Source organism: Rosa rugosa, chromosome 6, assembly GCF_958449725.1.
Source record: "Rosa rugosa chromosome 6, drRosRugo1.1, whole genome shotgun sequence".
NCBI classification, from domain to species: domain Eukaryota; kingdom Viridiplantae; phylum Streptophyta; class Magnoliopsida; order Rosales; family Rosaceae; genus Rosa; species Rosa rugosa.
The window spans coordinates 29417502-29489350 of NC_084825.1; the positions used below are offsets into that span (position 1 = coordinate 29417502).

A 71849-nucleotide genomic window follows, 5' to 3' on the forward strand; every position below is an offset into this window, starting at 1 on the left:
GAAAAATTCAATGTCTCCCACAACAATCTCACAGGTCATGTACCTAGTGGATCTCAACTCTTTACATTTGACATCACTTCATATGAGGGAAATCCCGGATTATGTGGAGATCCATTGCCAAAGAAATGTGGAAATCCTGAGGGCTTTAAGCTTCCACATTCAATTTCCACATTCAACGTCAGAAGAAGTGGACTTGAAATTTGCTTTGGCAGGTTTAGGGAGTGGGTTGGTGGTGGGAGTAGTTCTAGCAGATGTTGCAATTGCAAGGTGGGATGAGTGGTTCATCGAGATTGTTGGAATACTGATCAGACTAGCGAAAAGGATGAGAAGGTGAAGAAAATGAGTGATCGATCAGACTATGTTGTCAATTAGTTAGATTTATTTAAGCCAAGGATTTGTAATATTCAATATGAATAACTTTGGACTATTTCTTTGGAGCCTTGGAGGGTTCTGCAATTCCTCTGTCATTGTAATATCCAAACATACATGAGATCAAAGAGGCATATGTTAAGAGCAATTCCATCTGACTTTTCATGTAAAAGTAACATAATGAATTAAAATAAATAAATTTGATTAAATCCTGCTAGGACATGGTATATGTTGACGAAAACACAAAAAAAGATATATGTATAGGTATAAAGGAGAATACAAAGTTAGACAGTGTAGTTTTGGTTCATGGCATCAATATCCAAACCCTTAAGCCTTGCGAATGATTCCACCTTGCCTTTGAGAGTGTGAAGCTCCCTCATCCTGCAGAACGTTACAGAATAAACGAAACTGTTAAACTGAAGAACACGAGGAAAATCAAAAGTTCTACCATAAAAATAGTATATGGGACACCATGGTGCTCAAGCATCTTGTAAAGACTAACCTTGCAATCTCTGCGCGCCTTTTAGCTTCTTCTGCCATGAGATTAATGTCCCTAAAAGTGCTCTTCTCTGAAAATATTTTCCCTTCACCAGATTGCAGTCCATGTAGCGTTCGCTGTTCAGCTGCCCATGCAGCCTCGCGAGATTCCTTTCCAAAATCCTTTTTGCTAGTAAATGCAGTCTGGTAAACCCCATAAATGGATATCAAATAAGGTTTGAATTTTGAGGTAAATAGTAAAACTAAGGATGTTGGAACACTAGAATTTGTTTTTCTGTGTCAAAATTCTTAAGTAAGTTTCTTATTATTATTCATTCATTGACATTTTCTATTTCTAAGAAACTTATCACTAATATTTCTGATCTAGAGGAAGTAAGATTTACTCACTCTTTGGTCTACTACTAAACCCCATGCCTGTCCACTGAGTGCGTAGCGGACAGCAAATTTGATAGGATCAAGTAGCATGTAAGTGGCAATGTTAAACAACCAAATAACACCAGTCCAACCCCAACCGATGCTTCTGATATTTGTAAATTCCCAGTTGGCAGTGGCAGATAGTACTGTAGCAATCTACAAAGTCATGCAGGGCATAAGCAAGTCTTGCCATTGAAAGTATCAAATATTATGACCTAATTTTTCAAGCATAAAGTTCACTGAAATTCAGTACCAGTTGAGCAATGATGAAGGCTACTACAAGCAAAAGGCCTGGTCTTTCTGTGAAGGACCATCCCCTGGAGCGAGTAACAAATATTAACGCCTGGCTGATGGTACTGATTTGGAGATACAAAGCAGAAGACAACTTCTCTTTTACTGGAGTAGAAATAGAAGGATTTTTCATATCAAGATTATGTTGATTGAAGTTTTCCACACCAAAATGTTTCTGCAAGGGAGAATGTCTGTGTCATAAATCAATAAAGTAATAAAGAACTTTAAGTATCCAACCAATATGGCAGAGGATGATCTAAACTATCTAAACTATATCTAACAGGAAAAAAAAAAAGAAGGCGCAATGATGGCTATCTGTTTTGGTCTGAAAGGGCACCCTGCATTTTGTCGGCCAACCAAAAAACACTAGAAGTTCACCAACTTCATCACAACATATTAAGAAAAGGGTGACCACTTACGTGAAAGAAATTGGTTTCATAGGCTGCCCAGAAGAATATAACAGTCATCAGTGCCAAGTAACTACCAAGGGCAACCCCAGTTACAAAAATTTCACTGAGCTTCCAACTGTCGGGAAATGGAGATGGCTTGACCCTATCTTTAGATATGGTCATGATAGTACCTAAAAGACAGCAACAAGTTAGGTGATGGTGGCAGGACGAAAAAAAAAAATGTCACAATCTGTTTACAAAATGAAGAAGTCATGGAAAAGTCCATTAAATGAATGAGAAGGGTCAAACTAGCAATGCTAACCATCGTTAAGAACAGCAATGACAAGAACCATGAAAGGAGGGAAGTCAAATTTCCAGAAGACAGCCAGCAACATAAACCCTAGCTGTATTACAGATTCATATTGGAACGAGATAAGAACTATGCCAACAGACATTAAAAAAGTTTCCATACACAAGATTATAACTTAAAATGGAAGCTTACCACAATACGTATGGTGATTGAGACGGCATATATCTGAGAAAGAAAAAGATAATTAAAAAAAAAAAACGAAATTAAGCATTTGTTGTAACTTACAGTTAAAGCTTTAACTAAATCTTGTAGCAGTTCATAGATTACCGTATAGTTTTTCATTCTCTGGAAAATTGCACGGCTTGTTAGCACAGCACTAATGATTACACTCAACCCAGGTTCTGTTAAAACAATATCAGAAGCACTGCGGGCAGCATCTGTCGAATCTGCTACAGCAATTCCTATGTCAGCTTTCTTCAAGGCTGGAGCATCATTCACTCCATCACCAGTCATTCCACAGATGTGCTTTCGAGCTTGCAATCTCTTCACAATCTCGTATTTATGCTCTGAAGGATATAGTTATGATCAGAAAAATTGGGAAATAAAGTCAAGCCACAGCGATTGAATAATGGAAGTACAAGACTAACCAGGAAAAACACCAGCAAAACCGTCAGCCTTTTCAATGAGTTCATCAATGGGGATAGTAGCAAGATCCCCATCCTTACTTTCACCAAGAAGAGCTGAAGAAGGATACATGTTTGTGCCCATCCCAAGTCGCCTTCCTGTTTCCTTACCAATTGCAAGTTGGTCCCCTACAGTATCGATGCATGAAGGTTACATGTCTAATAGACAGCACATTCCATTTTTGCTTAAAGACATAACAAAATTGTAATTATTTTATATGATTTCCTTAATTCCTTTTAAACCCATAGTAATTGTCTACCAGAATGTAATTCAAAATTGGAGCTTAGAAAAATAAAAACCACATCAAATCAAGTTACCATGCATGCCTATGCACGCATAGAAAGAGCATAAGTTCAGTGAAATTGTAGACGATGACAAATAGAAAGCAGTAAAAGCAGAAAATCCAGTTATATACCTGTGATCATTTTAACACTGACACCAAGTTCCAGAGCTCTTCTGATTGTTTCAGCACTATCATGGCGGGGAGGGTCAAAGAGGGGGAGAAGGCCAACGAATTCCCAGGGGCCACCTGGACTGTCTTTTGTTCCAGCAGGTACTTCCTGGAGGAAATCATCTTCTTCATATCCAGAATATGAACAGAATAAGCATTCTTGGGAATGTAAATTCAGAAGATACTAATTACCTGGCGAGCAACACCAAGGGATCGTAGTCCACGTTCTGCAAACTTGTCGATCATTGTATGTACCTTCTTTTCAATTTGTGATTTGTTATGGGCCAGATTAATAATCTACAAGAATATGGTTGATTAGATTCCAAAATTTTGCAAGACATGGTGAGATTTACAGGACTATTTGAAACATGTTAATGATTGAATTCACCTGCTCTGGTGCACCTTTACTGACTCTGTGCATTTTACCAGCACCATCAATATACGTAAGTGCAGTCCTTTTATCGGTAGGATTGAATGGAAGAAAGTGAATTTCTTTGATTCCAGCTCGTGCCTAGTTGACGTAAAATTTAAATAAAAGTCAGCAAAAAATTTAAGCTAAATATAAGAATCAATGGTTTAGAAAGATTGATTTGCAAACACCTCTTTAGGGTCTGAAAGCATCGAAACTATTGCTGTATCAATGGCATCTTGATTCTCTAACCTTGATGCTCTTGCAGCCATAAGTATAACCTGATCCTTGTCAACACCTTTGGCAAAAACCTTCCCCGACCAAAATAATTGATAATTAGTATATGTTGAACTTAGATAAAAAGGAGCATAATTTTTCATTTATATGCAGGGAAGACTAGTTCATAGACATTTCTTTAAATTTGTATTCATGACTGGGTTTTAGAATCAGTAGTATGCTCCCTTAATCTTCGGTGATTACCTAAGAAATACTACTTTAGAGAGTTTGACAGCACCAGATTTAAGAAGTCTGTAAAATACATAGGTCTTAGTGGATTTCTCTCAGATGAAGTCCACACAAGTTGTTACAACTTCATGTGATGTGACTGGCTTACCATATATGTATGCTTCTGTGAAGTGACTTAGTATACTCCGCAAATGGTATACCACACGGTTTAAGGTTAAAGTTAGCTGAAGGGACAAGAGTAAAACCTCAATCATATTTTTGTCTACTGTGAGCTTGTTAAGTGTAAGTGTCCCTGTTTTATCGCTGCATAGCACATCCATTCCTGCCATTTCTTCAATGGCTGTCATTCTCTTGGTTATGGCACCCTGCATAAAATATGTACCGCCCATTATTTTGATGTTACATTAGTGTGTATTAAATTTATTAATTTCATCTTTCAAATCAATCTCCAAAGTGACTTCACAAACCTGCTGGGACAAGCGATGTGAACCAATTGCCATTGTAACAGAAAGAACAGTTGGCATAGCAATAGGGATGCCACCAATTAGGAGGACAAGTAGGTTATCAATACCAACACGGTACTCCCTTCCATGAATTCCATATATTACTATGATTTCGATCACCATCCCAACAGCAATTGAACAAATGCAGAAGTTTCCAATTGATGTTAAAACCTGCAACCATGAAACAAATACAATTTGTTATCATTAAGTAGCAGCGACATTATTGATTATTGTTGAGAACTTATTCTCATCTGTCATGAGCCATCAGAGAAGCTCATCTGTTGTTAATACATTGTGGAGAAATAAACCTGCTGGAAATGGCCAACATGTGTTGTGTTCTCCACAAGGTGAGCTGCCTTTCCAAAAAAAGTGTGGACACCAGTTGCAATAACAACTGCTTCAATTTCTCCTTGTTTACATGTTGATCCTGAGTAAACCCCATCACCAGGATTTTTGGTCACTGGAAGTGATTCTCCAGTAAGAGCAGACTATGAGGGAGAAAGACATGGCTCAGATATATATGGCATGAACGATGATTTTTGACTCTGACTCATGAATGGAGTTCTCTCAACACGATATGTAACATGGTATCCCAATGACATACTCATCATATTATTCATATATCGAGTTACCTGATCAATCTTCAGAGGATCTCCTTCAAGAAGAAGACGTGCATCAGCTGGAACAATATCACCAAGTTTGATGCTAATTATGTCTCCAGGAACCAATATAGCAGCATCTTCTTCACTCCATTTTCCATCACGCAAGACCTGGTAAGAAATAAGTCAGAAGACAATACAAACCAAAGTTAATGTCTTTGTTTCTTATTGCATGTCAATGTGCGAAATCTTATCTGTTATTCAGTTCGATCTACCATGAGAAGTACTGATCAATAAATGATCCATGTAAGGTTAACACAGGAAATAAATTCAACAATAAACAAAGGAAGAGATAGTAGGTCAAGCTGCAGTGAACTAGCTTTTAAATCTCTAAAGATAATAACCTTTGCTTTTGGGGCCAACCGAGCCATAAGAGCAGCAGCAGCATTGCCTGCATTGTTTTCCTCTATAAAACTGATGGTGGAATTGATAATAAGTAGGACGATGATGCCAACAAAATCATGATAATCAGCATCTTTTTTCTGCAAAAAATATGTTATGTCACCATCTAGGATCTGCAAATTCACTACAGTATGAAGAAAACCATCTTTCTTTTTCTTTTGATCAATTTAATTAATTTAGAAACATTTTGATGTTCTTTTCAGTTATAACATGAGAATGATTACCTTCTTTTGTTTTTCAGTACTTTGTATTCTCATACTCTACTCCACAGGAAAAGAAAAGTAATAAAAGGAGCAAGGTTTATATTGTAAACTTACCCCTCCTTGGGTAAAAACAATGGCTATGATAGCTGCAGCTTCCATGACCCAGGATAGAGGATTCCACATAAACCCCAAAAACTTTAATAATTTGCTTTCCTACATATTAAAAGAAAAGAAAAACAATCAAGGAGTTAGAGCAACGATAACCACGGTGCACAACATTAATAAACATCATGCTTAACATTTGCTTTCTTACCTTCTTTTCTTCAAGCTTATTGTAACCAAATGAATCCAACCGGTCTTTAACTTCATCAGAGCTTAAACCATCTTTTGTGCATTTAAGATGGTCAAAAACTTCTTTCAGGGAAACATTCTCCTGCATAAATCAACCCCAAGTATTATCAATAAAGCAAGATTGGCAAGGAAGACTTAAACTTGAGGAAATTAATCACAGCATAACTGTACTACATTACACACACCAGATCAACAGTTTCCTTGTTGATCACGTCAAGGGCAACCGACTCCGCAACCATTTTCGATTTCCTTCAGCCTCAAAACTCCACCTTAGTAGTCGGTAGGGAATCTGCACTGTCATCCATTTCATCAGTAACATCCCCAGGAAAGAAAACAACCCACAGATAACGAAAACGCAATCGAAACATAACCACAATGCTCAAATCAAGTTACTAACTAACCAAGAATGCAACTCAGAACGCAGAAAAGCTGGCCCTCTCAATTTTCGTTAGGGCAATATATCAAACACTTGGGAGTGCAGTACCAGTGTGGCTAGAATTGTACGAATGACGCAACATATATAAAGGCAGTAATGACCCTGGGCCAAGTACGAATCCAATAAAGAAATGAGGGAAACAGGAAAGGATCACATTTGGGAAGAGGGTGTGTGGTGGGTCCATAAGGAAGATGACATGTGTGCCGTTTGAGAGGTTCAGCCGGCCAATGCCAGCGCCCAGCGGAAGGGTCTTGGCGTCTTGGGTGCAATCGAGGCCTAGTTTCCATTGTATATTCAAATGGAAGTTTACTTTACCGCCATTTGTTGTTGTGCTTTGGTCCCATCGTTTTTAGGTGACTGCTCCATGTCAAATTGTCAATTCATTGCATTCATTAATATTTTCTTCCTTCTATTTTATTTTTTTTATTTTTAAATAGGACTTAATTTAAGGTAGGATTTTTGTGGTTTTCTATATCCACGCTTAACGGGTTGAGGATCCTTTGGATTAGTAGGGTGTTTAGTCCCACTTTACCAAGATGAACAAAATAAGATAACCAGATTTCACCCTAAATTTTTTAGTTACAAGTACACTCTATGAGAGTATGAGACTCCGCACATAATTTTGATAACCACACGGGTTGAACTTAACTTTTCGTAAAAATGTCAGTTTATGCTACTAAACTAAATGGTATTGGACTCGTGGGTTGTATGCTCTCTAACAACAAAACAACTGTAGTAAACTCCGAGACTATAAATTAAAATTCATATTTTTATTAGATGTGGTTTATGCTCTCAAACAGGACATCATCGTCTCTCTCCCCAACTGTAGAGGTGTTTAATTTTCTATTGCTAATTAGGAATTTTAATTTATGTGAGTAGAAGCTTGAATTCCTATTGTAATTTTCCATTTTGCCTTGCCTTTTTTGTCTTTCATGTATAAATACTAATTATTTAAAATAACAATTAAAGAAGTAAATATTTTTGTTATAAACAATGGTCAATTTATTAAAATCAACGCTGTAAACTAATCAAAATCAAACTGAACCAAAGCGGTGCGGTTTCAGTTTTGGAAATTAAAAAACCGAAGCTATCAGTTTGTCTAGTATCGAACGAAGTCCATGTTCCACAGCTTGAAACAAACAACTATCCGAATTACTATGTAACAAATTACAAAAAAAAAAAAAAAAAATTATTCAAAATACATACTGCTCGTAATATATAGGAGTTCTTCTGAGATATAGGAGTGCCTGACACTGTCTGTACATAATTCTTTTCAGACCATATCTAGAAAGAGTCTGCTTCAAGCTTTTGATGTCATAATGTAGGTACAATTCTTGTACATGTCATATTGGCATTCCCATACAAAGCTTGAAGACTCTTTACTGATCTCAGGAAAACAGGTAAATGCATTTGCATAAGCATGGGATTGCAACACCTGTTACAATCCCCGAGTCTACAGTCAGTTTTTCTGTGGAGTCCGATTTTGGAAAGTAGGTTTTTATTTTTATGAATTTACGTTTTTAAATGGCCTTCTGATGGTTAAAATTCATAGTATTGATGCCCTAGGGTTTGTGAGGCTGTGCCCATTCCTAATTGGTTTCCCTTAAGTTTTGTGGAGTTCATATAAGGGAAGTTTCTTTCCTAATTAATATGTATTAGGGTTAAATCTTTTTATAGGGTTTGTTGCCGCAAGATAAAGCATTGATTGAAGTTTTGATACACGGTCAATCTGAGCATTCAGGGACGCAAGAATTATTGTTAAAGTCTTGCATGTTTGTTTGAGTTTGTGTCTTCAAAAAGAGTCAAAACACTTGGTCCATGTATAAGTGTTTGTGCTCATAGTTTCATATGCATAAAACTCTCTTGAGATCAGTAGAGAGACGGTGAAGAAAGAAGAACAAGTTTTGAAGATCGTTCAAGTGAAGGAGTTCAAGAAGGAAGAAAAACTTTGTATTAGATTTTGTGTGAATCTTATAGCCGAGCTAGTGCTATTCAAAGTTTGTAAAAGAACATATCATTTTCAATATGATGATCTTTATTTTGGGTTCTCAAGAGTAAGAGCCCCGCAGTGTTTTTAATCTCATACTTGAGGTTTTCACTGGGTAACCAAAATCTGGTGTTTAGTTTGTTATTTTGGTTTCTGCTGCCCAGTAAGGATTGATCAGTGCACTGCAATCCTCGTTTTCCAGAAAATCATATTCTGTCCTTGTATTTTCACTTGGCATCAGAGCAGGTTCTAAAGCTTTTTTAGTTGATCCGTGGTCAAGGATGGAACGTGAATATAACAGAGCCTCTAGTTCTATAAATTGCCCACCTTTGTTTGATGGTGAAGACTATTCACAATGGAAGATTATGATGGGGGCCTTTCTCTACTCTCAAGATGAAAACATGTGGAATATAGTTGAGAATGGATGGGAACACCCAACGAAGGCAGAAGATTCAAAGAAAGTAGAAGGGTCCTCTGCAAGGGTTCTCAAACCTAGGAAGGAATGGACAGAAGAAGAAGTTCGTGATAGAACTTGTGACTTTAAGGCAAGGAATTCACTATTCACAGCTTTGTCCAAGAAGGAGAGGATGAGAATTAGCCATTGTGACACAACCAAACAAGCTTGGGATCTACTTCAGGTTACTTATGAGGGAAACAAGAAGGTTAGAGGTCAGAAGCTTCAAAGACTCGTATTGGAATTTGAGAACATAGCCATGGGGGAAGATGAATCAATTGATGATTTTCACGCTCGACTTCTCAATGTGACAAACCAATGTCGTAGCCTTGATGATCCATTTGAGGAGCATCGAATAGTCAAGAAATTTCTCAGAGCTCTTCCTTCAAAATTTCAAGCCAAGCAAATTGCCATAGAGGAGACTCAAGACCTGGACACCTATTCTCTTGACGAACTAATAGGTAATCTCAAAACCTTTGAGATGAGGATCAAGCCCGAGAAAAAGGTAAAAAATATTGCTTTCTCTTCTGTTAAAAAGAAAGATTATATTGTTGATGATTTTGTGGATTTAGCTTTGTTGACAAAAGTGTTCAAAAAAATTTTAAAAAACAAATCCTTTGGAAACTCTTCGAAAATTTTGCCTAACAAACCTAAATGCTTTGAGTGTGGTGGAATTGGTCACCTTGCTGCCGATTGTGGCAATAAAAGGTATAATTTGCGTGGAAACAAGGCTCTAAAATCTACTTGGAGTGATAGTTATGAAGGCTCTCAATCTGAGAATGAAGAGGTAAATCTTGCTCTTACTTCTTCTCTTAATATTGATTTTTCTGATGGTTCTGACTTGGAAGATGATACTCATGATGAAGAAACAAATGAAAAGTGTAAGCAATTGTATAATGCTTCCAAAATTGTTCTTCGAAAAAATAAAAAACTTGAAGAAGAAAATGAATCTTTAAGAGTGGAAAAGATGAAAATTGAGCAAAAATTTGATACTTATTTAAAAGAATGGGAAGAAGAACGTACTGACCTTGATGATAAGATTAAAGTTTTGCAGGGTGAGGTCAAATCTCAAAATTGGGACAAGGAGCATGATGAGCTTATAAACAAAATCAAAATTTTGCAGGTTGAAGTCAAGGCTCAGTCTACTCTAAATGTTTCACTAACCCTTGAAAATGAGAAATTGCAGGATGAGCTACTCAAAGTCAAGGAAACCTTCAACAAGTTCTCTATAGGGTCTGAAAAAGTCTCCAAGATGATGGGCTTTGGTAAAACTCATGGCAACAAAGAAGGGTTAGGTTATGAAAGTGAGTCTTGCAAGTCTTTAAACTTTGTTAAAGGTGTGGGGTGTGAAAGTTCATTGGATCAGTCACAAGCTTCAAATAACAATGATTCTGGTCCCAAGTTGCCCAAAAGATCAGAGATAAATTTAGCCCTTCAAACCTATCAAAAAGGTGCTCAGGTAAGTTCTGACAGTCACATGTCTGTGCGTCAGCCCAGGTATATTCACAACTCCAAAAACTTTGTTCCTACTTGTCATTATTGTGAAAAATTAGGACACATACGTCCTAGGTGCAATATGCTTCGCAGGGTTACTCAAAATCAGAGGAAAACATTGAGAATTAACTCACCTGCTTCGCAGCAAGCTGAGTTGAAAGAGGGTCTGAATCTGATCGCCAGGATTGCAAAGCTGGCTTCAATCCCCGTGGATCTGGAAACAAAAACGAAGCAGAAGCAAATCTGGATTAAAAAAGGTTCAAATAATCGTTTTTCTACTCATATGGATAATCTTGATAATATGCTTAAGCGTGCTTTTGTTCCTACTGGTCACAAATTGGCTAATTCTTTTACTAGGCCTTTAGACATAACTTAATTTGAATCACTTAGAAGCACTGTTGGTGGATGCTCTAAGTATTGATACTCTCACTTCGCTTGATCCATTTTGCATGCATTCATGGTGCATGTCTTCATGATAGTATAGGTGCATTTTCTTTACTTTCTGCATTGTTAGGTTCAGTTTCTGGAAATTTAGGATTGAAAAATAGTGGTTTGTATCCCCGAGTGTCTGACAGATTATTTTGAACTTAGATTGACAAGGGCCATACTATTTTCTTTAAATTTGTGTGCAATAAGGTGCCTAGCACGTTTTGAACTTGTACTTACGTCACTCTGTAATTGTGAGCTTGAACAACATATTCTCTACAATCTTGAAACCTCACATGCACACATACTCTACGTAGTGGTAAGTCTTAATTGATGGTTGGCTTGTTCTCATTGCTCATGTACGAAATTACTCTTGTTGGTTGCTCCTTGATATAAAAAAAAAATGTAGTTGGTTAATGGAGCATGGCCAGGCTATTCCCAAAGTAAACAGGCCTCGGTCGTGACGAACGATATGAGGATTGGGAAGAAATGGGAATGGTTTGGTCACCCCGGTGGATTGTGAAACTATTGACTCGAGTAGATGTGCTCTTTGGGATGTCCTTGTTACATCTAGTACCCTAAAGTCATCTGACTTGGGAGCTGCTAGCATAATACTCGTTACATGGGTCGTAGTCTTCTTGAGCAAAAATGTTACTTTGTGTGAAAGGGCAAAAGAAAAATTCAAAATCAAGCCCACACGGTGTTATAAGGGGGAATAAAGTTTATGTGCTTAAATGTGTTTCGTATGTGAGCATTGCTTTTCAGGTTTCCACAAATATTACACACCCCATCTTGAGATATGTTCACTCTTCACAACAAGAGGTATAGAATACTCGATCACCCTCTATCTTACCTTGTGATTGTCGGAATCAATTCACTCGTGTGAACTTATTTTGTTGCACTCTTGTTTATGGTTAAGTGGTATTGCTCTTGTTGGAAAAGCTATGCGAATTAAATCTGTTCTTAGCATTTGGATACAACTCACTCATTGTGTGTTTGCATTTCATTCTTGCATCTCTCATCACATGATCACACTTAGGGGGAGTATTAATACTTGGTCTATCTTCCTCTGATTGATTCGATTTGGGCTAGTGTCTACTGTGCCCCATCTATTTGTGATCCTCCTTCTACATTGCTTCCGCTGCATAAGTTGCCTAGCTTTGTCATTCCTATTCAAAAAGGGGGAGAAATTAGATGTGTGACTGTGATAACATTATTCTATCTTATGCATTTTACCAGTGTGTGATAAGTGTTTCAAGAATGAATGGATGAAGAGTTGTGATGTTCCTCCTGTACTTGTTGAGGGGGAGAGTTTGTCTTAATCTATGTTTTGTATAGGAATGCCAAAGGGGGAGATTGTAGGTACAATTCTTGTACATGTCATATTGGCATTCCCATACAAAGCTTGAAGACTCTTTACTGATCTCAGGAAAATAGGTAAATGCATTTGCATAAGCATGGGATTGCAACACCTGTTACAATCCCCGAGTCTACAGTCAGTTTTTCTGTGGAGTCCGATTTTGGAAAGTAGGTTTTTATTTTTATGAATTTACGTTTTTAAATGGCCTTCTGATGGTTAAAATTCATAGTATTGATGCCCTAGGGTTTGTGAGGCCGTGCCTATTCCTAATTGGTTTCCCTTAAGTTTTGTGGAGTTCATATAAGGGAAGTTTCTTTCCTAATTAATATGTATTAGGGTTAAATCTTTTTATAGGGTTTGTTGCCGCAAGAAAAAGCATTGATTGAAGTTTTGATACACGGTCAATCTGAGCATTCAGGGACGCAAGAATTATTGTTAAAGTCTTGCATGTTTGTTTGAGTTTGTGTCTTCAAAAAGAGTCAAAACACTTGGTCCATGTATAAGTGTTTGTGCTCATAGTTTCATATGCATAAAACTCTCTTGAGATCAGTAGAGAGACAGTGAAGAAAGAAGAACAAGTTTTGAAGATCGTTCAAGTGAAGGAGTTCTCGAAGGAAGACAAACTTTGTATTAGATTTTGTGTGAATCTTATAGCCGAGCTAGTGCTATTCAAAGTTTGTAAAAGAACATATCATTTTCAATATGATGATCTTTATTTTGGGTTCTCAAGAGTAAGAGCCCCGCAGTGTTTTTAATCTCATACTTGAGGTTTTCACTGCGTAACCAAAATCTGGTGTTTAGTTTGTTATTTTGGTTTCTGCTGCCCAGTAAGGATTGATCAGTGCACTGCAATCCTCGTTTTCCAGAAAATCATATTCTGTCCTTATATTTTCACATAAGTCGCATTCTTTATTTTATTTCTTCCACACTTTTGGCTCATCAATCTCCTAAAGGTCATTTGGGCATTTGGCTAACAAATACACTTCCTACTCTAGGAGGTACAACCGTACAGGGCCGGCTAATTGGCTGTGTATTGTTCTTTGTTCTTTACCTTCCTAGCTGATAAATCAAACAAATTTGATCATCACCAATCACCATTTCAGAACAAATAGAAAACAACAAACAACGATGCACAACTACAAATCTATATTCTTCAGGACTACCACAAAACTAGCCGCGAGTGCAATGCATACTTAACTTTATTGGAGAAATGAAAAGGCTTAAAATTCTCCAATATGAGATTCTACACTCTCGAACAGAACTAAAAGAATATCAACCATAATCGAGTCATCCTATGATGTAAATTTTTCGGCGACTACGACAATTACTTGCCCGGTAGGCATGATGCACCTAACTATATTGGAGAAATTTAAAAGCTTAAAATTTTCTGATAGGGGATTCTACATTCTCCAATTTGCAAAAGGCTGGGCATGTAGCTCAGATAAAAAATAAAAATAAAAATAAATCAAAAAAGAAGAAGAAGAAGAAGAATGCAAAAGGAATATATAATCAACTAGGGACCGTCGTATATGAGACATTACATAATAATAAACTATCAATCAACATTGATAGTTTTCTGATAGGGGATTCTACATCCTCCAATTTGCAAAAGGCTGGGCATTTAGCTCAAATAAAAAATAAAAAAAGAAGAAGAAGATTGCAAAAGGAACATATAATCAACTAGGGACCGTCTTATGTGAGACATTACATAATAATAAACTATCAATCAACATTGAAGAAACCACACAGAGCTTAAACAAATCAGACTGTTAATACTCCAATTGGAAGCAGCTGCTATACCAAAGGATTCCCTTGTTAGGTTCTTTTTGTCATCTTCATTTCCTACCCCTATTTTGTAAACAATTCAAGTCTCAAGATCCAAAGGACAGCCTAGTACGGCCTCGTACAGTTGAAGCATATACAATATCCTGGTATCTAGATACCTTCCCAAACAAAAATTGAAAGAAAAATAAAGGGCATTCTGTTAGCATTTAAATATTTACTGAGCTACACATTTAGGTCTCAAACCCTGTAGGCTGCATAAAACACGTCCTATCATAGGAATGCAACAAGTCTGACAAGAAAGGAATCAGTGGGGTGAAGATATTTTGTCTTCCATAACAATTTCATGCCATTGCCATAACTCAAAGATTCTTGTATAAGCCCTCATAGTGATTTTCATATAGAGAAGTACTACAATTCATTACATACTCCTATTTGTCTAACAGTCACTGCTATTTTCATAATATAACTTTAAAACAATCATAAATATAATTGCATACTTCATTTACTTTATACTTGATAGAATAATTACAATTTATAGTGGTTAACTGACATCCAATTTTTCAATTATTTCATAATGCATCTGCAAATCAGGTGGCCTATCAGGAAAATAAAATTTCTCACAAACCTGTAATTTTCCACCTCTTCTTTGAGCTTCAGATTCAAGCAGATGAACCAATTTGTCTTTTTCATTGCATATCCAAGAACGCCTGCTGTCACGCCATTGCCTGGGTGTTCCATGAAGGATAAAACGGATTCCTCTATCTACTTGTGTTAGGCGTTTGGAGATTTTCTCAATCGCACTATGGTCAGTGATATATGCACCAGGTGAATTTAGTCCAACATCCACATAATGAATTTCTCTGATGCTGTTCAGAAGGGTTTCCTTTGTTCTAGGTATGATATGAATCTCTTCTTCCATACTAATTTTTTTTTCCTCCACAAGCTCACCTCCAGATAATTCAATATCTGAGAAGCCAAGCTCGGTAACTATCTGGTTAAGTACAGTGCCACCCTTGCTAAATCCAAAAATTAATGTCTCAGGTTGAGTAAAATGTGATGCAGATTTTCCTGGTGAGCGCAGTTTGTTCTGTCTCACTATGCTATTCTTCACCTGCCATCATTATACATTTAGATCCCGGAATCATCTACTGTTAAGAATAATTAAATGTTAAGACAACGGATTAAAAGTTTAAACACTAGCATCAATTTTGTGCAATTCAAAATTAAAAAATATGGCTCATAAATAATACAATCACAATGATGTATAGCTTATTTTGTCCAGCATGACCACTGTCTTTTCCATAGATGTGTTTCCCCTAGAGCAGCCATAAGTTCCTTGGAATAAAAGAAAAGAAGATGCCAGAAATGCAACTAGATGACGTTGATATCTTTAGTTCTTTTTATATTATTCAAGCAAAACAGTTAAACTTTTAAGAGGCCAACAGGCTTCTAAATGTACCTCTTCAAGGATATTTGATAAGAGTGAAACAATTGATCCAGAAGCTGGATATCCAACAGGGCAGTATGACTTTGGCTCTCCCCATTGATTAACAGATGGTATAAAGTCCTTGTACACAGCGAAAGGCCCATTGAAATCAGAAGCTTCAATAACCCAAGCATTGACTGAACCACCAATCTTTGAAACCAGTATTTCAGCTATATTCTGCAAGTCTGATAACCTCTCAATAACCAGATTACCAGTGCCTGCAACTCGATCTCCGCCGAAAAAGATGGCATTTGCTGAAGGAACCTGCCTCCAGGAAAACTTTTAGACACAGTAAAGTCTTCATTCTTCAACATTTGAAAGGAGATGAAATGTAGTAATTCAGAAATTTGGGGTGAAGGATCTGTCCTGGAGAAACATCCATATTTTATAGACTAAACCCTGTAGTAAATCAGTATTGATATAATTCCAAATTTCGGGAGAAAACAGAAACCCTGAATTGCAATTCAGAATAATCAGTTGAGCACCGGAAACAAAAGGTTTACATTCTTCATTCATGAGTGGCAAGGACTGTGCAAGAGTTCTTTAAAAGGCAGAGTATACAGACTCACAATTAGCCTTTCGGAAGTAGGGGAAAGACAAAGAGATGCTGCAACACGGTAGCAAGTCCTGGAAAGAGGATGTAACGGGACTTTTAGAACCCCACGCCAGCGGTCCATGAACAAAACCAACTGTAACGAAAGTTTGCCATTTATCAGATGTGCCACAGGTTTAATAAAAATTAAGAAGCTCAAAGAAATGATGGTCTGACACATTCAGATAGTAACTGGGGAATGATAATCACATAAACACGATTCAATCTGCAACCAAACTATATACTTGTGCTGCTCAATCTTAACTGAACAGGTTGAAGAGATAAAAAAAGGTTCTTGAACTTTAAATACTATATTTTTCAAGTATCAAGCTTTCTGACCCCAATCTAATTAAACTTGCTGAAGTCCAGATCATTCATCCAAACCCGATAACTTAAGTTCAAAAACAGTTGGCTGTCGAATTTCAAAACAATTTCAGTTTCTAATTTTTGACTGATGTTCTCACAAGTAGGCCAGCTAATAAATCATGAGAATGGTGGATCAATTTTGGGAAAAGCATCAAAATTGCTTGATTACATAACACAAATAAGCTACTCTTAGTTCTCTTCTTACATTTCTCTCCTGAACAGTAAAAACCCAAAGTAATTGGACTGTGTCTTGGAGTTCATGAAGCAAAATCCCCAACAAATTTCATCAGAGAAACTTTTCACAAACAGCTAAAGTGCACCAAAAATTGTTCGAATAACAAAACCCATCAGAACTTCCATAATCAAGGAAATGCTGGAAATCAAATTGAAATCAATAGTACCAAAATTCAGAGAGAGCTTACTTTTTGCGAAGCAAACGAATCAATGTGCGCGCCAGAAGCCGGCGAAGAATCGGGATTCTTCTCTTTCTTATAGAGACCCATTGGACCTTGGCCTAATATTTTACCCAACCCATTTACAATAGGGACATTTAACTTGGCAATCACCAAAACTACTCGAATATACTATCCCAGGTAATATTCAAAAAACACAAATTTCCATGACAAGAAATTATTGAACTTTTACAATAAACTAAAAAATGTAAAAAAGGGAAAGTTCAAGGTAATATCAAGAGTATTAACGATATGGTCGTGGTACATTCACTTTAAAAACCTACGCCACACTTTTTTGTCAACAAAGTGTTGAGAATATTTTGTAATTAATATTGTAATTATGTGTATCTTTAGAATATTATTGTAATATTCCTTGTATCCCTAAATTGTAGGGATTTACTTGTTGTACAAGAACCTAATATGTATATAATTTTCTAGTATCAATGAGAATATCATTCCACCTCAAACACAAAGTTCCTGTTTTTTTTTCCTTCCTCCTTGGACTCGGAAACTTATGGAGTAAGGAGTTCTAGTCCTGCCAAAGTTCCCAATACTAGTACACTTAGGAATACTAGTACACTTGGGAACTGCTGGGTCTATAAATTGCTGGGTCTCAGTGAAAGAATCCTCATATGCTCTCACTATTTGCTGTCTTTAATACTTGATACTTCCGGCTGCGGTTTACTTTCGTAGCGTGTAACGTGCCACTGATGGCTTCCAATACTGACGGTCCAGCCATGGGTTATAGGATGCCCCATGAGGCTTCCCACCCGAAACCCCAAGGTTATGTGCACGAGGAGGAGGAGGATTACGTTGATGTCTCTGATTTTTCTTATACTAGGGAAACCAATAAGCCTAATTACGGTGGTCTTCATCAGCATATGGAGGATGATGATGAGGATTACTATGATGTCTCTGATTTCTCTTATTCTTGGGAACATCTTCGCCAAGCTCCTAGCAATTCCTCTCAACTGGTTCAACCTAGCATTCCTAGTACTCCTCGATATGATCCCGAATCTGATTCATGGTTTACCTATCTTCGCCTTGAGCATCATAAACGACGGCAACTCAGGCGTAGGCTTGCACTACTGAAGGGAACTTCTTTCATCATGTCTCTTAATGTTAATCGTACTCCTCGAGCCGAACCATCTGGCTCTTCATGAGTTCATGCTCTAGTACTCGTGTTCATGATGAGAGCTGCCTTGGTATACCCTTGATGCCGTCGAGTCGTCCACCGCAATGTTCATATTTTGACTGCAATAAGTGTTTGAACATGGCAAGGGAGCCGGTACGTAGTGACTTCATGTGGACATGTGTATTGCTGGCCTTGTTAATTTGTACGGATGGTTGAACTACTCTGAACGGAAGGATTGTCTTGTTTGTAAAAGCAAGTTGCCTGAATCTTCGATAACTCCGATCCGCAAGGGCATCAATTCAGGCGGGTGAAAAATACCACCGAGACCAAACCCACAAGGACTACGGCTTTCAAAGACGTTCAATTATAGCACTACAAGCAGATAAAATGCTGCAAGTTCAACTACTTTTGCCTTTCTGTAGCTGCAAGACCAAAAACTAATTAAATATGATTCTTGGTTTCTTTCACTTTCATAATCTTTTGCTCGCCTTTCTTCTTTCGTTATTGTTGTGTATGAGTCTGCGTCTTCTGAGTATGCAGTCTAAATAACAAACTCTTTTCAGTCTTGTTCCATAACAATTTCATACCTGGATTACTGAACCCTCTACTTAATTCTTTTTCTTAGTATGTTACTAAGTTACTACGAACCTGCAAAATAGGTGGCCTATCATATCATATCAGCAAAATAGAATTTCTCACAAACCTGTAAACCCAAGCAGATGAACCGATTTGTCTTTTACATTGCATATATCCCAATGCGTCTGCTGGCGTATAGTCTCGGAGTCCATTTAGAAAGAAAAAAACACTCTCAGAGGACCTTTCACAAACACATAACGTGTGTACAATAAATTATTCAAATAATGAACCATCACAACTTTCATATCCAAAAAATAATTGTAATTGGCATGGAACACAATTGATCGAACAAAATCCATAGAGACTGAGGGAGAGCTTGCGTTAGTTTGCAGCAAAAGAAACGACTCGTTGGGCTAGCGTCTGGAGAAGGCCCAAATCAGTATTGAAAACGGTACGGAGTCAAGGCCCAAAGAAAATGGGGTATTATTTTTATGATGATGAAAATTGGCGCTACACCCTCTTCATGTTTTCTTTGTAAGGGACTTTTATGATGATGAAAATTGGAGTTTTCAATGTGTTTTTATTACGTAAATACAAATACGTACTCCAAGTAGATTTAGTTTGATATAGACTTAGTTTAATACAGTAGTAGACTAGTGCCATACAAAAGTAGCTAGAATAGTCACAAACTAGTCTCTACTAATGCATTGAGTTAATCTACTTCTAAATCAAACTAGTATACTTGATGTTTCAAAATATATACACACATATATATTGATTGTAGATGAACACATACTCTCAATGTACGTAATTGATGAATTTTTTTTTTTTTTCAAAAACATTATGAGGGTATGATACACATTTAAATAATAAAGACAAACTGAAAAGTATGTATAGATTGATATTTCAGGTCTGTTAATTAGGAATTAATTTACTATGTCGAAATGTTTTTAAAAAGAAAACCGGTCAGATTTGGAAACCTTGTGAGACAAGGAAATCCTAGTCCTACCAAGTTAGTGAAGTTACTAATCCCAGTACTCTTGGGTTTCAATTTAGAAATCACACACCCTAATCCCAGTACTTGGGTTTCAATTTTGCAAGCATTCGCTTCCCTATAAATTCCTAGAGCAATTGATCGATTCCTTTTGCTTCTTGTTCGAGTTAATTTCTTTTTGCTTAATTAATCTCAATTCATGGCTTCGACCGATCGCCCACCGATGAGATACAAGATGCCCCATGACTTTTTTCCTCCAAAACCACAAGAGTATAACCATCGCATGGAGGATGATGTCCATGATTATGATAATCATATCTCTGATTTTTCTGCCGATTCTTGTTGTTGTTGTTCTGATTATTCTTCAGACCGCCCGGATATGGAAGTTGATCACCTTCGCTATTCTTGGGACCGTAAGGCTTACTGCATTCCTTGTAATGCTCGTTCCAAAGGAAGCAATTCCTCAGTGGTTGCTCAAGCTACCGCTAGTCATCAATCTGACCCATCTGAGGATCAACTTCACCCTACCGTAACTGATTACGATTCTTGGTCTACCCATTTGCAACTTCATGACCATAGTAGCCGCCATTCTGACAGCGAAACCGAAAGATACAACCTTTCTGCTGGTCATCCTTCAATGGTCGCTGAAGGTGCCACTACCCCTCAATCTTACCCATTTGAAAGTGATTCTGATAGTGATGACTCATGTTTTAGTCTACCCTCTTGGCATTACTCATGTCCATTCCCTACTATGCCGTGTTATGATCCTCAGTCTTATTATGGTCCATTCTCGCCCAGAAATGGATATGTGAGTGCGGGACAAACATCCGCATCAAATTTTGACTGCAATATATGTTTCGAGATGGCAAGAAACCCGGTTGTGACTTCATGTGGACATGTATACTGCTCGCTGCGTTTGTACGAATGGTACGTTGAACTTCGACAACGGGAGGGAGTGTGTTGTTTGTATGAGAAATATGTATGATTCTTTGATCACTCCAATTTGCAGTGGGGTCAATTCCGGCTTCAAAGTGCTCAAGAGCTAGCCAAAAAGGACTTAGGGTTTGAAGAACGTTCAGTGCTAGAGCTGCGAATGCAGTGGACAACTTGATTAGTATTATAATTAATATTAGGATAACATTAATTTGGTACTGCTTGCTGTGAAATAATTGTTCTGAGGTTATGTAGATGCAACTACAAGTAATCAACAAATTTGATTCTTAGCAGCAAACACTTTTTCAATTTTATTACATTTATGCTTCATGCTTCTTTGCGAGCTGTATGAGTTTCTTGAGTCTGCATTATCTATTTTTTTTTTTTTTTTTTTTTTTAGTAAAGTCAAATCTCAAGTTAGACCATTACATTACATACATTTCTATAGCTAACCATAGACAGATAAGAAAAAGTGGTATATAGAATAGTTCAACATTCACTTATTTCTAAAGCAAGCATATTCACTATGAATCACATAATAAATAAGCAAAGTACACAAACAGAACTAACAGAGACTAGATAGCCTTATGACCTCGTAATCTCCACCCGAATCCCAAATCTAAAATCCAAGTGAGCCAGAGGCCATCAGCTTGAACCAGAGGCCCAAATCCAATAAACACTTTGAACTATTGTGGACACCTAAATTTCAAGCCCTCCAAACCGGTCTAGACTCCCATATTCGGCTTCAAATCTTATGTCCCCATTTCCCTATCCCCTTCCCTGTCTCCCTTTAAAATTTTGACACTTGGCATTGTTGTCTCCTCAGCCTAACCACCTCTTACCAGCCTACAACCCCGTTTAACTCTAACCCTCACATCAATTTCTCCTACACCAGAACTGATCTGCAGAGAGCAACCACCATGAGATATCCACCACCCTCCTAACCAAACCCGCCGCCACCACCACTCCCAATCCTTTGGCCAGAACTCCATATCAACACCTAGGTTCCACCGCCAACAACCCAACCTTTCGCCGTCAAAGCCCCACCGAAATCCCTTCTGCACAGCCATGGTTTGCCGGCCAACACACCCACAAAACAGTCCCATAGCAGTAGATCAGCATATCAATCCTCTTAGCCAGCGCAGAAAACTCCACGTTCCGCCGACGCCCCTCAAAACAGATGGCCATCGATCACAATTGCTTCTTCTCCACCAAGACAAGACCATCAACCACATATCCGGTAGCAACCACCACGCATCGGTGAGGCCAGAGGTCCGTGCCGGCACGGGGTCGCCGCCGGAGGAGATCACCAGAGAGAAAACTGAAGAAAAAAAATCAATCCATGCGCAAAACTGCAGTTTGCCGAGAAAGACGGAGAAATCTAATTACTGGGAATCTCTCTCTTGATTTTGGAATATTGCTAAGTTGTTTGTGTTTGATGACACATGAGATTTGTTAATGTCTAAAAGTTCGGCGGTAGCTGAACCTTTGTTAACGCTGATCCGGTGGGCGGATCGATACTTGTGGTGTACTCAAAGCTTCCGCTACCTGTCAAGTAAAATACAAAGGGCGTCAAAGGGAGACCGCGTTGGGCGGTCTTCAACTCTCCGATGCCTAAGTTAGTCAATGTATTTATGTTGACAAAGTAACAGTAGGTAAGTATTGAATGCGTAATTAATGAGGAGAGAAGAGAGAACCTTTTATGGGTGAGGAGGAGGCTGACCTCCTCCTTGCTTTCGATGTGGGACTGATGTTCTTCAGTTCCCAGCTTCAGAAGCTTCTGATGCTATCTTGGCGCGGCGCGTCGGCGGTGATCTGGAGGTGATCCGACGCTGAGGTTGTAGCCCGCCTGGCGGTGTATCTGCATGTCATTCCTTTGGTTGGAATTAGTACCTTTGGCGGTACAATGAGCGTGGCCCATTATAGCTAATTATGCTTGCAAATGTACATGTATGTACAAGATTCATATTCCATGGTGTAACTATAGCATTTTTGAAGAGGAGTTCCAGACAAAAAGCAAGACAGCCGAAGAAGAAAAAGAAGAAGAGTTGTTTTAGTGTTTTGGGTGAGTTAGAGATGTTGGGTTAGAGTTAAACAGGATTGTAGGCTGGTAAGAGATGGTTAGGCTGAGGAGACAACAATGCCAAGTGTCAAAATTTTATAGGGAGACAAGGAATGGGATAGGGAAATGGGGACAGAAGATTTGAAGCCTATTAATTTGGGCATCCAAACTAATCTGGACACCGAACCAGAATTGGGCACCTCACTTCCTCCGTCGCCGACACCTATGAGAGATGCCGCCCCAATAGCTCGATGCATCAGGAAATGCGCCACCCTATCCCGGAGCACACAACTGCTTGTCACCCTTTTTGCAAATCGGAGCACTGCCTTCCTCAGGGCACACCTCCTCCCTCGTTGATGATAAAAGATCGAGCCAGCAACTTCATCGCACACTCGCACTAGTTGGACTGACCCCCAGCCGCATACACTAATCTTCCTTCAGTCGCTTCCTACCTAGCTGGATCCTCTGCTGATACCCAACTAGAGAGCTAGACAACACTCTACTTCGAATTCACTTCAATGAGTCTTAATGGAGCGAAAAAACCGAATGAAAATTCGTCAAACAAAGTCATATATTTTCTAGAGAGAGAGAGAGAGAGAGAGAGATGGAGAGCCATATATTTTCGGGGTATGCATTAATGAAATAAACATTATTGACAAGTGAATTAAAAGTAATAAGGGAGTAAAATAGACTAGAAAGTAGTTAATTACTTAATTTTTGGCGAGGATACAAAAGATTTCATTTGCCCAACTCTAATGGGATTTTCGGTAGAGTGGTTTTTTTTTCTTTTTTTTTTTCTTTTTTCTTTTTTCTTTTTTCTTTTTTCTTTTTTCTTTTTTCTTTTTTCTGTTCTCTTTTCTCTTTTTTCAAAGACTACAACAACAAACTAGATACGATCTTCTATACGCACCCCGTGCTGGACAAGTCAAAGCTAAAAGCTGAGAGAGTAGATAGAGGAAGACCATGTTGCCAAATTTGAGTATCTCCAAAGGATTGACCATAATTTGCCAATACATCCGCCGTAAAATTTGCTTCTAAGAAATTATGATGGAAATAACATGAAGTGAATGAATTTTTGAGCTTGAGAATGACATGGCATGGATAACTGTTTTAATCCACCACGGGGGGAGCGCAAGAGCCGTTGACGCAATCAATTATAAGTTTGAAATCTTTTTTTTTTTTAGGGAAACGGAATCAGGTTCCGGAATATATTAATCAAACGACGACTCTCCGTCAAGCTAGAGGGATTCAAAAAACCCCTCCTAATACAATCAAAGCACAAAGCATACTGCGAAAACGCAGATAGTCCTAGAGAAAGCAGAAAAAACCAAAATAGCTAAAACACGAAATAAAATAAAGCGTCTACACCTTTCCAACCCTGAGATAAGAGGACGGAACAAGGTGAGAAAATTATTCAAAGCAAAAAAAACAAAAGAAACGCAGACCTACACAATCCCAAGCAAGCAGCTAGAATGGAGCATTGACACGTAAGACCTCAATTGGTGTACATCTCCGCAACCATCCCAGCAATAGCTTCACCAAGGACAATGTTGGACTACAACCCTAACCCTCTTGGGATAGGGTGTCCTTCTCCATTATCTCCTCAACCGGGCCCACTACAGCCAAAGTAGGGGCAGGCTTATGTTTATTCCGATGGCCACAGGGCCTACCCTTCTTCTTCGGAATCTTCCCATCAGTAACAGGAACCTCAACTAAGTCATTAGCAAGCTTCATGCGTTTTCCGTCCTCGACCCAATCCTCCTCACGAAGTCGTCGCACACCCAACACTTTAGATGGGTGTCCAAATGAAAACAGACCACAACCCTCAGACCCAAATAGCCCAACAGACGGCCCACTAGCCCTTTCCTTGGTCAATCGAGACTCAACAGTCAACCCTAATTCATTATTTTAGCATATTCAACAGTCAACAAGAATTGGGCAGCTCACTTCCTCCATCACCGACACCTATGAGAGATGCCGCCCCAATAGCTCGATGCATCAGGAAATGCGCCACCCTATCCCGGAGCACACAACTGCTTGTCACCCTTTTTGCAAATCAGAGCACTGCCTTCCTCATCATCACCTTTCTCTGGGCACACCTCCTCCCTCGTTGATGATAAAAGATCGAGCCAGCAACTCTGTCGCACACTCGCACTAGCTGGACTGGTCCCCAGCCGCATACACTAATCTTCCTTCAGTCGCTTCCTACCTAGTTGGATCCTCTGCTGATACCCAACTAGAGAGCTAGACAACACTCTACTTCGAATTCACTTCAATGAGTCTTAATGGAGAGAAAAACTGAATGAAAATTCGTCAAACAAAGTCATATATTTTCTAGAGAGAGAGAGAGAGAGAGATATGGAGAGCCATATATTTTCTGAGTCTGCATTAATGAAATAAACCAACCCTAGATTATGGACAAGTGAATTAAAAGTAATAAGGGAGTAAAATAGACTAGAAAGTAGTTAATTACTTAATTTTTGGCGAGGATACAAAAGATTTCATTTGCCCAACTCTAATGGGATTTTCGGTAGAGTGGTTTTTAGCATATTCAAGTGAGAGTCTCCAAACATCTTGAGTAAAGGGACATGTGCAAAAAAGATGATTATAAGTTTCAGCATTTTGCCTCACATAGGACAAGTAGTACTATATCATTAGTGCTATTAAAATGTGTGCAATCTATCCTTTCTCTTAAGTCTCCCTCTTATAAGGAACCAACAATTTTCACTTTAGATGGCAGATTCAAGTTCCACATTATTCGCATAAGGTCATGGTTATGCATATTAAATTGCAATCAAGTTGTAGATTTAATAGTAAAGAGACAATTAGTCGTAGGTCCCCAGATAAATTCATCTTAACACTCTTCCAAAGGAAGAGGAATATTCATAATTTGGTTCACCGTTCACCGTATCATGGTCAAGGACAGATGACATTTAATTTGTCCAAACTACCACTGATAATAAAATCTGCAATAGCGACATTCCAATCTAAAGATTGTCTTTGAGTATCATCTATTGAGGGAGGACTCAGAGCACCGGCATGCATTTGCATCAACATTAATAGATGGTTATATATTTCACATGCGCCGAAGGGGTTTATCTTGGGCCTAGGAAGCCTTTGGGTTCCCCTTGACAAAGTCAAAAAAAAAAAAAAAAAAAAATAGATGGTTATATTACATTAAACACAATTGTTAGTTATTGAAAAAAAAAGTTGATTATAAATATCAAAGGTTGAGATCGATCTCATCTTAGAAATGTTGGGTCACTTGCACCATCGGTGCATAGAAAAATTTCCATCATTAATTAATAAGATTAAAAAAAATTGGCACCGTTCTTCTCTGCTCCTTGAGGTCACTAGATAGAGGGATATCATTTATAATAATAATAATAAGAAATAGCTTTTAGCTCATTTGTCGTTCTCATCTTTTACCCTTCAGTATTATTAGCTTACAAGGAGACACAAGGAAAAATGACTCCTTGCATAATTCAAAAGATTGTCGGATAAATTAGGATTTCCCATGACTTCATATTTGGATTAAGATTTGAGAATAACTCTAAGATTGGATCCTATATGCATTTTTCTTTGGGTTTGGGAGACATCAAAATCAAATTACATATATTTTATAATGCACAGATAGCCACGCCAATAGTAGATAACTAGAAACAAAGATTCTATAATCACTCTAGTACAGAAAAAGTAAGCTACTTCATTTATAAAGTTTAAAAAATAAAAATCTATTGATTTTCTATCTGTGATTAAATCGGAATTTTTCCAACTCCGATACTGCTTTTAAATAAATGATAGTATAGATTATAAATAAGATGCTTGCAGTATAGTTTGGCAGATGCATTTGATTACATTCAGCGGCTTAAGCCATCATGCATTGACGTATAATATGTAGAAATGTTCACAAGTTTATTAGAAAACATGACCATCATGCTTAATTATTTGATGACTGCTGATGATGATAGCCAGTATGTCTTTGAAGATGGTGAGAGAGCCATCATGCTCGTAACTTCATTTTGATTTCATTGCAATTTGTGTTTTAAGATGGCAGAGAGCCACTTGTGACTTCATGTCAGCAATTGCATTCTTGGCCGACATTTATTGTTTGTATAGATGGTTCAAATTTGACAGCACTAGCTACTCCGAGAGAATAAGACTAAGATGTCTGTTTCATTGAGAAAATGGATGAGGCCGGCAGCCTACTACATGTAATCTATTAGTAATAGCTAGTGAACTGCATACTCGTTTTGTTATTCTGAAACCAAACCAATCTTTTGTTTACCAAACCAAACTTTTGTTCTAGTGAACCTCAGAATTAAGCGGAGCACATATAAAATGCCTCAATGCATTTCATTCATAATCGAGTTTTATTACACCTTGATCTAGTTAAACAAGGTACGTTGAGAATCTTGAGATACAAGCTCACTTATTTCATAATTAATCATTTCTTTTATAAAAAGAAATCTGTAACGGCTTTATTTGAAGGAAACAGCAATCCTAGCCTCTGTGCTTCCTTTCTTTATTTCTTGTATCGATGATAATCAATCCTCCATGTTATTTGACACTGAACCAAGGAAAATGGAAAGCAGTTAAGAAGTTTGAATATATGATCAATATATATGACATTGCAATTTAGGCGACTGATAGCATGCAGTTCTCCAAAAGGAGAGAAATAGTTTAATTGAAAAATGAGAGGCTTACTCCTGACAGTTGGTGTTCTTTGAGATCGGAATTCCAATGTCTACTTTACACTCGGTTGGGAGAGCAGCAGCTGCAGCTGGATCAACATTGGGGATGTGAGCAGCTGCTGTCTTAACACATCCACAGGCCTCCTGCCTGTCCTCGGTGGTCGGGGTGAGTGTCTTGATGTCACTCACCCCACGGCAGCACTCCTCTGTGGGTTCAGTAGCCTTGCCAGTCAAGTAGGGAATGCAAGGAGCCAACAACCGATTCACTTGGGTGCACTCAACTGCCTCCCCTTGATGCACCATTAGGTGAACCGTGCCTAGCACAAGAAACATCGAGATCACAATGCCCTTCATGATGAATATTTCTGTTATGAAGTAATACTTAAGAAATTGGATGAGCTTGTGTATTTGTGCCTTGGTGAATATGAAAGGTTCAGATGGTGAATATCTATATATAGTAGTTCAGGGATCATGATGTATACAAAAACAGTTATGGAACTTTGGCCTCTTCTATGCCCTCTAATGTCACTTGGATTTATCATTTGCAGAAAAGAGGATAAGCTTTCGGCTCTGGTCTTTTACAATTTCAGTTAGCTATTTGCAGCTTTTGGCTCATTTCTGTACTCAACTGATGAAGAAAAGTATCTTTCTTGAAGGCCCTATTAAGCCATTTTATCTCTTCAAGGAAACTTTGTTTGCATCCAAAACGGCCCTCAATTTATACATCATGACTAGGGAGTTCAACAAAATGGAAATTTAAAAAAAAAAAACAAAAACAAAAACAAAACAAAACAAAACAGGTATTTTCATTTTTTTATTATTTTTTTTTTTTTGAAGAAGAAGAGGTATATATATATTTGGTACAAAGAGGCATATATTCTTATATTCTTTTTGCTTACAAATGGAGAGGTTTGGAATGAATCTAGTTTCACTCACCTGTGCTTGATTCCCAAAATAAAGGATCCTAAAGATGCGACGCATTTTAGACCTATTGCATTATGCAATGTTATTTGCAGAATTAGTTCAAAGGTGGTTGCTAATAGACTGAAGCAATGGTTGCTTGAGATAATATCTCTTCTACAAAGTGCGTATGTACCTGGCAGATTAATATCTGATAATACACTTGTTGCAATGGAAGTAACACATTTTATGCATCAGCTTCGAAATCAAGAAACAGGTTTCTTCTCTCTTAAGCTGGACATTAGCAAAGCATATGATCGATTAGAATGGAATTTTCTACATGCAATGCTAACCAAGTTGGGTTTTGAATTAAAGTGGATACAAATGATTAGAATTGTGTTACTTTAGTTCATTATGCAATTCTAATTCAGGGAGACGTGTCTGCTCAGATTTAGCTGGTCTCACCATGTGTCCCCACGCTCCGACGCTTCATCATCTGTTTTTTGCAGATGATAGTTTTATGTTTGGCATTGCAATTGAACATGAGTGCATTCAGTTTAGAAGAGTGTTAGATACTTATGAAAAAGCGTCAGGGCAGAAGGTGAATTTTCAAAAAAGCAGTGTCGTATTCAGCAATAATGTTAAGCAGGAAGAGCAACTGAAATTGACATCTCTTCTTGAAGTGAAATGCTTCAAAGAGCATGATAGATACTTGGGGTTGCCCCTCCGAGTTGGAAGATCAAAAACAGCAAAGTTTGCTTACATCAAAGAAAAGTGACCAAAAAGCTTATCAGCTGGAAGTCAAAAATTCTGAGTTCAGCAGGAAAATAAATTTTGATCAAAGTAGTAGCCCAGACGATGCCTCTTTATGCCATGAATTGTTATTTATTACCGAAGGGTCTCTCTGATGATATCCACCAACTTTGTGCTTCTTTCTTTTGGGGTGACACTGAAGAAAAAAAGAAGATTCACTGGAGAAGCTGGGAAAGGGTTTGTCTGACAAAGAATGAAGGAGGTATGGGCTTCAAAAATATATATGCATATAATTTAGCTATGCTGGCAAAACAAGGATGGAGAATTCTCTCCGATCCTGATTCTCTTATTGCTAGATTATTCAAGGCCAGATTCTTTCCATCATGTTCCTTTTGGGAAGCTGAACTTGGGGACGCTCCATCCTTCTCTAGGAGAAGCATTTTACAAGGAAGACCAGTGCTAAAAGCAGGAGTTCAATGGCATGTTGGGGATGGAAATAACATCAATATTTGGTGTGATAAATGGATTCCAAGCTGCCCATAGTATCGCATTCAGAAGCCACCAAACACCAATTTGGAAGTTGTAGCAGACCTTATTGATGCTAGAGCGCGGGTTTGGAACACACTGAAAATTAGAGGTACTTTCCCTTATGATATTGCTGAAAAAATACTCTGTATTCCGTTAAGTAGAAGAAACATGAAAGATACTTTCTTTTGGAGACCTGAAAGCAAAGGTTTATTCTTCTCTGTTAAGTATGCTTATTGGATTGCACGAGAGAAGGTGCATGTTAGAAAATGTGCTTACATCCTCATCTCATGGAAACCCTTATCATGTTTTGTGGAAAAGAATTTGGAGGGCACATGTTCCGGGAAAGGTACAAATTTGTATCTGGCGTGCATGCCAAGATCTGCTACCTACAAAAGCAACATTACTCCATAAGGGTTATACTGGGGACACTAATTGCCTACTATGTTCTGCAAGATTTGAGGATAGAGCACACATTTTTTGTAAGTGTCCTATAGCCCAAACAATCTTATCAGCTCCTCCTTTCAATCTGCAAGCTAGTCTGTTGCCACATCTAAACTTCATTGAGTGGATGCTAGAGCAAGCTATGAACCTAAAGCATGACACTTTCGAGAATTTGCTTATGATATTGTGGGCATTGTGGAAGAACAGAAACAATAAATTCTGGGATGGTTGTGCACAAACATCTACTGATATTGTGTTCAGCTCCTTCTCTTGGTTGGATGAGTTTAGAAAGGCACAACATGATGCTGCTGCCAAGCTAGTTAAAATGCAAAAGAAAACATGGAAGCCTGACCCCGAAAAGCGATGGAAGCTAAATGTTGATGGTAGTTTTTTACCAAACCAAACGAAAGGGGGTCTAGGAGGAGTCCTGCGTGATGGGGATGGATGTTTCAAAGCTGCATTTACGCAGCCAGTACACCATGTTGATAGTGCCAAACAGGTAGAACTCCTAGCAATCAAAGAAGGTTTGCAACTGTTACAATCTTTGAAGGTGCAATCTGTGGTGATAGAGTCTGACTGCCTGTAAGCTACTTTGGACATCGAAAACTAAAGGTATGATCTGATTGATTATTCTGCAATTATTGATGATATAAGGATGACTATGGCGTCCTTCCCAGGAGTGCAGATTTGTTTTGCTCCTAGAACTTGTAATGCAGTAGCTCATAGGCTAGATAGTATAGCTTTTGATGATAACTATACATCAGTTTGGATTGATAAAGTTCCAGAATGCATTTTGGACGTTTTACAATCAGAGTGTAATCAACGGACTTGAGGCTTCTTTCAATAAAGTTAATTATTCGATTCAAAAATATTCTTTTGAGACACCTTATTTATTATTATTATTATTATTAGGATTAAATTCAGTTTAGTCCCTCGAACTTTAGGCCTAAAATCACTTTGGTCCCTGACTTTTTTTTTTAATCAAGATGGTCCATGCACTTCCAATTTCCATCAGCCTAGTCCAAAATTTGACTTTGACTCTAATCGTGACGTCATACGCTGAGTTGGCACCGACAAGCATGGCCCACTGTTCAGTTTTTGACTCTTAGTTTAGACGAAATGTCCAAACTACCCTCTTCTCCTCTCTCCTCTCCTAAATCCTACAACCCTCTCTCTAACCCTAAAAACCCAGATCTCTTTGCAGCTCCGCTCAATCGCCACCATAAGCGCAACCACATCCGCTCAACCGCCACCATGAGCGCAACCCAATCCTCCTCTCCTACCTCACTTCCTGCTCTCAATCCTCTTCACCATCAAAACCAGTCTCCGACTACACTCTCTCTTTCTCTCTGTTCTCCCTCATCTTCCAATCTCCCCAAACCCACCATCTCTGTACTCTCCAGAGGCATTCCCACCACCACCCAAACCATCAAAACCATATTTCACTTCATCTTCGCCACCCAAAATCAAAATCGTAAAAAGCATCCAATCCAACCCGACCTTGTGATAAAACCCAGATGAGCCAGCTTCAAATCACTGCAAAATCCAGCAACAGAAACCAGAAATCCACACCAGAAGAAAAAAAAAAAAAAAAAAAAAAAACCCAGAAATTCACATCAAATCCGACGACCCTGTGATTGAAATTTCTGCAGTTCTTCGAAACGCTGGACGGCCACGACAGCAACCTCTGCAGGCATCTCCGCCTCATCACAAACACCCTCCCCCTTGTCACTTCTTAAACCCGTCAATTCACAAATCAAACACACACCCATCTCAGATTACCAAAAACCCATCAAAAATTTCCAAGCTTTCAACAGACCCAACTCAAATTATCAAAAACCCATCAAGATTATCACATGAAATAAGAAAACAAAAAACCATACCTGAATTTTATGAGCAAAAAAAAAAATCACAAAACTCACCAACCATACTAATAAAATTCAAAATCAAATCAAATCATGAATGAGTGAACCTCTATAATCAAAAGCAACCCAGCTCAAATCACAAGATGCAGTGAGAATTAGCACCAAATTGGAGCTTGTTTTGCTGAAAATCGAAAAAAAAAAAAAGGGTTTTGGGATCGCAAAGGGTGAGGGGGAGAGAGAGAGAGATAGAGGCTTCTAGGCATCGCCAGACGACGTGGAGGCTGGGTTTGACTCGTCGGAGACCGCGGAGCATGGTTGTGGTGGAGGTGAGCACTGTGGTGCTTAGAGACCAGCGGTGGAGGAGAGAGAATTCTAGATTTACTTTCTCTTTCCTCGAACTCTCTCTCATACAGAAACCCAGCAAAATTTTCTTCACAATCTGTTCTCTTCTGATCATTCTCCCGCTTCCCGGTGCATCTTCTGGGCGTCGTCGATGCTGCGCCTACCTACTTGAAGACAAGCGGTGGTGTTTGGGGATGTCTCGCTTCCTGAAGCCGCCGATATGAGTGGAGAGGTGGTGAGTGCCGCTATCGTAGTCAACGGAGACATGCTTCTGGAAGAGGACATGGGTTGGAGTTATTGTGTCGTGATCTAAGGCTGAAGAGGACGTGGTGGAGGAGGGAGGGAAAGGGGGAGAGAGAGAGAGAGAGGAGGAGGAGGGGGAGCTCTCGGGTTTCAGGAAGAGAGATGAACAAAAGAGTATTAAGGGGTAGTTTGGACATTTCGTCCAAATTGAGAGTCAAAAACTGAACAGTGGGCCATGCTTGTCGGTGACAACTCAGCGTATGACGTCACGATTAGAGTCAAAGTCAAATTTTGGACTAGGCTGATGGAAATTGGAAGCGCAGGGACCATCTTGATTAAAAAAAAAAGTCAGGGACCAAAGTGATTTTAGGCCTAAAGTTCGAGGGACTAAACTGAATTTAATCCTTATTATTATTATTCATTCGCGAAATAATTGAAGCAACACATTTTGATCATAGTTTACATGAATACATTCTGTGATGTTGCATTGTGCATAAATTTTTTAGCCCAGTAATGGGTATTTCAAGTTCAGGCACAAATGCCCATTAATGATTGGGAATCCAAATTCGACCACTAGCATCAAGAATTAATCATCCCTGAAGTTTGAAGATATTTTCAAGAATGGAGAATTTCACAAATGGTCACTAACTATGACTCATTCAACACTTTGGTCACTCAATTTTCAAATATATCACTTTGATTACTCAACTATTACTCTGTCAATCACTTTAGTCACCGAATGGACATTTTGTCTCACTTTACTCACTTCTCCTAATTATTCTAATTCAGACTTCTCAATTTTCATGATTGGTTGAACGAAAATATCCTTTATATTGTGACAAATAAAGTTTTTTTAATGAAAAAATTAATAGAGTGACTTAAGTGAATACAGAGTTAAAATTGAGTGACCAAAGTGATGTATTTAAAAAGTGAGTGACCAAAGTGTCGAACAAGTAAAAGTTGAGTGACCATTTGTGATATTCTCTCTTTCAAGAATATATAGATCAAGATTTCTGATGTAGAACAAGTTAAGGGTAGTTTGGCAAAAAATTAATAAAAATATATAAGCGATGTAGAATTAGGAAAAGTGTAATTTGATAATTGGTAATTCATGCTTCATGAGGCTAATAGCTTTTTATTAAAAAAAGTGTGATTTTGAACTTTTCGGGTTGCTCAATCGAGTTTGGATTGTGAAATCAAATTGGTGCATTTTTGTCAGAATATCCATTTGAGATGCGTGACACCATTTTGAAATACCCCTACAATAGTGCTCAGTGCTCCAGCTCCTGGCAAACACAAGATTGGTCGACTTGAGAGAGCTAAGAACAAACCCCCATTTTGCTGCTAAGCAAAAGAAAGGCAAAGTAGCATGAAGCCACGTAAGAATGCTAAATTGAAGGGTGTCAAAACGGTTACGCCAAAATTTGTGTATCTAGTGGAGTCTTCTAACTCTAAGGGGAATTAAGATTTAGTTCTTTTTTACTTTTCTAGTCTACAGATTTGCTAATAGACAATAGATGGGAAAATTATTAGACTAGAAACTAGTAGGAGTTGGGACTCGAATTTTTGGCATGAGGGTTCTATGCTACGCCGCTCGACCAACCTTATTTAGTCAATACAATTGTAAAATTAATTTGCTCCATCATTGATTTTGAATAAATGTTATAAATCCTTGAATGTTGAAACACTAATTTACTATCATAACAACACTCATAAACATTGAAGATGAAGAACATTGGAAACAAGTACTACATTATATTTTAATTAATCAACGTTTTTTTTTTAAGTAAGTAAAGGATTAGGCTACTGAGGTGGACAATTTAGAGAACAAGTCTTAATTATTACATAAACTTGTATAAGAGCTAGAAAAAGACACTATGATTTGAAGATAAACTAGGTGCAAGCCCCGTGCGATGTTGCGGGTATATTTAGACACGCATGATACATTATAGCTACACTTAAACTAAAACCACATTAAACATCATACATTATACATTATACACGATTGTACATGTTCCAAAATCTAACATCTTATCCAGATTTCAAAATTACATATACACTGTACACATCATATACATCAAAATCTGGTAACTTAGCTAGATTTGAAAAACTTAGCTCGATTTGCGAAAAAATGGTTAGACATAGCAAAAAATTGTCTATGCTAGTAATTAAGATTAACTATTTTACATCAGATCCTTGGATAAGTCGTCAGCTGATTCTATGATGTCTCTGCAAGACATAAACAATCATGTTGGTGTGAAAGCAAAGTGAAGTATAAAGTGTGAAATATGTAAAATGATGTTGTGTGTGTGTTTTTTGTATGCAGAAATATAAGGTGTAATGCGGTTTAAAGCTTATCCCATATTTGGTTGTTAAAATCAGTTTAAACCCAAAAATAAATAAATAAAAACCAATATATATAATTGGACGACAAACTGGTTAGAGAAGAAATAGTGATGGTGATTCATAAATGGGAAAGGGTCAAGGAATTCCTTAAGGGCAACTCCAACAATTGGGTGTCATACTAGAATTTGCCCAAATTAATATAGGACTTTGCATCTCCAACAATTTGATTTTAGGGGGGTTTGATTTTGGTATTATAGGATTTGGGCTCATCCCAAGTCTCATATTTGAGACTTTTCCAAGACCAAAACCCAGTTACAGTGGGCCAGGACCACAGATAAATCAGACCCAGCCCAACCAAGAGTGAGACGCGCTGGGGAGAGAAAAGGCAGAAAACGCGCTGGAATTTAATTAGGGAAGGAAGGGCACGCACTACAATGCGATGGAGAGAGAAAAAAAATATTGAATTAAGTCTGCTTTAGTAGGCCCCGCTTTCTGTAAAAAAAAAATTACCAGAAAATTGAGGGAAAAAATTAAACCCATTGGAACAGTAAAATTTAAAAAATTCTATAAATATCAACCCATTCTTTTCTATTTCCTCACACCAAATATCCTCCATCTCCTTCACAATTTTTCATTCATTTACCCATCTTCTTGTTCTTAAATTTTATTTTTTTGTCTTGGAAAAAATGAGTCCAAGAAAGGATTCTTGCAGGCACAATGAAGAAGTTATTCTTTGCCAAACTTAGATCACCGTTGGTGGTGATGGTTCTGTCCGAAAAGATCAAACATTGGATTTATTGTGGAATCATGTTTCGGAGTAGTACAATGCTCACAAACAGGCGGGTTGCATAGATAGAACACCTTCTAGTTGTCAGGCTCGTTGGAAGAAAATAAGTTCGGTATGTATGAAGTGGCGCCAAGCTCTTAACAAGGTCGTACACTTTCAACGAAGAAGTGGCGAAAATATGGAGGATGAGGTAATTATATTGAAATATGTTCAATAATGATGATTTTTTATTTTTATTTCTCATATAGTTGTTAAAAGTAAAATGTTCTTATATAGTTTATTGATCGATTTATACAAAGCTAATGTTAAACCCCGAAAATTCGTTATTAATTTCTTAGAATTTCCTGAATTAATAAAGTGTTTGTTAGTAGGATTTTCGTTTTTTGAGGGTGGAAAGGAAGTGTTTCAGACGAATAATTACTTGAAACGTTTTATTTTTGAGGAGTCAAAGGGTTGACTTTTTATTCTTTGAATTTTTCCGAACACTTCCTTCGCGAAAGTCATAGAGTACATCGATACGAGTTCGTGGATATATGGAACACGAAAATTGGAGTTCGTATGAAGAAGTTGTGGCCATCGGAAAACATTTCTATTTTGAGATAAATAGAAAAATTTGGGGAAAAATCAGAAAACCTTAATTTTCCAAAAACGGAAATCAGGATCCGATTTCTCTCCCAAGCCGCCCTCCAACCCGATTTCTTCTTCTGGCCGTATCTTCGCCGTCCGGCCACCAATCCAGTTGCCATCTGTTCCATTCGAACCGCCTCTTCATTCTCCTTCAATCTGTGGTGGTGGCGCACGGCGATTCACCGCCAGGACGATGCAGTACGGTGGCGGCAGGTTTTCGGTCCTCCATGATATCTCCCTCTTCCGGCCACCTCTAGCTGCGCCACCGGTCATTTCTGGAAGCCCAGGAAACTCCTCTCCAATTGGCTTGAACCTATTCACAGCGAGGAGGAAGAATAGATCAAAAAATCCAAATCGGGTTTCACAGAGTTCTTGAGCTTTCAAGGTAATTTTCGGCTAATCCTTTCATTTCTGGACTTTGTACTAGTTGAAGAAGTTGTTGGGCTTGTTGTTGTGAACATTTTGGCATAGGTCTCTTCACCCAATTTGGGGAGTTGCCAGCGGTGCGTGGAGCCTACACTCAGCCATTGCCGGCGGAGCGTCTGACCAGTTTTTGGGTGTCTGTTTTCATGGTTGTCATCTACTCATTGATACGAGCATGTTGGTATATCATGAGGTCAAGTTGTGGCTGCTTGAAGCATGCTAGGTTTTCGTAGTTTCAATTTTCTCGGTTTGCGATCCATGAGGATCTGACCGTTGGATTTTCATATATTTTTGATAAATTGATCCTAGAAGTGTTCCGGAAACCTTGTGAGGTCTCGGACAAAGTTTTGTCTCAATTGACAAAATTTTCAGGTTTTGGTTCAAGTACTCAGTTCGAACCGTGACTGCTTTCGTTTTTAATCATGTACTAAGTTGAGACCTTATTTTACTTAGGAGCTTGACTGAGAGGGATCTGTACTTTATCTCGGTTTTGAGAGAAGATGCAGCTGGATTTAGAGGTGTGTAATCTCACTAGGTTCATTTATGAACGAAGTTCAGTTATTAATTTGGATTATTTGCTAAATTGTGAAATTGTTTTCTGGAAATAAATATTTGTTTTAAACATATGAACTTGATCGACTACGGTTCATAGGTAAGTTAAAATAAGGTTTTATTTATAAAAATGATTTTAACGGAATTTTGTATTGTGAACTATAGTTGGTATTAATAGCATTCCTGAGTGAATGACTACGTGTATATATATATATATATATATATATATATATATATATATATATATATATATATATAGCGTTACAAAGAGGACGTCTGCACTTTCGTTAAAGTGCGGACGGCGCTGCTGCAACTCGGCTAGGAGCGTGACGGAGCGGCGGGGCTTGCCGGACGGAGGCCAAGGGTCGGACGGACCGGTCTGTGGCCAGTGGAGTCGCCGGTGACGTGGTTGCAGGGCTGCCCAGAAACCTGCTGTTGCAGGTGAGGTCGCTGCCCAGAAACCTACAGCAACGACCTCCTCCGACCTCGATGGCTGCCCAGAAGCTGTCTGGGATGCTTCCGGCGTCCGTCCGGCAAGCCCCGCCGCCCCGTCACCGCCTGAAAGCTGCTGCAGCAGTGCCGTCCGCACTTTAGCGAAAGTGCGGACGTCCTCTTTGGAACCCGCCTGATATATATATATATATATATATTTACATGAAATATATATGTATTGGTGGAATTGTTGTGATGCAAGCAATATTTGTGAGTGAGTTCATACTATTGTTTTGGGATATGACTTTTCGGGAAACTATATGTTATGGAAAATGGTATTTTCTATTGTTTTGAAAAGTGTTGAAGATTTAGGAGTCACAAGTTGTGATTTCTTCTTTTTGAGATTTGGGTAACATTTTGGGTCCAGCACGACTCGTTTAAATATTTTGATCTAAGGGTCAGCTTGGCCTAAGGATTCGGGGTTGCAGGTTGTAACCTCAGTGCAAGAATATCGGGATACCAAGCCTTTGGCCGGGTGATTAGTTACGATTCAGTTAGAGTTCTAGTCTGTCTGCTGTTGTACTGTCATAGGGCATAACTTTGTGTTATGGCACTTGTGGGTATATTTTTTTCAAAGAAAGTTTCGGGTGCGTACTTTCTTTTATTGTCCAGGTTGGACCGGAGTTTCATATTGAATTGTTAGGTTAACGATTTATATGATTTTGGCACTGAGTTGATTTTTATTGTCTAGGTTGGACATGATTTTCATATTGATTTGTTAGGTTAACATTTTATATGATTTTGTCATGGTGTGACTTGTGTGGTTTCTTTTGGCAAAAGAATATTGGGTTTTTAAGAAATCATGGTGTGTGTTTCTTTACCTTGAGTTGAAAGGTTTTCCTCAGGATTTGTGTGTGTTGCTTCCTTATATTGTGTTGCTTCCTTATATTGAATCGGTGGATTCCTCGTGATTTTGGATTCCTCGTGATTTTGGTGTGAGTTACTTTCTTCGAGTTGAAAGGTTTTCCTTGTTATTCGTGTGAGTTGTGTGGTTTTTGTGTTTGAGTTTACTTATACAAGCTTTCAAAAGCTTACCAAGTTTGTTGTGTGGCAACTCGGTGCACTATTTGATGGTGTAGGGGTTAATCCTGCAGGTTAGGTTAATCACAAGTGAAGCTGAGTTCTTGTAGCAGCTGTACAGATAGAAAGCTAATTTTGTGGCTTTACTGTTGTTAAGACTTCAGCTGTGTAGTGAGCTCTGAGGAGCATTTACTTATTATTTTGTTATGCAATTTAATTCGTAAACTTGTGTAATGTAATATATGACTCTAAAGAATGAGTCGGTATTGACATTGTGAGCTCGGGTTGTTTTGTATCTTAGTTAAATGAAAAATTTTCTAAGCATTTGGGCAAGTTGTTAAGTTATTGCGTTTCGAATTTGAATTTCTTTTCTTCGAGACTCGGGGCGTGACAACTAATTTTTTTCTTAATATTTTATTTATTTAATATTGTATGTAGCTCATGAATGTTAAATCAACGTACTACGACTCAGTTGGTCAAGATTTTGTGTTTGAGCATTGTTGGCAATACTAGAAAAATATGGAAAAGTTCGGGAAAACGCCAACAATGGAAAAAACCAACTTTAGTGTTCCTAATCCTGTCAACTTGGATGACGATCGAATACCCACAAATGAGGATGAGCCGACTTCATCAAGGAAGGCACGTCCTCAAGGACAGAAAGCTCAGAAGATAGCTAGCTAAGAAAAAAGGCAATAAGTAAGATGCGGATAGCCTACGACTTCAAATGCAGAAATGTTATGAACAAACAGAGCGCGAGTACCAACAAAGACAACAACAATTCGAGGAAGGTCAACTAATTGAGCAACGTGATTACACGCATTTTTATGCATGTAATCGTATCTAAAACACTAGAATAAAGTCAATCCTCATGTCAATTAATATGTAATTAATCCATTTTTGTTATTTTGTAGAAAATAAGCGGAATTGCGGAAACGAGAGAAAATGGTGCGAATTTGGAGCAAAATTGGAGTTTCCGACAAAAAGACAAAATAGTAACTCCGGTCAACCATGGTCAATGTCAGCGAGAGAAGGGAAACCCGACTACTTCTTGGATGGTTGGTGTGAAAATATATTGAGATCGCGGAGAAGATTTGAGTATATATATATATATATATATATATATATATATATATATTTTGACAGAAAATGAAGAAATAGAAAAAGAAGAAAAGAAATGAAAAAAATATACAAGAAAACGAGGAGTGGAATCTGCTTGCTGTGCACGTGTTGGTTCATTAATTAAGCAATGGCTTAATTATGCTTTTCCTTGAGCCAATTGGCTGCCTACACGTGGCAGCTCCAGCTCCTTTTACTCTCAACCACCGAAGCTCTTTAGGGACCTAACAGAGAACAGCGCCGCACCACAAAAACAGAGGCAGCCCCTTTGGGCTGCTCTCTTTTTCTTTCTCCTCTCCTCCTCCTCATTTACCATATTCTAGTTAGTTTTCTTTTGGGTTTTGGTAAAATTTCTCACATAAGTTTCAAGGATTCATCAAGAGCTACAAGATTCAAGCTTTAGGTATTTGTGGGAGTTGTAATTCAAGGGAAGTCATATTAGCTTCCTAGCTAATTGTGACTACCTTTGTTTTCTCCTACACTTCTATACTCTTTTCTCTTTGAATTTTGTAATCTTGATGTCTATGATTATGGGTTGTGAGTAATTTTCTTGTTGGGGTTTAGGGTTGTGTCCCTAACCCAAATTTTATGTAAAAGATGTTTATTTTAATGTAATGATGCAATTTTCATATGATGGATGCTTATATCTATTTTTGTTGGGTTAAAATGCATGTTTAGGAGCCTAGTCAACTCTAGGGTGTGTATTTTGAGCATGTCTAGGACGGAGTTAGAGGCTTGACCCCCTCTAATTCCTAAGCTAGAAACCTTCAATTTCGTATTCGAGGGGTTATAAGCATGGTGATTTACACCCGTTGCGTGAATGCGCGGGCGGGTCGCTTAGTAGTCTACATCTAAAAAGACATGACTATGCCCTCATATTCAGCTAATTCAGCTACTTTGCTCAACAAATAGAATAACTTATTTTCATTCCTTGTGACTCCTAATGGGTTTCCACCATAAAAATGTGTAAAAGGAACAAACTTGATCCTTAGATTCAGCTACTTTGATCTTCATATACACAAACAAATTAACTTATTTGCATTCCTAGTGAATCCTAATGGGTTTTCTCCACAAATCTATGCACAGATTCATAACACGAAAGTAAAAAGGTAAAAGATCTGGGAAAAAAATTACCTTATGAGGTGACTTGGGCACCTTTCTGGGAGGCTTGGGACGGGTACAGCTCACATGAGGCCTACCATACTATGGATCCCAAAGTCAGAGAAAAATAAAAACAAGGCAGATGTGATGCAAAGCTGAAAGTCTGATCTCCCTAAAACAAACCTTTCAAAACACCAAGAGAATCCCTTGTTCGTCTTTGAAGGCTCTTTGTTAGTTCACCAGCACCCAATATTAGAACCCCTAATAATTAGAAAATTGCATCAACTGATTCCTGTTCGTATTGAAATTAATGAAAAAGTGGAATCAAGGGCCTAACCTATAAATCTCGCTTCTGAGTTGATTAATCAATCAAGTTGCGGTGGCGGAAGTGCTCGAGCCTGAAAGCCTCTGAGAAAAAACGACAAGCCTGACGATGGTGAGTCCCAAGGCTCTAGAACACCTCGTGCGTGTTCATCCTTAGAGTGAGGACTCCCAAAATCAAAATAAAAAAGAAACCCCAAAATCAAAATCAAAATAAAAACCCAAAATCAAAATCAGAAAGAAACACCAATTTGGTGTTACCCATTATGCACAAAAGATAGAAAAATTAAGAATGAGAGAAGGATTACCCATTCGTGCAGTAGCCGAAGCAGTGCCATCCTTTACAACCCTGACAAAATTTATTTGATTTGATCATTTAGCAAACCCCAATGTCCACTCTCGGATAAAACACAAACAAAAAAAACCAGATTTCTTAAATTTTGGCAAATAATCGAAACCCTAATCTAAAATCTCGAATTTAACTCACCAACTATGGATGTCGAAGTAAAGTGAATGGATCTAATCAAGATTGAATTGTCGAAGTGAAGAATTGATTAGCCATAAAACCCCATATCAAGAAGCCTACAAATGGAATAACCCAGAGAGTGAAGAACCCTAATCTTTAGCAAATCAAAGAACCTCCTCCTTTTTACTAGTGTGCAAATTCCACAAATGGAACCCTAATCTCGACTGATTTGAGTCGAGATAATAGAACCCTAATCTAAACTGAGTGATGGTTTGAGTGAGATGAGTGACGGCTGTTTGGGTGATTGTTCGAGGAGATGGCCATTTTCAAGAGAAGGTGCTGTGAGGGGTTGCTCGAAGAAAAGAGTAGTTATTTTGGCAAGTGTTGGAAATGGCTTTTTTGTCAAAGTGACTGGAGACAAAGTCAATAGCCCTAATTAAGTTGTCAAAGACATGCTCTTTTTTCTTTTGTATTCATGGATCAGACAACACATAGATCAAGTTATGTTGTCTGATTATGTACACTTTAAATTTGAGCTGAGGGACCAAAGAGGGAAAGTTCCCGCCTATGTGCAATCAAAGTATCAATTTTGGCGGTAGGGATAGACATTTCTCATTCAGACAACACAAATAAATAATTTGGTTGTAGGAGGCTAGGAGCTTAGTATCATCACATACATGTCAATCAAAATTTGTTCGCTTTGGGGGTGGGGAATGAGTGTCATTTTTTAGCACATCCAAACCTTCCCAATATATCGTTTTCACTTGGACAACACAAAGTAAAAAACAGTTGTATGATATTTTCCACGCTACTCTCATACAACAGATATAACTATTCGGTTGTACTATGTAGTACCAGTTTGGAGCCAAATTTGAGTGAAGCTAAGAGGAAAATCTGTCGCTTTTTTTTTATCATTCACACAACAAAATATTCTTGTTAGTGTTGTGCAATCAACTTCTACATAAAAACTTCAAAATTTTTATGGCCTTATACAACGTAAGGTCCTTAATCGTGTTGTATGATTGACTTTCCATCATCACACAACATCTTTTTTTTTTTCGTTGTGTAAAAAGTGTTGTATATTGAGGTTATTGGCCTAGTGTATAATCCTCTATATAAAGAGGCCCCTATTATCAATGAAAGTACGACTCAATTCTCTCCCAATTTTAGTTTTTTTTAAGCACGTTATCAGCACGACGCCCTAACCCTAAAACCTAATAGCCAAAATGCTAAATTAGAATACAAAACCTTGAAACCCTTTCGACCCCCACCTCACATCTTGAAGCCCTTGACACCAGGAGGCTAGAACCGGCGGCAGAACAACCAAAATGGGCCGGAAACCTATCGAACCGGCCACCGAAAGCTCCAAACCACCCGCAGCAAATACTCTACCGGTTCACCACCTTTCAGACCTCTGATTGCTACCAAAATTTGCCAGTAAAAGCGCTTTGATTCCAAGATTCAGGAACCAGAAGCAAAACCCTAAAAACAGACCTAAAAGTTACTGAACCAGCTGACTGAACCTCCTGCAGAAAAACAAGCAGAAAAGAGAAAAAAACAAAACAAAACAAAACAAAACAAAGAGGCGCGGCCCAAAGGAGAGCCGGCCCAAGTCGGAGGGGGACGCGGCCCAGAAAGGAGAAGGCTAACGCAGCCCAGAAAAAGGAAAAGAGAGGGGGCTTGGGCCGAAGCAAAAAAAAAAAAAAAAGGGACCGGCCCAGAAGAAGTCAAAGCCCAGCCCACAGGCCAAGTTCCTCCGGTCAACCAACTCTGGCCGCCGACAACTTTTGTGGCCACTTTCTGGCGACTTTTTCGTGCCAAATTTTCCGGCGACCTATTTCGAGGTAATTTTTTCTAAAGATTCCCGTTTTTGAGTTTTTATTCTTCTTTTTCTCGGGGACTTGCAACCTCCCTTCTTCTACCCCCCATTCTTCTTCATAGGGGAGACCAAAAAGCCGAACTGTAGGGGTTCGTGCTCACTCCAAGCTTGAAGCTTGTAGGGTCCTCCAAACTTAGAGTTTGTTGAGAAGTTATGATCAACCACAAACACATCATTGTTTCGATCTAATCCAATTCCTCTTGGAATCAGATTTCTTGGAAGCGAATACGCTCAGAAATTCTGTTTTCGTGGTAGCCTTTTTCGCTCCGAAACTAACCCTATTTTCTTGTTCTCTTTCAAGATGAGTAACCTGAATAAACTAAACTTTGCTCCATTGGGAACAACTGGCTCTGGATATCACAACGATGTCCGCTAGCATCTCAAGGCCGATGGAATCATGGATACGATCCTCGAACCTAGCTAGGACGTGCTAAATGTTGAGCAAGCTCAAGCTTTGGAAGCAAATAGAGAAGCCTTGGAGGAAAATAAAGCGAAAGCCATCATCCTAATGACTTGTCATATGGATGATTCGCTCCAATACGAGTATATGAATGAAGAGGACCCCAGAAGGTTGTGGGTCTCACTCGATGAAAGATTTGGCAACGTCTGTGACTCCCTACTTCCTGACCTAGAAGTGAGATGGCATAGCCTCTGCTTCTATGATTTCAAGATAGTTCTTGAATACAACTCGGAAGCACTTCGCATTAAATCCTTGATGGAATTCTGTGGAAAAGATATCACAGATGCGATATTGATTGAGAGGACTCTCTCTACCGTCCTCGTCTCTGCTTTGATGGTTGCAACGAACTATCGAATCGATGTTACTGCAGGATGGATCACAAGGTTTCATGAGCTCATTGGAGCTATTAATGTTGCTAAAAAGCATGACAACATCCTTGTGAGGAACTATAATTTGAGACTTGTGGTAACAGAGCATATTCCGGAGTTCAATTATAGTCGCGCCCCTAAGGGAGGGTGCCAAGAGCGAAACCCCAAGTCTTGGGACAATTCTGGACGTTCTGGTCCATTCACTCTAATGAGGAAGGTAACAATCAAAATAGGCGGACACTGAACCGAAGAGATCAACGTGGAAAGAGAGAGAGAGACAACGCCTTTGGCCATGTTGGTGGCGCCACCGACACTAAGAGCCATCCTAATGACGCTTTCAAAGCGCCTCAATCAATGGAGTCTGAGCACAGAGATGTATGTTCTCGATGTGGATTATCCGGTCATTGGGCACACATTTGTAGAGCTCGTGAAGAAATTGTCACCGCCTACAAAGCATATTATGAAGCAAGAGAAGCTCACTATGTGGAACAAGAAGATCAAGAAGATCTAAAGTGAAAGGTTGAAGACTTCAAATCTCCCTGGGACCAATAGATAGCCAATTCTGTTTAAGTCTTTATTTTTCCAAGAGATCGATGTAATAGGCAATTGCCATATATTTTGTAGTAAATGGCACTAGTTTAATTTTTCTTCACATAGGCTCATCCAAAATGAGTATGATGTCTAGGAAGGTTTTGAGATAAGTGGTACTTAAGCAAGCTTTGCTCCACCGACATCTCTCTACTCACCTGGTCATATTTATTTTGGAGTTACCGAAAGAAGTCAAACAATCACCTTTGTTTTGCATTAGCTAGCATTTGGATTAGATTCTCTTAATGGTTAAGAGACAATGATGTACACCATTAGCTTATGAATAAAATTTCAAGTTCTTTTCATTATGACTCCATTTTAATTTTGAGCATATTCATTTGTGACTACGATGGCTCAACCATCAGGATTAGTTCAAGGACACGGAATAGCCCAAATTCCATCTGCCAAATAGCAACTTGATTATTGTCACAGAAACTCTCTACGCTTCTAGGGTGAATCAAACCCTATTGAGCCATTCGAGCCAACGGATTTCATGTGGGAATGCATGTAGACAACGGAAAGAAGTTCCTTTGAAATACCTCTAATGATTGCGAACAAATGCACATCTTAGAGAAGTTTATGTGTCTCTCTAGTGGACTCTATGTCACTACTCGAAGTCATGAGATAAGATCTCTTGGATTTAGACACAAATTGACTTTGTCATGACATGATAGGTCATCCTGGTCATAATATGATGATCCGTCTACTAAAGACTTCACATGGACATCCATTCTTTCAAGCGAAACGAAGCACGAATCAAAGTTTGATTCCTGGACTAAGTATGACCACAACTGCTACCTATGGCGCTGCCGTCGTCCACCACCAGCCTAGGGCTAGCACAGTCCATATCCATGATGCCATAGATGGCGTCCATCATGGTGATGGCGCCCCAAGTGATGCTGCAACCACCAACTTTGCTTCAAATAGCGTTTCAAACGCTTAGGCCCAACCAAAATCCTCATTGGTTGCTTCTAAGGTCTCTCGCTCGTTTTACAAAGCCCGTTCCTTAGGGAAATTAGGACTGAGACCGTCCTATGGAAAGGAAATGACAATACTCATTATGTTCTTACATAGAACCCTTGGGGATTCTGTGGACTGATTCAACCAACTTGCGGACGTTTAAATATTTCATGATGTTGGTTGACACGCAAACACGCTGGTCACGTGTTGTGCCATTATCCACTTGTAATGCTGCTTGTGCTACGCTCCTAGCACATATCATATGACAATGGGCTCACTCCCCGGATCATCATATTCAGTCAATTGGACTTGACAATGCTAGAGAGTTTACATCGAAGACTTTCAATAGTTATTACATTGGGACTGATGTTGAACATCATATTCCCATGAACACACCCAAATAGTCTCATGGAAACGACTACGATAGTAGCTCGAAAATTGGTAATGCGCACCAATATCCTTATATCCGCTTGGGGTGATGCAATATCGCATGCAGCTATGCTAATTCGCCTATGACCCACCGCCATTCAATCTACCAATCTACCTTTGCGTTACAGCTAGTGACTGGGTACCAATATCGTACTTACGCATATTTGAGTGTGTCATTTATGTACCAATTTCGCCACCACAGCGCACTATGATGGGTCCTTACAGACGAATGGGCAACTAAGTTGGATTTGAGACTCCAACAATCGTCCGCCACTTAATGCCCTTGCTAGGCGATCTCTTTACCGCATGTCTTGCTGATTGTCACTTTGATGAGACAGTCTTCCCGTCGTTAGGGGGAGATAAGAACACGAATGTTCAACAGAAACAACATGAATTGTCGTGGTCTGTCCCCACTATGTCTAATCTCAATCCCCGCTAAAGTGACTAGATACACATATCTGCTGCAAACATGCTTGCAAGGAATGACGTCCCTATGAGAGGACGTAGCGCCACCGTACACGGAGGTAGGCATGGTGCCAACGCTAAAGAGAGTGGTACTCTGGTGTTACAGGCCATGGCCCCAGCTAGGATGCGTGGGAGACCCGTGCGTTTGAATGATGCTTTGGCATAACCCAATCCTTGGATCATCGACACTCAAAATCCGTCTCATGAGAATCTTCTGGATTATGGTTATCATTGTGGGATGCCCCAACGTCAGAACCTATTCCTGAGAATATAGAGCTCTTTGAAAATTAGACTAGTGTAGATGAGACGTGGGATAGAAACTCCATGATGATTGATGATGTATTCACGCATTTCATTGCGCATGAGTTCGTTGAGTCCGATCATATCGAACCACACTCCGTTGATGAATGAATGCCAACGTAGAGAAATTTGGCATAAATGGAAAGATGTGATCGAGGTTAAGTTGGATTCTCTAACGAAGAGGAAGGTTTTCGAGCCAATGATGCCAACACCTCCTAACGTAAAACCTATTTACTGATGGGTCTTCGTTAGAAAGCGTGATGAGAAAAAGATATGGTAATCTGGCCTTATGGTGCAAGGCTTCTCACAAAACGCCCTGGAATCGACTACAATGAGACATATTCTCTCGTAATGAATGTCATTGCACTCCACTACCTTTTTAGTTTGGTAGTTTCCGAATAACTAAACATGCAGCTTACAAATGTGGTCACTACGTATCTCTATAGGGATCTAGATACCGAATATACATGAAGGTTCATGGTGAACTTCATTTACCTAAGTCAAGTGGCTCTAGACCACGGAGCGTGTTTGCAATGAAGTTGAAACGCTCGCTAAAGTGACTACTTGATTGGGAAGGGATATGTAAATGCCCGCACGTTTCCATAATAAGTTCCGGATTCTATCGCGGTTCATGTTGGACATGATCTCCATTAGAAGCCCTTAAAGAGTTAAGAGAAACCACTGAATACTTGAAATAAAAGTTTGAGATGAAAGATCTTAGGAGATCACTCGATTATGTCTCGGTTTGGAACTTGAGCATCGTGTTGATAGATGCTTAGGCATTTTAACAAGGTCAAGCCTTCAAGCATGCTCATGATCATCCGTAGTCTTGATCCTAAAAAGGATCCTCTTCGTCCAAAGAATGATGACAAAGATATGCTAGAGGCAGAAGTGCCTTACTTAAGTATAATAGGTGCATTATTATACTTTGCTCAATGCACAAGACAGAAAATCTCATTTGCCATGAACTTTTTAGCTAAGAATACCTTTGCGCCAACACGACGCCATTGGATTGGTGTAAAAGATATCTTTCGGTACTTGAGATGTATGATTGATATGGGCTTGTTCTATCCCTACAGAGAGACAATGAATTCGGACCTATCACACACCAAGAACGCTGCCAACACTGGCCTGTGTCCTCTATCCCCATCCCAAAACGACATGTGTTTTGCAAGGTTTTGCTGATGTTGGGTATCTCTTTGACCCACACAAAGGTCATTCCCAAACTGATTAAGTGGTCACCATGGGTAAGACTGCGATATCTTGGAGGTCTACAGAACAGACCCTAGTCGCTATATCTTCGTACAATGCAGAGATTATTGCTCTTCACAAAGTGGTTCGTGAATGTATATGGATTGGATCCATAATTACGCATGTTCGAAAAATTGTGGTTTGAAGTCTACCATAGATGAGCCTACGAGTATTTAGGATAATGTTGCTTGATTTGAACAAATGAAGCAAGGGTACATCAAAAGCGACAACAACAACAGACTCTCCTCAATATCAAAGTGAACTAGGTTCAATCTGAGGATAGTGTGGCAGACTTGCTCAGTAAGTCATTGCCTAAATTCCACTTTCGAGAAACGTGTTGGTATCATCGTTTGCGGAAGTTATCCGAACTCCCATGACCGTTGTCATCAGGGGGAGATGCAGACATCAGGGGGATATGTCTACATGTATCGTCTCAAAACGTGAATGATGTGTTATGCTCTTTTTCCCCTTCGACCGAGATTATTTTTGTCCCACAGGGTTTTTGTTACTCGGCAAGGTTTTTAATGAGGCAACAAGAGGAGTACTATGTTTGGACGACACAAGGGGGAGTGTTCAAGTAAATATAGAATATGTGTCTGGCCCAAACTCTAGGTTATTTGACCTAGTTGTAATAGGGTTTTGAATTAGAGATAGTCTCAGAGATATTCATACATATCCGATTAATTGTACGATTATCTTTCCTTGTACAACTCTGATTCTATGTCATGTAATCCTCTATATAAAGAGGCCCCTATTATCAATGAAAGTACGACTCAATTCTCTCCCAATTTCAGTTTTCCTTAAATGAACGGAAATTTGTGTGAATAAACAACAGTGACAGATTTCTGTTTAAAAACTAAAATATTTTCATAAGGTTATCCATGTGGATATCAATTTACACAGATTTCTGTACACATAATAAATTAGTTTATTTAAAAATCATTAATTATTTATGTTATGTGAATTACAAAAGGATGAATTTCCGTGATAAGACGTTTTCGATACAGATTTCTGTGTGAAATGAGTAATACACGAATATTTGTGTGAAATTAAAACACAGATATCCGTGTGAAAAGAAAAACCAGCTACCGAATTCTGTGTGAAAAGAGAGACTAGATACATATTTCCGTGTAAATAATCGAATGATAATTAACATGACAGCTATTGGTTTACTGAGATAAATACACACGGATATTTGTAGCAATATTCAAGTCAACCAAGCAGATGACATCTCTTTTCAAAAGGGTGCATTAGTATTCCCCTGTGGAGAGTCCACATCACTTGAGGTGCGTTTGCTTTTGACAGATATCTGATACTATCTAGTATTATTGTTGGGATAGGATCATGACATACGGTCGTGCCTTCTGTTTTCTGAACCATTTCTACTGCTGGGATTATGTTGTTAAAGGGGGGAAAATCTCAGTGATATCCCACCTTCAACAACAATGTATTATAGAAAGCAACCTTGTTTTTTACAATCCAAGAATTTACTTTGATACGAAATGTATTTTGCTAGAAATGTAAAGAGCATCTTGCTATGAATGTAAAGTTTAATATTTTGATTGAGTTGTGGATTTGTTCATTTTATTGTAAATATTTGAATTATATTTATTGAGAAATAAAAGTATTATTATGTTCAGGTTGCAAATTAACTAAAAATATTTTTTTTAAAATGTTGTCACTCTTACACACTGAAATCAGTCTAAGTTAGAGTATAGGGATCGATTTCACATAGAAATCTATGTCAATTAGATTATAGGTTTTGACACAGAAATCAGTATGAATTGCATTTGACACAGAAATCAGTGTGAAATAGAGTTTACATATTTGGCATAGAAATCTGTGTGAAATAGAGTTGTTCACACTAACTGCATTCCATTACGGTAATTTATATTGACCGAAAGATAGTGGGATCCACGTCTAATATTCACACGGACAAAATAATCTATGTGAGATGAATATTGCCCCCCCTCCAAACTACACGGTAACTCAATCTGTTCGTGTACCATAGGTAAAACCCATCATACACTGAAATCAATGTAACAGAGATACTTATAGAGGTGGAAAACAATCATGGGCAGTGTGATCGCTAGCAAAAGATCAACATGCAGACTCATAAAGTACCCAATCTGATATAGTTAAATGAAAATATAGGTCGTGGGGTAGAGTGAATATACCTTTTAAACAGCTGAAAATTTCAAAATTCAGAAGCTTTTCGTCGAAACAGAAGCTTCATTGTAGCGATGTTGACGGAGAGAAAACCAAATGAGCTCGATTATGCGCGTATTGTTTTGAGTTTGTTTTGGATTCCTTGCTTTTGATCTAAAAAGCTTACTGATAGATTTTGAATTTGCTCTGAGACGCTTGATGAAAACAAAGGCGAGGAGAGAGTGAAAAGAAAAAGAGAAACGCCGAAGCTGATGAAAGCATTTTATTATTGTTAGGGGGAATGGCAACGGTGTAAGAAAAAAGAAGACATAAAGGGCAAAACAGCCTTTACTGTGACCGGCTTGCTTGAGCTGGCACTGTTACTAAGCCACAACTGTTCCTAAGCTACAGTGTTATAACCTTCAAATAGTAAATACTAGAAATGATACCCGCGCATTGCTGCGGGATTTTTGTTAACAATTTTGTATGTAAGGCTTGTTGATGAGTTCATTCATCTAGTTGAAGCATTTGCAATAAACTGAGTGCATTCATTTGTCAAGATCAAGACTGTCAAAGTATGACATAAAGAAGAAGGTTCTGAATGCAGTGAAGAAGAGAGTGGCTTTACGAAGGAACTATTCTTAAATTAAATGTCTTAAATGATAGTAGCTTATCCGAGTCTGCAATACCATAAAGCATGAAAGATTTATCCCTCTCCCTAATGGTCGAGTAAGTAAAGCCCCCCTTCTCCGACAAATTCGTTTAAGTCCGAAAGGCTTGGCATCCCTTCTTTTCTACAATGGGGGTTTAGCACTGATCTAATTCATTGGCAGAGTTTCATATATTATTGAGTATATGTTTGCCCACTGATTGTTTAGTAAACTATCTAATCAGCACCCTAAATAGATCCAAGTTAATAAATAATAAAAAAAAAAAAAAAAACCCAACAAAAACAAATGACAAAATTCCAATTGTAACCAAAACATATGTATGTTTCACAAAACGCACCTAGACCATCAATTAAATAACACACAGAGACAACAAAACAAAGCCTCTAGACGACCAAATTTCTTCTCTGTCTATATTGCTTTAACGAAACGTTAAAACTAAGAAACAAAATCAAAGCCTAAAACTTTATTCCAGGAGTATGGAATCTAGCCAATCTGATCCCTCCTCAAGCGATATCAGACAATCCAAATTTAGTTGCAGCACCGATATTAGACAAAAGCAAAAGACAGAATTCCTCTTCTTCTTTTTTCTAAATTACCTTCTATCAACTGACCTTCGCACCCACCCAACAGCTTGACCGACACACTTGTTCGAGTAAGATCGATATTACCTTCAACCTCTCCCAATCAATCACTAAAATCCCAAACTTAGAAAACCTCCTTCCACTTTCTGCAACCTGAAAAACAGACAATCAATAATTAACAACCAATCATTCGAACACCGAATAAGAAGATAAAGCAGAAAATTGAAGAATTAGAACACTGATCTGAAAATTGAATTCAAAAAAAGCAAGATTGATAAACGCCCATCATCATTCAGAACCCAACAACAGCGATGAGAGATAAAAAAAAAATCCAGACCTGCAACTATTGCAGACGCAGATACCTCTCTCTCTCTTTCTCTCTACACCTCTTCTGCAATAAATCCAGATCGATCACTTCTTCTTTCCTCTCACAGTCTCTCTCTCTCTCTCTCTACCTCTTCTGCAACAAATCCAGATTGATGCTGCTGCGAAACAGTGAATGTCGATCTTGATGGTCTTCCCGATCCCGAAGACACAAAGAATTAGGGATTCTGCTTATATATTGTGGGGAAATGGCAGCATGGTAATTCAGAGAAAATCGAGGGCAATACCGTCATTTCGCACCCTTAGGAACAGTTGAATGAACAGGGATGAACAGTCAAGGGATTCGGCTTTAGATTATAGTATAATATATAGAATTACCATGCAATTAAAATATGAGAATGGAAGAGCCTATTCTCCATCAAATCTCATATTTAGGGAGGTTTTAGATTTACCATGTTCATAGTCCATGAATTCTTTGGCATGAGATTATGATCAGTTTGGTTCTGATTTTTAGTCACCTCATTACTGAGACTCTTTTCTTTGTTATCAATCTCGACCAATTTTTGGTTGATAAGCCACCTAAGATCACCCATATCCAATAGGTTCAGATTCTGGAATTGAGGAATTCCTGTGGTGAGACTTTGGAACATGACAGCTCTCAATTCCTTCTTACAATTTTGCATTCTCACTCTCTTTAACTGCTTATTTGCTTTAGAGATCATCCCCCTTAGATAACTTTCTTGGCTCAATGTCTTTCTACTCTTCTCTATCATAGGCATATTCTTAAACTTTTTTTGCTCTTTTTCGACCCCAGAAGGAGAAGGCCAAACCCCGGGTTCAGAGCCAAATGGGCTGTAAATTATTGCACATGCTTCAATTCCACAAACAGTGCTAAGTTCACTCAACTTCTTCATCATACCTTTTTTCCTTTTCTTGTCTGTAGTTTTTCTGGCTGAATTATTGGTGATGTAGGTCAGTCTCAGTTTCCTTTTGGCCATGGATATGTCTCACAAATAAAATGAAAATAAGGGATTCAAGATGGTTTCTTTCCCTCAACATGCCCCAGTATATATACGATACCTAATCGTACTAAAATAAGCAAGTTGGTGAGAGCGTTATATGTAAAAACTTATCCAACGTATCTAACCCTTAAAGAAATCTTTGTTGTCTAATTTATTGAGAATAATAAGAATTTCACATAAATAGTAGTTACATAAGAGTAATTGGTTAGATAGCTTGACACGTCTGGTTGGTAGGATTCCATTAGCAAAAACAAAATTTAATATGATTTATGGATCTTACCGATGTGAATGGATTGAATTTTTATTTGATATTAATATCACTTTTCGTAGATTTGGAAATGCTGTCTATCTCTTATAGTGATATTTGTGGGACCATAATTTTACCGAACCATGTATGTCACCATTAAGAATAGGAGGAAATGACCAAAAAACCGTTATGATGTGGACTGTGGCATAAGCCACAACAAATACGCAACCATGATCACATAGATTGTTATTTGCAGGTAAGGGATAGGTAAGCCCAATAGAAGCATTTTATTTTTTCAAAGACCTTAGGATGCACATGCTAAGGTAATGTATTCAAGCTACTGTTAGCCAAATAACCACTGTTAAGTATAAGGGGTATAAATAATAATATAGTGATTTGGTGTTCACATTTATTAAAAAAAAATGTTCCTTCTCTCTCTAGCGAGTGCAACAGAGAGTTAAGGTTTGCCTTGTCGGAGTAAGGCAATTGTGTCCTTGGTGACAGGGGATCTTTTCCAATTACATGTTCTGGTGTCTTCCCATTAATTGTTGAGGCGGGGTGGGACTTCTTAACAAACAAGCTTTTAGATATGGAGAAGGTGATTGGGGGATTTGTCAGAAAACAAGTCCTTACGGAGTTGGAGGCAGTTGAGGGTGTTTTTCCACAAAAGAGGCAGAAATAATTACCAAAACACTTCTTTCTTGTCAGAGAACTATTGAAGGATAAACAGTACCAGACTGGATTCTGATTAACACTTTGCTGAGTCTCTAGGTCCCGTACGCTAGCTCTCCAGATTGACAACAGATGGTTTTTGCCAACTTCAAAGGAGTAAAAGACTACTCTTCTCTTTCTCAATGAGTCATATCCGTACGCTAGCCCTCCAGATTGACAACATATGGTTTTTGCCAACTTCAAAGTAGTAAAAGACTACTCTTCTCTTTCTCAATGAGTCATATCTAAAATGGGTGATTACTAGGGCTCCATGGTCTTTTGAGAAAGCGTAGTATGCAGTGGTGGTGACGGACGAACTTGTTGACCATTTGAGGGTCTCTCTATAGCCCCACTTTTTCTTGGTTAGGATTAAGGGAATCTCATCCCTGTATATGAATGAAGATACTTGACAAGGGATTGGGGTGGTGGTAGGTTGCTATGTTAGAATTGGAAAGAACAAGAATGACAATTGTTTGGGGAGGTTTCTGCGCATTCGAGTTGGTATTAATGTTGAGAAACCTATGAGGAAATGAGTAAGTATTCCAGGGATGGTCTAGGCTGGACAAAAGCTCTTCGAGTTGGAATTTGATAGGCTTCCTCATTTCTTCTCAGGACTAAATTCAATTTGCTTCCTTCAACTTTGGGGCAAACATCAGTTTGGTCCCTGATTCTTTTTTTATTAATCATGATCATCCCTGCACTTCTAATTTTCATCACCCACATCCAAATCTCAAAATTCGCTTAAATTGTGACTTCAGAAGCTGACATGGTGCCGACATAAGGGGCCACTTTTCAGACTTTGAACCCTCAAGCAGGGCAAAATTGACATTTCCCCTTCCTGGTGAACTTTTCCTTCAACCTCTCTCTCCCTTCAACGAACATAACCGCTCACTCTGCCATTTTCTTTCTTTCACTTCTCCACCACCAAATTCTCATCAATTCCACCCTAAATCCACCCCCAAAAATCATATCACAATCCAATTCCAAACCCAAAAATCAAGACCACCTCCAATTCTGATCCATTTCCTCGTTGGAATTCTTCTTTGCTCAAAAGAGGGACTAAAGCAAGGACACGATTCTCTTTCTCCTCCATCCACGGCACAGCCTCAAGGAATTTAATGTAGTGCCTGACGTAGTCCTCGAAGAGAAGACCCAAGGCTACAAAGGAAGCATGATCGCCACTGCCATGGTGTTTATAGTGGAGGCGAAATCGTCACTATAGAGAAGCTGTAGCACAAAAATATAAGCTTCAATGGCTATGGAAACCGGCGAATTATTTTCAGCAGCGAAGGACTGAAACCCACAAAGGTATATGGACCAAACTGAAAAGGGTATAACTTCATAGCGAAATCAGAGATGTGGGTATTGAAGATTAAGCCAATCTAGTATATTGGGTAGGAATGGTAAATCACTGACATGTTGAAAAGCTCGGATCTCGAACCCAAATTGAAGCAGAGGACGGCACCGAGTCATAAAGATGGAGAAGGCTTTTCAATGCAGAAGAATTGAAATGTCTATGGTAATTTGGTGGAGATATAACAGCAAAAATGGTCCGGTCTACCGTGGATGACACTGAGTCATTCAAGTCCGAGTGCTCCGAGGCCAGCAAGCAGTGATTGGGTCTGGTCCTTCATCGCCACCATCTAAATTGGCTAACTAGTGGATCAGGTCGAGGCCGCAATAGATCTCACTTCGCTAGGGAGATTGGGTGGCACCGGTGACGGGGACTTCTTCCAAGTGATGGGGTTGTGAAGAGTTGAAGGAGAGTGTAGAGTTTGGTTGAGAATTACAGGGTGGTGGGTGGTGAGATTTTTACAAGGTAAGGTTTAGGAATTGGGATTGGATTGAGAGCTGGGCTAGGAGCCTAGGATATTTGGCAAAATCAGAGGAAAAAGAAGTAGAATATGGGGTAGAAGGGGTAGTTTGGACGAAACGTCCAAACTAAGAGTCAAAGGCTGAAAAATGGGCCCTTGTGTTAGGAAATTTAAAATTTGGACACGGGTGATGAAAAATGAAAGTGCAAGGATGATCATGATTAAAAAAGGGATCAGGGACCAAACTCAGGTTTGCCCCGAAGTTGAAGGAGACAAACTGAATTTAGTCATTCTTCTTATTTTCTGATTTAATCTAGCACAAGGGCAACAACTGCCCACTCAAAGCATCACGCGAGGTGTTAGAGCTCGCGTATGACATACTCGTCAATGTTGAGAAAAATGAGGCGTCGTTGGCTCGGCAAGAAGAGCTGAGGGAATCTAGTTCTAGGTGTGTTGAAGATGGAATAAGGTTTGGACTGTAACCCATACAGAGTATTAGTTGGTCTATAATGGCGCCGGAGTTCCAACCTATTGGTTTCACCAGATCTCAGGATGAATGGAACGTGAATCAGAGCCGGCTGGAGCCTCTGCCTAGTAGGCTATGGAAATCTATGACAGAGGAGTGGAAGAGGTTTTAATCAGGGACCCAACGACGGAGGTTGGTGGAGGTTTGTCGGGCGGAGCTTATTATAGTAAAAAGTGGACTTTTGGATGTTCCCATTCTAGAATGTTCAAAATTGACGGTAAACTTAATTTTGAACCCTAATGTTTCATCAAAGAGTTCAATGCTCAAGGAAATTGAGGCTTCTTTTAGTGCAGTTTGAGTAATTCGAGCTCCCTTGTTCTTCTTAATGAGTTGACTTTCGAGATTGCGGGAAGTAAATCGAGGCCTTGATCTATTACGGGCTAAGCTAGGGTTGTTTCAAATCTCTCCAAACTGTCCAAAATTGTAGGCTTAAAGGGGGAGAAGGCCCATAGGTGTTGGGCTACCTCGGTTTCATCAGGGGGTTAAAAACAAGCCGCTCTACATGCAGCCTCGACTAGGCCTGTTTTGAGCCCGCATGCTAGGCAAGGTAAGAGGACCAAGAAAGGATACGTAGTGAGCAATAACAGTTTCTTGGTGGCAAATGTTCCGAAAGTGGGTCTTGGACGTACTCCTAAACATTCTACCATGATGGACTCAGTTTTGGCCCATCACAAGCCATGAGGATTTTCCGTTGTTACTACCAAGGGATTGGGAACCCTTAGACAGTTCAAGGACTCAAAAGGCTTGTGTCCCTAAATTTTCCCAGTGTTATTTTCCTTTGTGAGACTCGTTGTACAACTGCAGAGATGGTAAATATTCATTTTCAACTCGGCTGGTCGAATGTTTTTACGGTTCCTTATACTTTTAGATAAAGGAAGAGTGGTAAAGAAATTAATCATAGTGGTGGTTTGAGTTTGTTGTGATAAGAAGAGGTGGAGTTGTTTTTGAATACCTACTAGAATAAGCACATTAGATGTTGTGATTGGGAAGTCTGATAATCACAATAGGTGGAGATTTAAGGGTGTTTATGGTTATCCCAAAGTTGAAGACCATCACTTGACTTAAAGCCTAATTAAAACTATTGGACAACAATACTAGCTTCGTTGGGTTCTTGGGAGTGGCTTCAATGAGATTGTCGCGAGTAGTGAGAAGGAGGGAGGGCAAATTAGAAGTGAGCATCAAATGGATGGTTTCAGGGAATCATCTATTGTTTGAGCCCAAAAGTATTTTTGGCAAGATCTCTTAGGGGATTTAGTGTAGCGGGCCGATACCTGTGGCCCAAAAATAAGCCTACTTGGGTTTGGGTTACAGCTTCACCCATTTCGAAATCCATAAGGAAAACGAGCCCTTATTGGAGTCAGGTAGCGGAGACTGAATAGGAAACTTCAATCAATAATCATTCTATGGCAAGGAACAGTCAAAACCCTAGGTATAAATACCAGGTTTCAAGGACGGAAAAAGGACAACTCTTCAATCAACTAATCTCAACGATTATCAAAGCCTCTTCGGAGCAAACCTACCTGCAACCTAGTTGCAACCCAGCGAAGTAAAGGTATCGCCCTCGCAACCCAGCGAAGCTAAAGTCACGCTTTAGCAAACCCTGTGCTTTCTCCCAACTTCCCAGTGATTGCTCTGCTTAGTCTACAACACTAAGTATCGATTCGGTGAACGCAAGAGACCACAACCAAAGCCCTTATTCGTAAGGCAAGAAGTCATTTTCCTGAAGCCATAGAAAAGAGCCTTGTGACGAGGTTGGTGCTCTCCTCGTCCACAACGCTTGATTCAGAAGTCAGGTCAAGGGACTCCCCCGACGACTGCACCCCACAGTGCTGGCACGCCCGCGTAATCACAGCAGCCAAAGAGACTGTTTGCAGCCAAGCTGGTTTTGGAGCTAAACATTTTGGCACGCCCAGTGGGACTCGCATAGTGTTTCTTCGCGATTGCAACCATTGGGAAGTCGAGCGCAAACCCTTACCAAAAGGTTTACATTAATTGACCAAAGCACAAGACCTCCAGTTACAGACCGCACTCTCGCGCGGACTATCGTGGTCTTTCTGAAAAACAAGTGACTCAAAGATTCGCGCTCAACCCCCGATCATCTGACATGTCAACTGAACAGGGTGGAACTCCCCAGTCTGCCACTGGGGGCGACAAAAATCCTCCTCTCCAGCCTAACGAGGTTGGCAACGCGTCCAACGCCACCCAAGTGGTAGTGAGCGCGGAAACAACTGAGTCATTTGTGCCCATCCTCGCCCCGGCGAATGCGAGCATTGAGGAGCGGCTTGCCATTTTTCAACAGAATAATGCCGTATATAATGAAAGGATGGAAAAAGCTCTCGACGAAGAGCGTCAAAGGCTTGACGTGCTTTCAATTTCACTGCAAAAGCTTGAAGTGAGTTCGCGACAAACACAAGGGTATTGGCAAGACATGCACAAGAAAAGCCAGGAAAACCACAAGGAGCTAGTGGATATGATAAACGGTCAGGCTGCCCAGAATAAACAGATCGCGGCCAACAGCGCGAACCAAGCCAAAGATACTGCCTCAGAATTGGCAAATCTTCTCAACGAGGGGTCTAACCTTGCGACCCAGGTTGCCATGCAAAGAGCTGAGCTGGACCAGGCTAAAGAGGTTTTGAATAAAGCCTTAGGAGATCCTAATGCCATCCTGGGTTCACTTGGTCAACCTTCGGGCTTTGGAAAGTATATACCACCTAATGCTCGTGAGAAGGCTAGCAACAGCATTGTTACGCCATCTGCAACGGTCACTCCCTCATCAACCAAGAACAAAGAAAGAGCTTTGGTAATAAGTGGTAAAGAGAAGTCTACACCTCCGACGGCGCAGAAGAGCAAAACTTCAAAATTTGGTGAAGGCGCCCAGGCGGACTCCGTCGCGTTTACTCAGTATGACAGTGATGGGGCAGAGAATATCTATGAAGAGCTCCCAGGGAATTACTATGGCATTGACCAGGCTGGCATTCCGGTCAAGATAACAGCTCTGATAAAAGATGTGGCCGCGCCAGCTATGACCCTTCAACAGTCTACTATTCCTCAGACCATTCGCCTTGGGGAAGGAACAGCGACTGCTATACCATTGCAAGCTGCTCGCTAGACTGTAGAGATACCTCCTCTGCCCGGCCTAGAGTATGTGAGACGCGAAGAGGTAGAGGTGATGATCAGGCTGGCTAACCCTAGGGCCCAACTCGATGGAGTTTATGAGGGGCCTTTCCCACCGCATATAATGCTCGCGCCTTTCCCCAGAGGCTACAAAAATATCATATTCTCTACTTTTTCAGGAGAGGATACTGAGAATGCGGCAACCCACCTAACCAGGTTTAGGGTGCAATGTGGCCAGTATCAGAATGATGACATCCTCAAGTGCAGGATCTTTGACACTTCTCTTTTTGGAGCTGCCTTTAGATGGTTTTCTAAGCTCCGACTAGGAACAGTGGCAGATTGGCCCGCAATGGAAAAGCTCTTCCGAGAAACTTTCGGAGCTATAGAGCCTGAGGTCAACTTGGCCTCTCTCACTCAGATGGCCCAACAGCCCACCGAGTCTGCTGTTGCTTATCTTCAACGCTTCCAGATCCATAAACCCAAACTGAGTGTGATCCGGCTTGAGAAAGAATTAGTCAAGTTGGCAATCAAGGGCTTGGAACCACGCCAGCGAAAGAAGCAACATGGCATCATGATCCAATCAATAGGATAGCTTATCACAGAGGTGGGTAGCTTTGAGCATCTCCTTAGAGAGACTGATGCCAGAAAGAATGCGTCCAAAGGGACATATGTGCCAGGGAAGCACAGCACAATGGAGGCGTTGAACTACCAGCCGACTACCTATGATCCTTACTACCACCATCAAGGGGAAGAAGTTTTCCAGGATGAAGATGAGGAAGACGACAATGATGTCTCCGCTTTAGAGCTGACAGGAAGGAAGAACTCAGCCCTCAAGCAATTGAAAATATCTAAGGAACCTGTCAAACTCAAGTAAGTAGCCTTCACCAAGCCTGAGTTCGCGACGTATACATATGATGCCAATAAGGCACATGAGATTTTAGATGAGATGATAGTCGCGAAGATGGTGAAGACAGACTTCTGACCCTTTCCTCGACCAGATCAGCTAAAAGGGAAAAAATATTGCAAATTCCACAACTTGTGGAATCACAACACGGCTGATTGTGTGAAGCTAAAGGACCAGATTCAGGTATGGCTCAATAACGGTAGTTTTCAGGTGGAAGCTCCGGCGACCGCGGCAGCACTAGTAGACCTGAACCCTTTCTCGGACACCGGAGTCAATATGGTTGATGTGAACTGGACCAAGAAGAACCAGAGGAGACCAACCATAGATTTGACTACAAAGGGGCGAGAAGAGAAGACTGAAGGGGACGAGACCCCTGCAAAGAAGAGAGCTAAGCCTATCAGCGAGGCCTCACCAGTGGTCCTCTGCTCGCGATGCAAAGAAGAATGTGGCTTCCAAGTGTCGCATGAAGAAGTCGAGCAGACGTTTCGTTTTGGCTCTTTCCCGCCAATCAAGTGGGCCTCGCCGTCGCGAAATTATCAACCTTCTAGCCCGAGAGCAAGAGACAAGATGGAGTCACCGCCATCCCCAAAAGACTCCAACTTGTTCAGGAAATTGAAAGCGGTTGCGGTTCAACAGAAACAAGATGGAAGGGCTAGGAATGAGCACAAAGATCGATATCCTGACCAAGCCGTACATTCCACCTTCTTCAACGTCCTCCATCAAGGAGGGCAAGTGGTACACCAGAGAGAAGGGGAAAGCGGTAGAAATCAGTCTTTCCAAGAAAAGGAAGCTGCAGCGAAGGTTCGGAGAGGCCAAGCGAGCACTAGATGCTCTGGATTAGGGCCTGATCAAACCCTCGCAGTTGGTCAAGTCTCCTAAGCAATATCAAAGGGAGACGGAAGCGCTAGCTGCTAAGCCATTGGTGGCTCCTCGTAGTTTTCAAAAGGGAATCAGCTCAAAGTCAGGAGTTTCTAAGCCTAGTGTTTTCCGCAGGATCACCAAAGAACGGACACCTCCGCCAGCTAGGACAGAAAGCTCGCCGGCCAGGCGACTGCATGTCCGGCGCCGATTGTTTCGCGAGGAACCTGAAACTAAGTCCTCAATTTTTGAGAGGCTGGGGAGCAAGGACAACAGTTCAGAAACTTTTCAGTGGAGACCCAAGAAAGTTCAGAGCTTAGTGGTCGTTCCCACGAACGAGATTCCAGTAGCAGAGCAAAAACCAGACCCACTTACGCAGGTTGCTGCGACGCCAGAATGCAAGCAGGATACGAAGTTAATCCCTGAAGAAGAGTCGTTGGTAGCTAGAATGGCTAGACAGTTCAACACTGAAATTTCCGCAGACGAACCCAAGCTCAACCTTGGGGATGACATAGACGAGACAGAAGTGGTTGACACCTCCTGCAACATGGTTTATGTACTTCCAGCGAAATATGCTCTGCCAATCGCTGCACAAGAGTGTGTGGGAGCTGAAGAGGGCACCGATCAGCCTCTGCAGATTACTTCAGCAGCAACGACACCTTTGGAAGAAACAGTGTTTCTTGAGACTGAAGATGCTGACGGTAAGCGTTTCTTCATGAGCTTCACGAGACCAACTCTCGCTATGGTCCAGCACATGCGACCTTAATATATCACCGCGGAGATTGCTGGCACTAAAGTTAGCAAGATTATGGTTGATACAGGGGCAGCTGTCAATGTCATCACCACAAAAACCATGCATCTGCTAGGAATCAAGAAAGAAAAGATCCAGTCCACCTCTCTCACACTTAAGAACTTCGCGGGAACTGTAACAAAGACACTGGGACTACTTTTCTTGCGCATTAAGGTTGGACCCGCAGAGGGGGTTTATGCATTCTTCGTTACAGATTGCTACGCAGCATACAGCGCCATTCTAGGCAGGGACTGGATTCACCGGAGCTATTGTGTTCCGTCCACTTTCCACCAAGAACTGGTTATGTGGAACAGGGTAACTAACAAGGCTGAGGTGATTAAAGCTGATCCTTGCCCATTCTCTGTGTCTGCAAATTATATAGATGCCAGGTACTGCTTTGAGCCTATTACTCCATTGCAGGTCAGTGGCATCGACAACAAGGGTCGCCCCACAGGGGTGACGGCCTCTGAATTAGCACAGTGGGGGCTCACGCTCGCGAAGAAAGACCTGGAAAGGCCTGGCCACACTGTACCTAACACTTCCAATAATTAATGGATTACGACCTTCTAGAGGAAGGGATAGAGGCCTTCCATTCTTTGTACGAGAGACTGTCCTCGTACTTGGTGGAAAAAGAGGCCTATAATCGGGTCGCGTCTTTAGAAATTGTCAACGAGGAGTTCTTTGACCAAGAAGAGGAAGAAGAAGAGATTCAGCTCGCACCAGCGGCACTGGATGACACAGCTCCAAAGGTTAGAGACCCTACAGAAAAGGTCAATTTAGGAACAACTGATGAGCCCATAGAAGTGGCCATCAGCGCTTATCTAGAGCCTAATGAAAAACATAGGCTTATTGACTTATTACTGGAATACAAGGACTGCTTCGCGGAAAAATATGAAGACATGCCAGGCTTATCGTCAGACTTAGTATATCACCAGTTACCAACGGTGCCTGACAAGAGGCCTGTGAAGCAAGAACCGCGAAGAATGAACTCGGAGACCCAAGTCTTGGTCAAAGAAGAAGTTGAAAAGATGCATAAATCAGGCATTATCAGGGTAGCCAAGTACAATCAGTGGCTATCTAATATAGTGCCTGTGCCCAAGAAGAATGGCAAGATGAGGGTCTGTGTGGATTACAGAGACCTTAATATGGCTACACCTAAGGATGTTTACCCCATTCCGGTCGCGGATATGTTGGTAGATGAAGTAGCAGGACATAAGTTATTGTCCTTCATGGACGTTACCGCAGGGTATCACCAGATTCCGGTCGCAGAGGAGGATAGACACAAGACCGCGTTCCGTTGTCTAGGATTCGCTGGGGTTTTCGTCTATGTGGTCATGCCCTTTGGACTAAAAAAATGTCGGAGCCACGTATCAGAGAGCCATGAACCTGATCTTCCATGACATACTTGGGAAGATTTTAGAGGTTTACATTGATGATGTGGTTGTGAAATCGAAGAAGCGAGGAGACCACATTGCGGATCTCAGAAAGGTTTTCGAGCGTATGCGATTACACAAGCTCAAGATGAACCCCGCCAAGTGTGTTTTTGGAGTTCAGGCAAGCGACTTCCTGGGGTTTATAGTTCATAAGAGAGGTATTGAAGTCCCTGAGGATAAGGCCAATGCAGTAATCAATGCGTGGCCTCCGCGATCAAAGAAGGAGTTACAGCGCTTGCTAGGTAAGATCAATTTCCTACGGCGATTCATCTCTAATTTTGCAAGTAAAATCCAGCCTTTTTCCCCATTATTGAAACTACAAGGACATAATGATTTTGTGTGGGAACTTCAACATCAAGAGGCTTTCGACATAATTAAGGCCTATCTAGGAAGCCCACCAGTGCTTGTTCCTCCCAGAGCTAGATTTCCATTGAAATTGTACATTTCAGCAGCGGAGGCTTCCATTGACAGTCTCCTCGCCCAGGATGATGACGTGGGCGTTGAACATGCCATCTTTTACCTCAGTAGGACACTCACAGATTGTGAAACGAGGTATACTCCTATGGAAAAACTGTGTCTTACCTTATACTTCTCGGCATGTAAGTTGCGACACTACATGTTATCCTTTACTACTTGCATCATTGCTCAAACCGATCTAGTCAAGTATATGCTCTCGCGACCTATTTTGAGAGGTCGTATTGGCAAGTGGGTGCTCGCCTTGTCAGAATTCTTGCTACAATATGTCCCACAGAAAGCAGTAAAGGGGCAAGCCATTGCATACTTTCTAGCACATCACCCTACGATGGACGTCCCGGCGGTGAGAGAGTTGGAGGTTGCAACCGCAATAATGACTCGACCAGATTTGACGTGCATTCCAGAGTACGCCGCGTTGTATCAAGCCACAGTTTCACTCCAACCCTGGGTGTTATATTTTGATGGCTCGAGAACGGAGACCCTAGCAGGGGCAGGGGTTGTCCTGGAAAACCCAGCTGGCGATCGGTTTTCATATTCCTTCCAGTTAGGGTTCCGGTGCACTAATAACTAGGCAGAGTATGAGGCCCTCATTATAGGCCTAGAGGTGTTGCTGGAACTAGGAGTCAAGGACATCCAAGTACGCGGCGACTCTTTGCTAGTAATTAATCAACTTCACGAGAAGTTCAGGTGCATGAGCTCCCTACTCGAGCCATATTTGGATCGTGCACTTAAGCTTTTGGTCCAATTTGAGGACGTGGATTTAGAACATATCCCGCGCGAGCGCAACTTTGCCGCCAACGAACTTGCTCAGTTGGCTACAGGCATTACCTTGAAATACGGTGTTCGCGAGAGACTTTTAAAGGTCAAACGTCTCACACTGCCTTCGTGGCTCGCGCGGCCTGACCCGCCAGAGGAACCAACGGTGGCAGCTTTAGATCCTATTGACATGGATTGGCGTGCTCCTTTGATCGCTTACCTCAAGCAGCCAGATCCCACTGCTGACAAGAAGATTCGTTTTCTTGCCCTTAATTACTTCCTCCGGGGTAATGAACTGTGCCGGCGCGGTGAGGATGGCATGGACTTTAGGTGTCTGTATGGCCGCGAAGCAAAGCGTTTAATGCGAGAGGCATAAGCAGGAGTGTGTGGAGCCGATCAGGCGGGTCCAAAGATGCGCTGGCTAATCAGGAGACATGGGTATTACTGGCCCAGCATTTTGAAGGATTGTATTACATTCGCGAAAGGCTGCCAAGATTGCTAGGCTCATGGCCCAGTCCAACACATCCCCAATATACCCATGCAGCCTATCATTAAACCTTGGCTTGTGCGAGGCTGGGCATTGGACTTGATTGGAATGATTCACCCTCATTCTTCACTCTAGCACAAGTTCATCATTGTCGCTACTGACTTCTTCACTAAATGGGTCGAAGCTGAGCCTTTGAAGAGGCTTCCGGTTCGACCATTCGCCAATTCATCTTTCATAACATTATTTGCAGGTTTGGCATCCCTGAGGTTTTGGTCTCGGACAGGGGGGCAGCATTCATGGGTGGTGACGTAGAGAAGCTCATCGATGAGTTGGGCATCTAGTTTATCCATAGCACTCCCTACTACGCTCAATCCAATGGTCAGGCGGAGACCAGTAACAATATTTTCATTACCTTATTAAAGAAGATGCACATCAAAAACCCCCGCCAATGGCATGACACACTGTACTAGACACTCTGGGCCTATCGCACTTCCAAGCGTAATCCCACTGCCACGACACCCTATGCTTTGATGTTTGGCCATGATGAAGTCTTACCCCTAGAAATCAATGTTCAATCCTTGCGCGTACAAGAGCAGCATCATCTGATTGGTGAGGATTACGTCCAGGCTATGTGGCAGGAGCATGAAGATTTAAGCGAGCAGCGCTTGCAAGCTTTCGACAGTCTAGTAATGGAAAAACAGCGCATCGCTCGCGCCTATGACAAGCGGACACGTGGACGCAGTTACAAATAGGGTGAGCTCGTTTGCAAGGCAGTGCTTCCATTTGGCGAAAAGTTGACCGGTCGCGGTAAACGGACTCCGCGCTGGGAAGGACCCTTTGTCATTCACAGAATCTTGGAGCGCGGGGCTTTTCACCTTAAAGATTTGGATGGCGACATCCACCTCAACCCCATCAATGGAAGGTTCTTAAAGAAATACTACCCCAGTATTTGGGAATTTGAAGATCCACCAGATCCACCTGTTTCTAGGGCAGGGGGGCACACATAGTCTTATTGTGTTCACATCCTTCTTTCCATTTAGGCCTACTCAGTGGCCCCAATTTCCATGTATTCTCTTCACCTAGTAAGACTAGGGGGAAACACTCTATGCACCAAGGGCTTGTATCCGCGGCCCTATATGTTCCTTTTGTTCGTTGTAATCGTGGTATTTTTCTTTGTCTTTTGACAATAAGTGTTAAAAGTATATAGCGAGGCCTATACCAGAGGCCATAGTATATAAGCAGATATTGAAAATAGGGAAAGAGATATGTTTGTATTCAAAAAGTGGCTTTGTGGCCAAAAGCAATACAAGAACATTCGTGAGAGTTACATTACAACGCCAAAAGTGGCTGAAAAACATAAACATTTCAGATCTTTTAAAAGCTTCTGGATTTCCTGAGTCTTCTTCGAAGAGGGAGCAGGAAGACTTTGTTTATCTCTTTCTCTTCCACTCTTCACCCTCTTTGAATCTGGACTGCAGTTGTTATCATTTGTACTGGAAGAAGAGGGAAGGAAATAATCCATCCCAATCCTTCTAGTAGGTTATCCTCCGAGATGGAGATGGACAGCAGAGCGAAGCGCAGCCCAGTTGCCTCAACTCCCTTAGGGGGAAAAACATAAGTCTGTTCGTCAGACCCCGGAGGTAGGCCGCGGAGGAAGAACGATCGGCCTCGAGTGGCCTCCTACCCTTCCTCGGTTTGCTCCGCGGGAGGGAACCCAATGAGGGAGATTCCTCCAAATGTGATATCCCGCACCAGGAGCTCCTCGTGTTCTTCAGCCTATCCAAAACCTAGGATGTTCCATCCAGGCTTTCATAAACCAAAGACATGAGGTTGCCTGAGATTAGGCCATAAGGCCTATCCAGGCATTGAGATTAAGGCATAAAGCCTATAATTTAGAGACTGAAGGCGAGATCGTAAAGGGAAGATTTCAAGAGAAGAAGGAAGAGGAGAAGGGCTCGCAAGGTTATTCCTGGGTTAGCCATGGTTGCATATGTCCTCATTCTTCCCAAGTACAGATATTTATAGGGCAAACCGCATCAGTGGTCTCAGCCCTTCGATGGACAATTGAGGTAGATTCAGCGACATCAATAGAGTCTTCGAGAGAATTGAATGCTGTAATCTCAGAAATGAACAAAATTGAAGATGCGTGGGTAACAGAGCGGTCTCCAAGGAGGTAACTCCTCCATTTCGAGGTTATCTTTTTGAAACTGTTTTTGTGCAGTTAAAGCAAAATTGAACACTTTATTGCCTACAAGAAAAAACAAAATTTGGGCCAGCAAAGTGGGCTAAATAAATAATATTAATATTAATATTGTTCATACAAAATAATGGGCCTAATGCTAGAGGCCTAAAGTCTCAGGCCTGCATAAGTTAGGAGGAGAAAATGTTCGTCCAGGCGAAAGCTAGCATCAGTGGCAGCTTGGGCGGCCTGTTGGGCTGCCACGCGAGCTTGGGCTAGTTCTTGAGACAGCGTCTCGAAAGCGGCTAGGGGTTGCTCCAATTGAGGTTCCTCATGGGCAAGCCTGGCCGTCACAGCAGTTAATTGGGCCTGAAGATCCTGAATCTGGGGCCGGAGATGGTTTCTCGCAAGCGTCAGATCCCTAATGAGATTGACCCGTTCGCCCAAGGAATCGCGCGAAGTGTCCGTCTGTTGAGCAAGGGTCTGATAGTGTGTCTGGGTTTGTCTGGCCTGCGCTGTCGCGGCCGCTTTTTCATTAAGCCACATAGGAAGGTCTTGCAGCAGTTGGTCGATATCTTGAAACTAGGCTTCAGTGATGGCACCCTCGCGGAGAAGTACCCTCAGGTACTCTAAAGCTCTCACCGGCGCGCCGGGCTTTAGAATATCAGGTCCCAGGAGACGACGAAGGCCTTCTCTGGCATCGTCTACGACTCCAGGTGGGGTCAGTTCAAGCACACGAGCTAGCCGTTCTAATGTGGATGGAGGAGCTTGCTGAGTGACAGGAGCCTCAAGAAGCTCCACGACAAGGACTACCTCTGGCACTGGCTCAGGGGGTTCTCCTACTTCCCCTGCTTCAAGTACTTGGGGGACATGGGAGGGGGCAGGTTCCTGGCCAACCACATCCTCTAGAATTGGTTCAGCAGAGTTCTCGACCCCAATCTCTCCGGCGGCGACAGCTGCTTCCTCGTTTAAATTGGCATTTTGATCCTAGAAGGAGGCGTTGTCAGAAAGAACCAAGATGGGGGTTAAGAGTAAAAGACATTTATAAGGAAAGATACCTCTTCAGCAGGTGGTTAGCGGAGATTTGCTATTTCTGTTGGCTCCGGGGTAACCTCGACATTGCCCGGAACTGAATCAGGTGCTAGTTGTTCCAGAATGGGTGTTGTTGCGGTTGGCTGCTCGCGAGGGGTGTCTGGAGATGGCGCTCTTTCCTCAGCCTCAGGCGAGCTGTCATCCAGAATCTGTAATGGCACCAGGGCCAGCTGCGAATCACTCGCGATATTGATTGAAGGTGGAGGATTGATCGAATCAGGCCGCGCTTGGGTTTGAGAAGAGGGTGCTCCTTCGCCAGGAGTAGATGGTCCTTCACCAGTTTGCCTTGAGGACCTGCGACGGACCTGCAAGTGACGAGCATTGTAGGTTCAGGCATAATGATGGAATGAAAATTTCAGTGCTCGCATTAAGTATGTAGTACCAGTCAAGAAGCGAGTGGTTCATCTTCTGCCCACGGGTCAGTCCGGGGGTCTGCGCGACTACGTTTGCGGGCCAAGGCGGCAGCAATCTGTCAGGATTGAAAGAGAATCAAGTTAGACTTTGAAGGAAAATGTCGAAATATTAGATTCTAAGAGAGATTCCTTACAGTTTGTGGGTCGTCGTCATCAGAAGAAGAGTCTTCAACTTCGGGCTCCGTTGCTACAGCTTTTTGTTTAGCGGCCTGACCAGTGGCCGGAGAAGCATCCACTGCGCGACTGCCGGAAGGCGGTATACGTCCCTGCTGCATTAAAATTTGAGTTAGGGGAAAATAGTGGAGGAAAAAGTGGAAGAAGAAAATGAAGAACATTCTAAGGCAGTTACCTCTTGTGAGGGCTCGCGGATTACAATGCCAGCTTAAACAGGACTAGGGGCTCGCGCGGGTGGCGGAGCCGTGGAGATCGCGACTCATCTTCAGGGAAGCGAGCAAGCAATTCAGTATCAGCATCATAGGGGTACCTCAAGTCCTGGAAGATGGTCGCGAAGAGCTCGTCATCCCTTTGCCTCCAGCAATTAACGGAGACTTCTTTCCACCATTGATCATAATCTTTAGTAGTCCCATTGATGAGAGCGATTTCATTGGCCCAGTTAGGGAGATCGACCAGTGAAAGCATGCTTTGGGCTGGCGGGGGCCCAGTTGGAGGACCAATTTTGCGCCAGGAGGTGTTGTAGTTCCAGGCGTCAAAGAGGGGGAATGACACTAATTGGATTAGGCCAAGTTGGCGAGTGAAATGGTTGGGCGCGTAAAGCTCATAGCTAAGTTCCTCGGCAGCGAGACTGATATCAGAACAAGAGATCGCGCGGCGGAAGGCCAAGCGCGCGTGATCACTATAGTTGGGATCCCCGGGAAGGAACCCATGTTCAAGTAGAGGTGGGAATCTCCTATTGAGCACTAAATCGAAGTAGGGCATCTCGTGCAGGAGGTACAAATATGTGAAACACTCAGAATAGGGTGGGGATGTGTACCTTGCCTCGCGGCAGAGCCATTGACCAAGAAGGGCGTCAGCCGACGGTAGCGGTGGAATGTCGTCGCAGCGGAAGAATGGAAAGTAAATTTGAATCCAGAAGTCAAGGATCCAAAAGGGGCCTGAAATGCAGGTCTCGAAAGGACTCAAGGTGGCCTAGTATAGAGTGCGGTAGAGGGCGCCCAACACTGGTTGTCCGATCCCTACGCGACGGCCGTTGTAAAGGGTCGTGGCGAGAGAAGTCCAAGGACCAGTGGGCTTGTTGGCGGAGGTGCAGAAGATGAATTTGCAGAGCTAATACTCCAGAAAAGCAATTCCTCCGGTCGCATTGTGCTCTTTGCGGTAATGGGTCAGCCACCGCGGGTAGGAGCCGCTATGGGAACTGCGACCGGCTTGAGCCGTTACGGAAGTGAATGTGACGGAGTCGAATTGGCCATGCACATAGGGCTCGCCATCGATGGGTAGCCTGGTAATAGTGAGGATTTCTAGCAGAGTGATGCTCATTTGGCCAAATCGAAAATCAAAAGTGTTGGTGGCGGTATTCCAGAAACAAAGAAAGGCTGCCAGTGGTGAGCGATTGCCACCGCGCGGAAGGCAAAAGCAAAGATCGATAGTCTGAGTAATACCTGCCGCGTTCCAGCAAGCCAGATCTCGCGCTCGCACTTCACGATACCATGTGAGCTCCGTCGCGTTGATGGTGGTGGGCCAATGCCCTATTTTGGCTCTGTGTGGATACGCACCCCAGATAGTGAAATCTCCTGGTGTTCTTCTGAGGACGGGAATGGGTCGTCGGATGGGCAGGCCGTAGAGGGCAAGAGCGTCATCCGGGATGGAGTCTCGCAGTGTGGGACCCAGGCCGGCATGTTGGTTTGGGAGTCTGAGGAGCAGAGGTCTCTGGACATTGGTATGGATGAAACAGTAGGCACCTACGCTGGTTCCCAAAGTATGGGCGGCCTTCTCGTTAAGTTCCTCTTCCTGATCGATGATCATCTTCTTTGGGGGAGCCATTTCTGGGTTTTCTGTAAAGATGTGTATGGAACAAGAAGTTTTCTGGGTTTAGGAGACTGGAAGGGTTTCTGATATGACAGGTCCGAAGTGGCTGCGGGATTTAAATAAGAGATTTTGTGAGGGAAACAATACGACGAAAAGACGTTTTTTGCAAAGTGAATGGACACGACCTTCATTAATGGCCTCTTTTCGATCATCAGGCGTGTCGTTTAAGTCCCCTTCAATCAGTTACATTTTCGTGGGTCTGATTTTGGGCCCTGGGGGCAATGTTTGAGCCAAAAAGTATTTTTGGCAAGATCCCTTAGGGGATTTAGCGTAGCAGACCGATACCTGCGGCCCAAAAATAAGCCTACTAGCTTGGGTTTGGGTTACAGCTTCACCCATTCCGAAATCCATAAGGAAAACGAGCCCTTATTGGAGTCAGGTAGCGGAGACTGAATAGGAAACTTCAATCAATAATCCTTCTATGGCAATGAACAGTTGAAACCCTAGGTATAAATACCAGGTTTCAAGGACGGAAAAAGGATAACTCTTCAATCAACTAATCTCAACGATTATCAAAGCCTCTCCAGAGCAAACCTACCTGCAACCTAGTTGCAACCCAGCGAAGCAAGGGTAACGCCCTAGCAGCCCAGCGAAGCTAAAGTCACGCTT

General features: G+C 40.7%; 4 protein-coding genes across 6 annotated transcripts; all 4 read right to left on the reverse strand.

Annotated features, from left to right (window-relative positions):
* Positions 1–485: 485 nt before the first annotated feature.
* Positions 486–7047, reverse strand: LOC133715131 (plasma membrane ATPase 1-like). Of its 2 annotated transcripts, XM_062141506.1 has the most exons (22): positions 6800–7047; positions 6584–6687; positions 6361–6480; positions 6162–6260; positions 5787–5924; positions 5416–5553; positions 5092–5271; positions 4748–4954; positions 4526–4645; positions 4007–4126; positions 3795–3917; positions 3599–3703; positions 3371–3515; positions 2919–3083; positions 2599–2837; positions 2464–2496; positions 2284–2365; positions 1992–2152; positions 1535–1747; positions 1255–1437; positions 872–1050; positions 486–750 (listed from the first exon to the last, which is right to left on the reverse strand). In XM_062141506.1, exons 2-22 carry the CDS (start codon positions 6635–6637, stop codon positions 654–656), a joined length of 2901 nt encoding a protein of 966 aa, XP_061997490.1. In that variant the 5' UTR covers positions 6638–6687; positions 6800–7047; the 3' UTR covers positions 486–653. The 2 variants fall into 2 exon arrangements, with proteins under 2 accessions (XP_061997490.1, XP_061997492.1); XM_062141508.1 differs by lacking the exon at positions 5092–5271.
* A 6540-nt stretch (positions 7048–13587) lies between these two features.
* Positions 13588–17478, reverse strand: LOC133715133 (uncharacterized). Of its 2 annotated transcripts, XM_062141510.1 has the most exons (5): positions 17207–17478; positions 16396–16515; positions 15800–16090; positions 14966–15451; positions 13588–13614 (listed from the first exon to the last, which is right to left on the reverse strand). In XM_062141510.1, the coding sequence occupies exons 1-5, from the start codon at positions 17285–17287 to the stop codon at positions 13603–13605; spliced, it is 990 nt and encodes a 329-aa protein (XP_061997494.1). In that variant the 5' UTR covers positions 17288–17478; the 3' UTR covers positions 13588–13602. The 2 variants fall into 2 exon arrangements, with proteins under 2 accessions (XP_061997494.1, XP_061997493.1); XM_062141509.1 differs by lacking the exon at positions 13588–13614 and having other exon boundaries at positions 14662–15451; positions 17207–17477.
* A 9889-nt stretch (positions 17479–27367) lies between these two features.
* On the reverse strand, positions 27368–28004 carry LOC133714242 (non-specific lipid-transfer protein A-like). The gene is made up of 2 exons (XM_062140324.1): positions 27644–28004; positions 27368–27506 (listed from the first exon to the last, which is right to left on the reverse strand). The coding sequence occupies exons 1-2, from the start codon at positions 27982–27984 to the stop codon at positions 27497–27499; spliced, it is 351 nt and encodes a 116-aa protein (XP_061996308.1). The 5' UTR covers positions 27985–28004; the 3' UTR covers positions 27368–27496.
* A 24804-nt stretch (positions 28005–52808) lies between these two features.
* On the reverse strand, positions 52809–53375 carry LOC133716557 (agamous-like MADS-box protein AGL80). The gene has a single exon (XM_062143255.1). The coding sequence runs from the start codon at positions 53373–53375 to the stop codon at positions 52809–52811; it is 567 nt and encodes a 188-aa protein (XP_061999239.1).
* Between the last annotated feature and the right edge of the window lie 18474 nt (positions 53376–71849).

Excerpts from the sequence above, each read along its gene's own strand:
- LOC133715131 (XM_062141506.1), bottom strand. The coding sequence starts at position 6,637 with ATGGTTGCGGAGTCGGTTGCCCTTGACGTGATCAACAAGGAAACTGTT. Across the intron at positions 6,261-6,360 it reads ATAAGCTTGAAGAAAAGAAG|GAAAGCAAATTATTAAAGTT; the intron begins GTAAGAAAGCAA and ends TTTAATATGTAG. Across the intron at positions 5,554-5,786 it reads GGTTGGCCCCAAAAGCAAAG|GTCTTGCGTGATGGAAAATG; the intron begins GTTATTATCTTT and ends ATTTCTTACCAG.
- LOC133715133 (XM_062141509.1), bottom strand. The coding sequence starts at position 17,287 with ATGGGTCTCTATAAGAAAGAGAAGAATCCCGATTCTTCGCCGGCTTCT. Across the intron at positions 16,516-17,206 it reads ATTCGTTTGCTTCGCAAAAA|TTGGTTTTGTTCATGGACCG; the intron begins GTAAGCTCTCTC and ends CTTTCGTTACAG. Across the intron at positions 16,091-16,395 it reads CTACTTCCGAAAGGCTAATT|GTTCCTTCAGCAAATGCCAT; the intron begins GTGAGTCTGTAT and ends TCCTGGAGGCAG.
- LOC133714242 (XM_062140324.1), bottom strand. The coding sequence starts at position 27,984 with ATGAAGGGCATTGTGATCTCGATGTTTCTTGTGCTAGGCACGGTTCAC.
- LOC133716557 (XM_062143255.1), bottom strand. The coding sequence starts at position 53,375 with ATGGCCAAAAGGAAACTGAGACTGACCTACATCACCAATAATTCAGCC.